At 42.8% G+C, this 72,089-nt stretch overlaps 1 protein-coding gene across 1 annotated transcript; it reads left to right on the plus strand.

Moving 5' to 3' along the window:
- Positions 1-1,054: 1,054 nt before the first annotated feature.
- On the plus strand, positions 1,055-17,946 carry LOC129326518 (transmembrane protein 45B-like). The gene is made up of 6 exons (XM_054974717.1): positions 1,055-1,126; positions 2,973-3,180; positions 5,606-5,818; positions 9,733-9,917; positions 14,880-15,025; positions 17,495-17,946. The coding sequence occupies exons 2-6, from the start codon at positions 2,994-2,996 to the stop codon at positions 17,586-17,588; spliced, it is 825 nt and encodes a 274-aa protein (XP_054830692.1). The 5' UTR covers positions 1,055-1,126; positions 2,973-2,993; the 3' UTR covers positions 17,589-17,946.
- Positions 17,947-72,089: the final 54,143 nt, after the last annotated feature.

A 72,089-nucleotide genomic window follows, 5' to 3' on the forward strand; every position in this document is an offset into this window, starting at 1 on the left:
GTTTTAATCCCCACTCTGCCATGGAAGCTCACTGGGTATTTTTAGGCCTAACCTACCTCACAGGTTGTTGTGAGGATAAAATGAACAAGATGAGGAGGATGTAAGTTGCTCTGTTTATGTCACAGAATCACAGAATCACAGAGTTGGAAGGGGCCGTACAGACCTTCTAGTCCCACCCCCTGCCCAATGCAGGATGAGCCTAAAGCATCTCTGACAAATATTTATCCAGCCTCTTCTTGAAAACTGCCAGTGATGGGGAGCTCATTTCCTTTCTCACTGAGACTCAAGGTGGATTACACAGTGTGAGATTAGTACAATCAATAGCAAGGACATTTCCACAGTGTCATGGACATTTCCACAAACAATGTCGTAGGATAAATTAAAAAAAAGTTTACAAAGACATAGCATTAGTGAGGATCCAATACGGAGTTGAAGAATTGCTGAAACAGAACATAATGAATTCTAGGACTGACATGAGACAACATGAAGCACAGGTAGTATATAGGCAGTATATAGGAATACATATTTAAAGCACCAGATAATATGTAAGGCAACATAGTAGTGAAGTCTATAGTCCATAACTCATTAGTGAAGCTTTGGGTCCTCATTTTGAAAAAAAGATGGGGTACAAATGAATAGGGTCACCAACTCAGTGTTGGGAAATTTCTGGAGATTTTGGGGGGTAGAACCTGGAGACGACAGGGTTTGGGTAGGGAAGGGCCTCAGTGGGGTCTAATGCCATAGAGTTCACCCTCCAAAACAGCCATTTTCTCCAGGGGAACTGATCTCTGTAGTCTGGAGAGATCTCCAGGCCCCATCTAGAGGTTGGCAAACCTAAAAAGGAAGCAATCAGATAATAAATATAGATGAAGATGGGAGGCAAAGAAAAGGTAGGTTGGTCAGTGGGTGAGAAGGAGAGAAGGAAGCAGGGAACATCAAGGATATGAGGAATGCCAATAGGAGCAAAAGGGGAATTGTGCAATGGGACCTGGCCCAGCCTGATTGGCACCATGTACATAAGCCCAGCCCAGCAACTGGCACTACATAACTTGGGCAGAATTTTCCTTTGGAGAGGCTGCCAGGCAGAAGGAAGGAGGGAAAGCTGAAGACGAGAAAGCAGTTAAAGGTAAGTTGTCTGGAGGATTGGAATGAGAAAAAGAAGCAGGCATAGGGAGAGGCTATGGGAGCTTTCAGGAAAGGGAAAGAAGAAATAGTGAGAAAGGGGGAAATAAAATGCCCCCCCAACTCCTTGCAGGTCCCCCACTTGTCTAATATAATGCAACTTTATATTACTTTGTGAAAAAAGTCAACTGGAAGAACCTACCACTGTTAAAAGAAATGTATCATCAAGTGATTTGATATGAGCATAAGAAAATAAGAAATTTGCTGGATCTCATCTGTGGTCCATCTAGTCCAGCATCCTGTTTCACACAACATTGGAACAGAGGCCAAGACAGAGTTGCCAGATTCCACCCATGTCAAAACTGGGATGTGCGTGAGGGGACAGGTTCTTATCTGTGTGGGCACATACGACCACATCTGCAGGCAATTATGTTGTGGTGTGACCCAATGTTTCCAGGTCATCACCAGGATTCACAGGTGCAGGTGCCTTTGAAGGAGGACTCATTGGAACCAGCCTGTGTCCAGGCCTGTCCCCCTGTTTCACCTCTGTTTCCCCTGTCAGCCAGGTGAGCAGTAGCGACACTGAGGGTGGGGGATCGCCCTCCCACAGTAGGGAGATAGCAACCCTGGGCCAAGGCCTTCCCCTGATGTTACGATAATGTTTTTTTTTTAAATTTTAATTCCCAAATAATCTCTGGAATCGATTTTGCATTTTTCACTGTCGCCACACACTGAGTTAACATTTTCATCAAGCTGTTCATTGCAACCTCACAATCACCATTTTCCTCTCAGTCTCAGCCACTTCAGACCCCATCAGCATATAGAATCATAGAATCATAGAGTTGGAAGGGGCCATACAGACCATCTAGTCCAATCCCCTGCCCAGTGCAGGATCAGCCTAAAGCATCTCTGACAAATATTCATCCAATACTGAAAGTTAGGGTTTATTTAAGTGTATATCACCTTACTACACTGCACTTTGGGAGGCATGTTGTTGTCCGCTCACCCAAATTTGTGGCAATCCTTCAGTAGCTCTTCACCATCTGTCTTGGTTTTCACCATCCTGAATAATTTGATACCATAAGCAAATTCAGCCAGTATGCTGCTCACCCCCAATTTGATGTAATTTATGAAATTGTACCAATACCAGTACTAATCCTTGTGGGATCCCACTGCTTACTGGAAATAATAGACACATCTAGAAAACTGCTATGATCATAAAGCCTGATTTGGATCTAGCTTGGAAATAATAGTCAGGGGTCAGAAAACAGACTGTGTGATATGTGTATGTACATGGCAGCTTTGTACTGTGTCTTGCTTTTTCAGAGGGAAAATGTTTCCAGCTATCAGGAATGAGTGGGGCTACCTGGTGACTGTGAATTAATATAAATACAAAATCCAGAAGTTTCTAGTCTGACAATTATGACCTGACATGCAGTGTTAACAAACGTTTAGCATACCTTAGCAACGTTTAAGGTGCTTTTCAATTTATTAGATATTAAAAGGAGCGAGGAAGTCTGTAGACTGCTTCAGTGAGAAAGACAGAACTCAATATATTGTTTTGTTGGAAATAATATTCTTCATAAAATTATTATACTAGGAGAGCAAACCAAAGCAGTTTTACTCAGAATCCTAATTAGGTCTATACAGTACGGCTTATGCCTAAATGGTCTAATGGTCTAATGATTACATTGTTGGTCCCTCTCTGCCATTTCCAAGGCTGCATCTGTCCAATAGAGAAGATCCATCACCTGCAGCAATTATCTTCTTGTGGATACAGGGGAATGTTCTTTAGATCTATAAGTAATAGATTCTTCCTAGACCTACCTTACTTAAAATGTTGTCTTTAGATTTTTGCAGAATAGAGAAAGATGGGAACTTTTGCAGGTCATGTTCTTCCAGGGAGTTTTTTCCTCCTCTTTGGCGTGTGGTGGTCTGTGAAGTATCCCTTGAAATATGTCTGTCAAAAGAAAAAGAACACTTCTTACCTTGGTTCCAAACAATTGCATCGCTTTGAATTTGCTGAGGGCATCTACAAAGCTCTATGTGCCCTTATTGGTAAGTGAGTTTCTTTGTTTGTACTTTCAAATAAATGTTGTTAGATTGAGCTGTCTGTCTTTACAGTAAAAATAAGCAGCAATCTAAGCAGAATATATATATATACTTATTAAAAGAGAAACCTATCGGTGTTGTTAACACTAAAGCAAATTATAGTGAAACGTGATGCCAGAAATCACTTTGTCTTTTAAAAGCAAGACACTTCCTGGGAAATTATAGAATGGATTCAGCTTGTGATTGAATATTGCATCGATTTAGCGGCTTATTGTAAAAGCCTTGAAATACATTGTTCATGAAATTAAGATGGGGTGCAAAAGATTATTGGCAAACATTATACATTTTAGTGTATACTTGGGAAAAAATCATCTCATTTTATCCATTTATCCAGGGTCCTTTGGTTTTTTGGTGACGTTACTCACTAGTATTGAGTACCACTAACTTTCTCAGGGCTTTCCCAAGTACTGAAGGGAAAATTAGTAGAAACTGGCACAACCAAATATATGAGTACTAACACTTTTCTAAAAAAAAATATATATATATATTTATTTATTTATTTATTTGATTTATACCCCGCCCTCCCCACAGATGGGCTCAGGGTGGCTGAGCACTGAATATATCTAATTCTCAAAGTGGTCAGATCTGTGGATACTTAAATCCAAATATTGGAGCCATAAACAGACAAGACAGAAATCTTTCTACAAGATCTGGAGAAAAATCTGAAATCTAAAGGGGAAAAACGACTGGGAGAACTAACCCCCACCCCCAATGATAAAAGCAGCACTTGACTTTAAGAAATAAATGCTCTCAGTGGCAATTGCTGGGCAACCTCACCAGTATTGCTCATTGAAGCCTTGGTTTCTGTCAGTAAAAGGCAGGGGAGGAGACAGGACCCTTTCTAGGCATGTTTTGGCTTTTGTGGGACAAGCCATCAGGACTATGTAACTTGCAAGACTCACCCAGGACTGGCTGCTTGCAACTGTTCAACAGCAGCTACCCCACAAAAGCCAGTGTGGTACAACGGTTAGAGTGTTGGACCATGAACTATGATATCCAGGTTTGAATCCCCATTCTGCCATGGAATTTTGCTGGGTGACCTTGTGCCACTCACACACTCTCAGCCTAACCTACCTCATCGTGTTGTTGTGAAAATAAAATGGAAGGAAAGGTTGAAAGTTGCATTGGGCTTACAGTCTGGGAAAAGGTGGGGTATAAATGAAGCAACTAAATAATAAATATAGCTGAAGATGGATGCAGATAAAAGATAAGTTGATTGGTGGGTAGGAAGGAGAGACAGAATCAGGGATATGGGGGTTGCTGGTGGGAGGAGGAAATAGTGTGAGGAATGGAAAACAGGAAAAATGAGGTACCCCCTACAAGTCCTTGAGGGTTTACCACAACACAACTGGACCTGTCCCCGGCAACTGGCCTTGCAAAACTGGGCCATAGTTTTCCCTAGTAGAGGATGCCAGAGGAGGGAAAATTGAAGATGGGATAGATAAAAGTAGTTTGGATGGTGGATGAGAAGGAAAGAAGGAAGCAGAAAAAGAGAAGAGGCTACTGGGGCTTTCAGGGAAGGGAAAGAAGAAATAGTGAGTGATGGGGAAATGAGATTTCCTCTGCAAGCCCTTGTTGGTTCTCCATTGCTCAGCTGGGCCCAGACCAGAAACTGATAGAGTTGCAGTGCCACCCTAAGCAGACAGAATTGCCAAGCTGGGCTTGGCAACCAATGGGAGGGTTGGGGATGAGGACAAGGTGGGGTACATTGTGGGCATGATAATGTCACATTTGGGGGAAATGTAGAAGTGTTGGTGGGTTGCTGAAGCTACCCTTCTAGATTCTCCTCTGAAGTGGTGTTGTCACAGCTGTGACACAGTGTTTTTTATTTCCCCCCTACTGCTGCCTGAAGCAGTAGTCAACATCAACAACAAAAGCTTGGCAGCCTTATAAGCTGAGTTCTACCCTTCTAAGTCCATTCATTCATTTATTCATTTATACCCCACCTTTCTTCCCAATGGGGGCTTAACACAGTTTATGTCATTCTCCTCTCCTCCATTTTTTCCTCACAATAACCCTTTGAGGTAGGTTAGGCTTAGAATGTATGACTGGCCCAAGGGCACCCAGCGAGCTTCCATGACAGAGTTGGGATTTGACCTTGGAAGTCTCAGATCCTAGTCCAACACTGTAGCCACTCCACCAAGATGGCTTCAGTGCTTAAGATGACACTGTTGCACTTGCTTTCTGGACAGTGTCCACAACTTTCTAAACTCTCAGGCAAAGAGGCACCTGCATATCTAGCTATTTCATCTGACCTTACAAGGACAAATATATCAGTGTATCACTGCCAGAATTCTAAGATTTATAAAGTGGCCAGTTCCCTAAATAAGAATCAAGAAGGCTACTGACGCACTTATTTTTTTACACACAGGTATGCTAGCTGAGCAGTTTGGTCCTGATGGACCTCAGCTGAAACTATACAATGATGAAAAGAAACAATGGGTGCGTCTTGTGAGATGGCAGCATACCACTATATATCTCTTTTATGGCATCTCAGGGGTCATGGACATGGTGGCTAGCAGAACTAAAGTGTTACCAGGAGCCATGGACAGGATGGTACTTTCACTAGCCTTGTTCGTGGAATGTGAGTTTAGCATATTGTTCATAAAGAGATTCTTTTCTGAACCCAAATGAAATTGCATAGATAAACATTTTTGGTTTATTAGAGTAACAATGTTTTGTATGAGACAAAAAATGCATCAAATGGCAGAACTGTCTATGAGTAAAATCCTAAGCAGAGTTACTCTGATCTAAGCCCATTGAAATCAATGGGCTGCATCCAGCAAGAGGCAGGTAAAGGCTTGTAACTGGAGCAGGTAGGGAGGTTGATTGACAGGTCCCTTCCCCGTTATGGCTAGCCTGAGAGAGAATGGCAGTTGGCAATAGAATGATGAGCCAACAGTTGGTGCTAACAGAAGGGGGGGGCGTTGACGGATTTAACTGAAGAGTTAGGGAGTTGGAACCTGGCATTTGACCAGAGAGGGTCAGCCAGAGAGCCCTTTGTATGAGGAAGAAAGAGAAAAGTGTACCCTTACAGTAAAAACATTAAGTTTATGAAAGACTTTTAGCCCTTGTACTAAAGTGAGATAGACAGCACTGAATTTTACTGATACACAAGAGAACCTGGAACTTGTAACAAACAGCAGAAGTGGGTAGAAAGGAGTCTTCCCTTTGGCCAAAGGAAAAGAGTTATAGCTTTGGTATAACTATAACTCCTGCCCAGTATCTGAAGAGGATTCTAACTCAGTGGAGTACCCTGAGGTCTGCAGTAAAAGGGAAGTAGTGTTGTGCATGTGTGTAAATTGGAGCACTTAACCTGTGAAGGAGCATCAAACAAAGAAAGAACTTTAAAGAGTTCAAGTGTTGCCAACACCATCTTCTCTCATTTAAGTTAGCAACCATAAGAAACATAACTGTACTAAGTGTTTTGTGCCTAACTCAAGTGAAGTAATCTGTGCAAATACTACTTACTGAAGTTTTAAGTATCTACCTACACTTCTACCTATCCAACCTACCTGTAAATAAACCATCCGTTTCCTTTTAAAACTCCATAAGCCTCATGTGCCAGTTTTATTTCTAAGGGAAACACAAATCCCTGATCCTCCCTCTATGTAAACTTGGCTGGGTAAACACACAACCTATATGTTCCTTAAGAGTAGGACAATAAAGAAAGTTGAAGCTACAAACACAACAATGCTACTAAAGTCTTCCCAGCCCAGTAAACAGCCTCATACACTTTGGGAGGAAAATTTTACCTCAGAGTACGGGAAGAACAGCCCAAGCTTGAATGAGCCAAGGGTTTGTGACATATGTAACTCTGCTTAGGATTTCTCTGCATTTCTTCTCTTCAACCATGCTATAACTTCTGTACTTCTATTTAATAATACTTTAAATAAATTAAACAGAAACCTGGTAGATAATACATTGTTTACTCATGAATAAGAATAGGATTAGGACTGCAGATACTGCCAAATGCTAGTCCTTCAAAATGTTCATACTGTGAGGTTCATTTACTTCTCTCCTTCCCTGCCTTAATGGAATGTTTTTACTTAACATAAGTGATCAAAACACCAAGCAATGGTTCTGTGCCTTTTACCACTATACTTTCTTCACACAAGTAGTTTAGTCTTTCTCCCTCTAGATGCTTTTACCACAACCATTACACAGCTAGCATGTGTGCCTGACCTTCTTAGTATGAGAGTACCTAACATCGTTATCTCTACTGCAGACATAAAGGCAAGTGGGAAGATATATTTTCCTCTCCTTTAGAGGTTCTATAGATCTGAACACCTCCTGGTGTCACTGTATACACTTGAGCTTCTTGATACAAAATTGAAATTGTATGTGTGACATCCTCCCACCCCACGCCCTGGCTAGATCTACCACCCATGCATTCACTGTTGTGAGAGATCAGGCTACGGTTACCAGCCCCCTCATTGGGGATGGGGGATCCCCCACTCCCAGCTTCCATCCCTCACTGTTACCCAAATGGAGGGGTCTCCTTGCAAATTGGGGGAATTAGCATGCAAGGAAACGAGCTAGCAAAAGGGGGTAACAGGGACCTCCACCTATTTATACCAGGTCCCTTCCCTCAGAGGACTCTCGGAATGACCGAGCGGGTGTCTAACAAAAATTATTTTATTAAAGGGGCATCAAAAACAATTATGCAAGAACATACACCACACACATACAGAGTTGCCTAGGAAAAGCAGAGAGGAGGTCGAATAGAGTTTTGGGAGTTTTAAGTTACTTTACCAGTCCAGAACAGGAGCAGCTTGATGTTCAGTGTTTTGTGGCAAGAAGAGAGGGGGGGGGGCTCAGATATGCAGTCTGAAGGTGTGCATAGAATCCCAGAGCACACACACACAATTATGACGGAGGGTAGCCCAATTATACTGTGGAACATACCCTGGGGAAGGATAGTGTCTTCTACTCCCCAAAAATAACTTAATGACTGTCTATGGAGGTGAGACAAAGAACAGGGAAAGCTTTGATTTAGCTTTCCTGGGAGAAACTAAAGTTATCAGTGATGATTAATGAACTGTGATGGCTGGATGGAAGCAGCTATCAGAGCCCTGAATAGCCTTGATTGGGAGAGTGGATAAGGAAAGATCAGCAGGGTGTGGAGGAGATTAATTCAGAAACTTCTCGAATACCCTATTTTTTGAATTCTTGTGCATTTCCAGGGCATGGAGAGGCAACTAGTCAGCCTGACACACATTCTAGTAGTTTTCCATACTCCAGCCAGAGCTGGCAACTGCATTCTGCCTAGTCAGGTCATTTGGTGCTTGATGCACATGGGGGGGAAAGGGACTTATGATATTCCATATTCATAAGCTTCTCTTTCCAATATAATGAAGAGGCCTGACTGCTAACACCACCTTTCACCTGACTGATGGGTTTGTGCAGGGCTCATTTTGAGGGGGAACGAGCAGGAATGCAGTTCCAGTAGTTCCCCAAAGAGGTCACATGACCAGTGGCCCCTCCCATCTGACTCTCAGCCATTTTGGGCCTGTTTCGGCATGGATTGGGGCCAAAATGTCCCGGATCGGGCCACTGATGGCTGGTGGATCGCTCTCCCACTCAGCAGCGGCTCAATCCTGATCATTTGTGGGCCATTTTCAGAACTTTTTGCCATTTTGGGCCCAATTTCAGCCCTGAATAGCCAGGATTGGGTCCAAAACAGTCAGGACAGGTGATGTCAGGGGGTGTGGCATATGCAAATCAGTTATGCTAATGACACACTTCCAGTGATGTCAAGGGGCATGGCATATGCTAATGAGTTATGCTAATGAGTTCCTCCAACTCTTTTTCTATGAAATGACCCCTGGGTTTGTGTGTATATATGGGAGTGGGACTGGAAACTCTAGCACATGCTCCTGCACTCTCTGGAGCATTCCTATGTGGTGCTGGGAATGATGTCGTTTGCATTGCAATGCAGAAGTGATGGGTTTCACTGTGGACCGATTCAGTAAAAATCAGCACCCGAAACCAGCACCCGAAACCAGCATCATGCCAGGAATGACATTATTCCCAGTGTGACACCAGAGCATTCTGGAGTGCACATGCTGCAAGCATGCACAAAGTAAGATCCCATCAGCGTGCCCCCCCAATGACTCCACATCCTCAGCTTTCAGCTGGGGGCAGGGTCTGGAAAACTCTAGTTCTGACCATTCCCAAAGCTACCCAGAAGTAACAAAGGATAGCTCTAGAAAACACTCTATGGTAAAGCCAGACGTTCTTACTATACTTTCAGGAAGCTGAAAGAACTCTTGCCAGAACTCTATGATAAGAACTTCCTATAAGCTGATGGAGCTTTATTTTCTTCTTAATTGTTCTCCTGGGATACTGTTTCCCCTCTCCCCCCGCCACAACCCTCCCAACCCTTGCCACTGTGTGGCAACCCTAGGAGTCCAGGGATGGGTCCATCTCCAGATGGTATGATTTATAAACAAATCCAGGAGGAAAAAAACCTGATTCCTCTCATTCAATTACCAGCTTTTCAGTTATATTATCATATTCAAAATCAAGTCATGTTGGAACGCCACCTTCATCAATTACTCCTGCCAGCCATCACTGGAGCAGCAGTCTGCATATTCCTGGAAATCCTGTTCAATGACGTTGTAGTCTTCAAGATATTGAAAACAAGTCTCTGCATATTGCAAGGGAGCTGGTTATGGCAGGTGAGTCATTCAGCCACTCCACGGAGTAAAGTTTGAAGCCTTCCTCCAGTCTGAGGGACCTTCCTCCCACTCTTATTCTATCTGAAGAACTACCTAAGTGGGAGGAAGGCTCCTGTAGTCTAAGGGAGGATTCTGTCTGTTATGTTCGACTTCGTTATGACTTTTATGCATGGAAAACACTGAACTAATTAGATGTTTTTGGCAGAGGGAGGGTAATGTGTAGTTGGGAAATATTATTCCTGGGGGAACAGCCTCAAAGATCAGATTTCCAAATATTAGGAAAATAGATTGGCCCCAATACAGACAAATTTTCTGAAGGACTGTAGCATGCTCTACGTTCAACTGGCCTGGAAATAACCTGAACTTTTCACAGTTGGTGTACAACAATGGAGATTGTTTGTAAGTGCCCTGGGCTTCCCTGAGCACCAGGCGAAGCCTGAAACAACTTCACTGGTTGCTTGTGTGTTTGTGGGCTGTTTAAGGGGCTGGCTCTTACCCATACAGCTCTTCATGACCTGAGTCTGCATATTTGAACAGCTACTTTTTCCTTTATAAACTCACATGCCTGCTTGGTTTTCCGAGCAGCTTCTTTTGACTGTGCCATCTTCCTGCCAGATTCTCCATCAGGTAAATAGCTTTCTGCAATAGCCCCTCTTCTGTCGAATGGCCTGCCTGAGGAGATTCACAGGACTTCTTTTTTTGTTTTAATAAAATTTTATTGGTGAGTGGAAAAAAGAAAAGAATATTCAAATTTAACACATATAATCCCATTTCCCCACCTCTATCCCCCACCCTTTTCCTCCCCCCTCCCTATTGACTTCCAACAGCTTTCCAACCCTTAACCCTTCTTATTGCTTAAATCTATTTCATTTACATTTTCCTACCCTCTATAAATCATAATAACTCTTACTCTAAGCACATTCTGATTCTTTTACATAGACTCTATCCATATAATATATATCGTGTCAATAAAGCATAACCATATAGCTTAGTATATAGCAAGGATCACAGTGTCTCTTACTTTAAACATGTTCTATTTCTTTTAAACATATACTCCATCAAATATACTATCAATATAGTATATATTATAAAACATATATTGTATGCTATGCCACCAATGTAACACAGCACACAACATAGTATAACACAGAAACCTGATATTGTATTAAAAGGACTTCTTTGATATTATTCAAAAACATTCTGCAAGACAGTTCTTTTTCAGAGGGCCTTTGGAATACGGAAAGGTTACGGCAGTATTTAAAGTTAAAGAATGTTTAATAGAATTGGTTATAAGTTGGCTCGAGCATATGGATGAAGTAGGATATAAATTTTTAAAGAAATGTCTACTTGTTATCAACATATTTAATCCATTTACTGGATAGAGGTGGTAGATTACATTCAGTTGGGTAAATTTTCAGTTTCTAGAATGAGTCCTCCCTCGTTCCATTGCTGAAGCTACCACCACATCTAAGTTCTACGTTAAGGACCAAGAGACACTGGGATAAGAAACACTGGTCTCCCTTTTACAAAGCTTCTGTGCTTAGTTGTATAGATATAACTTCAGCTACTTTACCTTCTATCCTGAGGAGGGGTCCATAGGAATAGCCTTGGATCCAGTGATGCCCAAGTGGAAGCGCAAACAGGCTTGGTACAGTTCTGCTTGATCTTATGCCACACCTAGCATTTTCCTTGTAGTACCCAGAAAGTGCCTGCACAGCATCTATGTTTAACTTTGCACAAGGGGCTAGTGTGAGTTTTTTTCACACTTCTGCTTGTGCAAGGACCCTCGCACATGTAGAAATCTTCTAGTCTGTCCAAGCTATACAGCTCTATCAGCATAAGAGTTCTCTCTCACACCCATCTGGTATTCCGTTTTTGAATTATTATGTATAAGTTCTACGGCCATTCATTGTGTTTTCTGTTTGGCTATGTGTTAAACACTTATCTGCAACTATGTATATTTGCACTGAGGCTGTAAGAAAAAAATCCAATGTGCATCATCAAGTACAGGATGATTTGAAATGCAATTGTAAATTAACCTTGCTGTTTGGCCACTAACTGACTGAAAAGTCCAATAGAAATGCATTCAAAATGCCTGTTACTCTACTTGTTGGGAATCCGATATATGTGGTTTTAAACGGCATTCACATTTTCTGCTTGTGTACTGACAGCAGGAGAAGGTCTGACAAAGTACTTCAAGCAGTCCTTATGAAAGGATGGATGAATATTTGTCAGAGATGCTCTAGGCTGATCCTGCACTGGGCAGGGGGTTGGACTAGATGGTCTGTATGGCCCCTTCCAACTCTATGATTCTATGATAGGATGGGTTAAGCCTATAGGAAAAGAAAATCACCACCAACACAAAGGAGTTAAATAGGAGAGAATTGGAATTATGTTTAAAATTGGGTCTAGACAGTATGGTGAATTTGCTCCGGGGAGAGCTTTTCAGCCACTATGGTTTTGCTTAGTGAATCTGTATGTGATGGGGGATATAACACAAAAAGACCCTCAACATTCTTTAATTACTGTAGAAGTTTCATGAGTGGGTCATTTACCTGCACAGGTAAGACAAGTGCTTGCAGACTGTGTGAGAGCAGTAGACAGTTCTGCAGCTGAGATGGGCAGAAAGAGATGGGGGTCAGTGCTGAAGGCTGGCTGAAGCACTGTGGGGTGCTGAGTCTCTCTGAGGATGCTGGGTAGTGGATCTGATGCTATAGAGGACTGCCTGTTTGCTTCCATTTATGTCCTGCACGTACATTCAATAAAACAAATCTTAAGTCTCCACCATGTAGTCATTCGAAGGGAGCCAAACTTGATAGCATCACCCATGGAATTTTTCACATGTGGGCTTAGAGCAGTATTTTTAACAACATTCGATTTATATACTGCCCTTCAGGACAGCTTAATGCCACACTCACAGCAGTTTACAAAGTGTGTCATTATTATCCCCACAACAATCACCCTGTGAGGTGGGTGGGGCTGAGAGAGCTCCGTGTGACTGACCCAAGGTCAATAAGCTGGCTTCAAGCGGAGGAGCAGGGAATCAAACCTGGTTCTCCAGATTAGAGTCCCATTGCGCTTAACCACTATACCAAACTGGCTCTCTTTTCTTTTTTCTTTTCTGACTGACCTTTTAAACTGGAAGGACTGCAGTATGCACCTGGACTGAAACATTTAGTATTCTAAAACCAAAAAGTCTTACAGTGTACTCTCCAATAAATGCAAACACTTAAGCATACATTGAGATGTAACTATGCAACCCCTTCATATTTGGATCAAGTTAATTAAGGATAATGTTTCTTCAATGCATCTGAGAGAAAACTCCATTATAATGAGGAACCTCATTAGGTTCAGTGGTTGAGGAGTGCAATTGTACTGCCTGATCTCATGTAATTTGGAAGCAAATCGTGCATAAGGTTGCAGCCTAAGACTTATCTTTACTTTTTGACAAGCCTCTTTGGTTTTCCTGTCCTGTTATTATCAATATCAGTCATCAATAATGATTAAAATAGCACAATAGCCAGTGGTGTGTGAATCCTCTCTGCATGAGTATGTGTGTTGCCAAATACATGTCCAGCTTCAATAAAATGCATATGAAATATGATTTGGCAAGAATGGCGCCAGGATTCTGATTTAGTTCATATCGTTTAAATATGTTTTGAAAAGCAAAAGTTACCTTTTATCTGGTAAGAAATATCTTCAGTGCCATGGACGAATTGAGTGTTGCATTCCTTTTTTCAGGGGATTCCTTTGTCAATTAAGACTTTCACCTTCTTTTGTTGTTCGTTGAAAATTCCTCTTAAGAAGCTTTAAAGCAAACTTAAATGTCAAAATTACTTTCCCTGGCTCTTTCTTTGGCTATTTCCACATGGCTTACTGCTGCTCGTAACAACACAGAAGATCGCTCAAATAATGCAGTAAGCCGTGTGGAAATGGCCTTTTTCTTTTTTTTCAGCTTAGTGTTATTACATTTTTTTAAAAAATATTGCTTGCAATTAATAGTCAATTTCTTATTTTACATTTACATTTTAAATCAGATGTTTGTCGTTTGGGGCAAAGTTTTCTGCTTTTGAGATATACTTCTAAACCAGCCAGAGTTGAATCTAAGCAGTGGGGCTCCCACACAGGCAAGTAACTGCTGAGTGTGCAGGAGAAGGGCACAGTCAACAAGCAAAGGCACTGCTCGATGGCAACTTCCTGCAATCCCAGTTGGGAACTGTAACATAGAACCAGGAGCCTGGGATATAGCCCAGGAAAAGGCAGTCAACTGTTTCTTTCACAGTCTGCGCATAGCTGTTCCCTGCTAACTCTGTAGACTGGTGAATCAGTGCGAGCTGAAGGAAAATGTACAATATTGGTAAAAAGGTAAAGGTAGTCAGTCCCCTGTGCAAGCACCAAGTCATTACTGACCCATGGGGGGATGTCGTATCATGATGTTTTCTTGGCAGACTTCTGTTATGGGGTGGTTTGCCATTGCCTTCCCCAGTCATCTACACTTTACCCCAAGGAAACTGGGTACTCATTTTACCGACCTTGGAAGGATGGAAGGCTGAGTCAACCTTGAGCCAGGTATCTAAACCCAGCTTCCGCCAGGATCGAACTCAGGTTGTGAGCAGAACTTGGGCTGCAGTACTTCAGCTTACCACTCTGTGCACCATTGTTTTAAATATTTATTGTGTTTTTGAGTGCTTTTAATGTTTATTTTGCTTATCTTTACTTCAATAACCCTCTGAGAAGGAGCCATTAATGTACCCATATTATAGACAAGGAGCGGAGAATAAGTGATAATGATTTCTCCAAGGACATACATAACAGAGCTGAACCATAGATCTGAGCACCAACACTCTCTCCATTGCAGCACAGAGAGCTCTGCATGGCATGAGCACAATATTGTAAACCACAGATATAAAATTAACTTTTCTAAATAGATTGATGCCTTATCCTTTTTTTTTAATTTGACAGATGGCATTTGTATTTGATCCTCCAAGTGGGAGTCCAGAGTGGAACCAAATGGATCATGATAATGTGATGTTCCTTACAATGTGCTATTGTGGGAATTTTGCATTTGCACTTACTATAACGATTGTGAATTATACTATGGTGACCTGGTAAGTTAATTGTTCTTCTGAACTGCTGTTGTTAAGGACTCTGTTTTGCTTGCCAGAGTGTACAGAGTTTAAAATTAATTTGGTTCAACTGAAGAAAAATGGATTCCAGTTATGGAGGATTCTAAAATCACAGACGTGATGTGAAAGACCTCTACCGGAGACCTAGGCCCTTTTCACACTACTTACTTTCTTCCGGAACATCGCGAAATGTAGCGCAAAAAACGTGGAAGATAGCATCTTCTCGTGAGAGTTTTGCACAACATCGCGCAAAACTGTTGCGAGAAGACGCTATCTTCTGCAGTTTTTGCACTACATTTCGCAGTGTTCCGGAAGCAAGTAAGTAGTGTGAAAAGGGCCCTAGAAAGATACTGTCGATCAGAGAAAACTTTGATAGATTAATTGTTTTTTAGAGTTATGTGTTTATTAGCATCCTTTCATTGAATCTGTGGCTTTTCAAGCAGCTTACTGGGCTTAGCGTGTGGTCTACAAAGAAAAACAAAAGTTTTACATTTTAAGTTAACAGTGATTTTCTCATTCTTCCAGGAGACACAACAACTAAGGGTGTATAATTTGGCTCGGGAATAATGAGTATATACTCAAAAATAGATATTTGGAAATATTTGTGTATATCCAGCATATTCAGATATATCCGGATAAACTGGTATTTATATTACCGAATTATCCAGATATATTCAGGAGTATCAGGGAATTGCATTTTAAAGGTCGCAGCAGCTGGTTCCCCTCCTTTTGCAGGCTTCCCAAGCCTCCCAGGCAACAGGAGGAGGGGGGGAGGCAGCATTACTATTTGGGTCTGTGTCAGGGTCAATGTTGCTTGCTTGCCATATGCCAGGGCTAGTTGCTGCCTTGATATTACTGGATTGCTAGATTGGATGCTAGGATTCTCTGGTTTAATGTTGGTTCTGTTGGGCTTGTGATGGTGTCCCTTGCTTCAGTTTGGTTCTGCTGGGATTCTCTGGTTTGACTTTGGTTCTGCTGGGATTCTCTGATTTGAAGTTGGGCTTGCATTGGCCCTGGGTTCTGCCTTGCATTTTTGAGTGATGCAAGTTCTTAAGGGCTTGCAACAGTGTCCCTTGCCTTAGTTTAGTTCTGCAGGGCTTCTCTGGTTTGATAATGATTTCCTGGGATCCTCTGTTTTGACTCTGGTTTGGCATTGGTTCTGTTGGGCTTTGTTGATTTGGTTTGCATTGGGACTGGCTTTTGGCCAGAGGTTGCTCCTGTGCATGTGGTTAAGGTTTCTTTGCCCTGGAAACAACAAAGAGTGGCTGGGGGCACCTTGTTCAGAGGCCGGTAGAATTAGCCCCCTGGGTCCAAATGTCTTGAAACTTGGGGGTTCTTTAGTGGACAGGAAGGACTAGGTTCCATGTCATTTTGGTGAGGGTTGCATGAAAAATGCCCCCCAGCCTTCTGAATAGTTTCCGCCATAGGGAATAATCGACCAAATATATTCAGGATTCTCTTATAAAACTGTGCATCCCTAGTAACAACCCCTTAAGCTTTCCCTGAAGTTCTGCTGGGTTACCTTACCTGTTCTCAGAACTTAAAATAAACCATAGAACAGAAACAGTACAACAGAGCCTCTGAGAACTCCAGCATTCCCTCCTATCCCTGAATAACTGCAAGCAATCCATACACAATGGTTGTTGGGGGTTTTCCGGGCTGTATTGCCGTGGTCTTGGCATTGTAGTTCCTGACGTTTCGCCAGCAGCTGTGGCTGGCATCTTCAGAGGTGTAGCACCAAAAGACAGAGATCTCTCAGTGTCACTGAGAGATCTCTGTCTTTTGGTGCTACACCTCTGAAGATGCCAGCCACAGCTGCTGGCGAAACGTCAGGAACTACAATGCCAAGACCACGGCAATACAGCCCGGAAAACCCCCAACAACCATCGTTCTCTGGCCGTGAAAGCCTTCGACAATACAATCCATACACACATGGGATCGGGAGCATGGGCTGCTGTGACAAAAAGTTGCATCCTGTGAGGCGTTACATATCTTGGATCTGCAAATCAAAGAATCTTTTCTGCCAGTAAAGCCAAAGGCAAGGGGTTGTGGCTGTTGTGTTTTTGATCTACATGCTAGTCCAGCTAATTGGTTTATTGTTGCATTGCATAAAAGGGCCAAGGTCTTTGCTCTTATTTCGGCACAATGTTGACAGGTGAATGAATTAGATCCCACTGCGTTATGACTCTGGTGAAGAACATTCTTTGTTAGCTTTCATTTGCAGAGAACTATTTGGTCATCCCTTTTCAAATGTTGTTGCCTGACTAAACAAAATGCTCATTGTTCTGACAGGAGGAATATATATATAGGTAAAGGGTCTGTGTCACGCGACTCCTATACACATTAACATGGCATCTCACATCAGAATGCTCAGCCTCGTACTTGCTCCTTACTTGATTTAGAAAATGTGCAGACATTGTATGACACACACCTTGTTTTTTCCCTCTTCAGGATAGTTCATTCAAAAATGAAACAGGTTTCAACAATGGAAGTCGGATTATTGAAAATGGCCGAGCATGACCAGGAGTCAGAAGATGAGATCTAATTTCACATACATATTTTCTTGCAGTTATACTTTTTCCACTCTGAAGCTCCACTGGCACTCTATACCAACCCATTTTGGCTTACGCCATCTGTGCATGTACCCTCTATCATGTTTTGTAATTCCATCTAATTTTATGTATGTGTGTTGTGCACTGTCAAGTTGCTTCCAACTTATGTTGATCCAATGAATGAAAAAACTTCAAAATGTCCTATCATTGACAGCCTTGCTCAGATCTTGCAAACTGGAGGACGTGGCTTCCTTTATTGAGTCAAGCCATCTCATTCTGGGCCTGCCTCTTTTTGTACTGCCTTAAATTTTTTCTCTGGCCCTTTGACTTTTTGGATTGGGTACAATAAACCTGAATAAAAGAAATACATGGAATGGATCTCCTTTCCTTCTGCACTGCCTGAAAAGTAGTTTTTAAGAGGTGGGAAGATCCTTGGGAACACTGTAAGGGCTTGTAGTTCAGAGGGGAAGGGATAGAAATCATGCTCCTCATTTGGATCAGATCTTTTGCAAACTGAGCAATAGTTCATGTAAAGGAGGCAATTTCTGCATACACTAGAGGCTTCAGGGGAAAGGAGGGGCATATTTATTCTGCTAACTTGTTGTGTTCTTATCATAATTCATTGGATTCCTTCTGGACCCAGTTCATACAATAAGGTGACCCCCCACACACACACACACCATATGAGCTCCATGGATCTACAGGGAGCTGCTGGCCATCTTGTGACCTTTCTGTAATTGTGCAAATTGTTCGTGAAAATGGGACCTCTACTTGGAGGTGTTAATGCAGTTACCATGATCCATGCAATCAAGACAGTTGAGTCAACAGCCCCCAAGGGGAGGTACCTACCAAATGGCAGATTGGACCCAGACTAATGTTTATGTGGGTGCAAGGATCTAGGCTAGACATCTCCGTAGGCACAAGGATTTCTTCCTGTGGAATGCAATTTTCCTGCCTCCCCCCTCCTGTGGCAGCCCCTAAAGTCCCCTGAAATCCTGTTTCGGGGGTTGCTTCTCTTATAAGAACAAGATTGGGGGGAGGTGGCTGGACAGGGAAAATCACATTCCATAGGCAGAAATCCTTGAGCCTGCAGAGATGTCTAGTCTGGATGTAAGCTGTCACTAAGTGCATGCAGTTTTGCTGCCAGCTTCCTGGGTTTCCCACATGTTTTCCAGGCACTTTAGCAGACGTTCCATTATGTATGAGCAAAAGCTCTGAAATGATGACGTTGAGAAGGCTGCAGTACAGGGGGCTTGTCTATCATTTCAATTCAATGTTCTGAAATCTTGGGCTGCTCTCCTTTTATTTGCTCGTACAAGGGAGAAATGACTGTATGTCTGGTACTTGGGGAACATTTTCTCCAGACAGTCCCCCAAAATACCAGACTGTCCATGTGAAAACCAAACACCTGGCAACCCTAAATGAGAATGAGATAGAATGCAGGGAATGAGCCTCCACCTATGACCTAGATCATCCCCCTCACACCTGGGTTACGCAAGCACCCTATCTATGCTTATTTCTCTGGGAACAAATAGCTCAAAGTTTCAACAAGTTTCTCAGAGATTTCTTTTGTGGCCTGAGAAGCCTAAACCAAAATTTAGCTGAGAAATGGGCTAGGATTGGGACAGTTTCTTGACAATTAGCAATAGCTATGAATGCATAGTCTCACGACCACCAGAGATATATGTGTGGGGTTTCTCTCTCTTCCTGGAAGGAGCCTATTGGCAACACAATGGGGAGACTTCCATCTCTTCTCCCTTAGCAAATTCAGGGTGAAGAAAGTATTGTAAAATATGGCCAGCCAATATCTGACATATGTACATTTTAGCTCCTCCACCACCACCCTTCCCTAAATCCCACCATACTCGTTTTCAAAAAGTCCAGAACCAAGAGCAGAACTGACCCACAATTAAGACCATTGGAATACAGTAAACAAACCAGAAACTATAAACAGTCCGCACGCATATTTAACCAGGATGTGTTACATTATTTATGACACTTTTTGAGAGTGTTTTTTCCCCCAAGACGTCAAGCTTCCAGAGAAATCCCAAGATGTCTCTTTCATAGAGTTTGGTACCCTCGAGACCTTTTACTTATTAAAGATTGTCTGCAACACTTAGCTTCCCTAGTAATAGCTATAAGTAAATCTTCTTTATATGATATGTGTTTACTTGAAGTTTGCTCAAGCACCGTCTGATACCACATTGCCAAGCATAACCATATGCCATCCTAAGGCAGCAAGGGACATTAAGCAGATATTCATTAACCATAGAAACATTTGGGCTCTTCCAACTTTTACTGGGGTTCCATTCGGTTTCCTCCTGAAGCAGTAAACCGGGGGATACAGATAGCTTATGAATTACTGGTAGCTCGCTGGGTGCTGCAGAGCAGTTTGTATGTGTCCCCCCCCCCGCCCCGAAGACCTGTGAAAAGATCTGCTGTAGGCTTTTTTACAAAAAGGTTTTATTTCATAAAATTTGTTCTCTGTGCTGCCTAGGGGGTTGCCAGATTTAAAACAAAAAACAAAAAACTAGGCACGCTTGATAAAATTTTGTTGACCAGTAAGCATGCATAAAATAAAAAAAAGAAAAGTGCCCTGTCCTTGAGTCCAGTAGCACCTTTAAGACTAACCAACTTTACTGTAGCATAAGCTTTCGAGAAACACAGTTCTCTTTGTCAGATCTCTTCTGTCCTTGAATAGAATCTTGTGTGTGCAAATGGGACAAGAATTGTTCTCCAGGAAGGTGGCAACCCTAACCAGGATCTACCCAATCCTAGTCTTATATTCTCTAACCTCTTATTATACCACATGCAACCACATACAGGGGGTTCTGGGTTTTAAATAGTGTGCAGCAGGTAGAAATTCAACTGACAAAGCTTACAATAGGTTAAGTTTTCTTTATGCTTTTTTATATCTTCTCAAAAGCAAGACCACTGAGTTCTTGCTCATATTATGGTCTCTAGGGGACAAGTAACAAAATGAAAGCATATATTTAGGTGTTGCACATGTTTTGCCACAACTGCTGGTTCACATCAGTTCCTCAGTCTCTTTCAGCTCCCCTGCTTCCCCCCTATCAGCTTTATTCAGTCTTGGGTGGGGGGCATAACATGGCATCAGCATCTTTGCACAGATCTTTACATATAGCATGCATAGAAAACTAGCATGCCAGAGAAAAGACTACGCTGGAGTTCTTCTCTCTGACATCCAGTTTTCTATGTGCAGAAGGATTTATTTGTTTTACTCCATTTATACCACACTTTTCTCCCCATTGGGAACCCAAAGCAGCTTACATCGTTTTCTATTTGTCTACTTTATCTTCACAACAATCCTGTGAGGCAGGTTAGGCTGAGAGTGTGATTGCTCCAAGGTCCCCCATCACGCTTCGATGGCAGAGTGGGGATTTGATCTGAGTGTCCCAGACCCTGGTCCAATATTCTAAACACTACACCACACTGGCTCTGTACTGGCTAAGTGCTGTAATAAAGAATACTACTACTACCACACTGGCTCTATTTGTTGTTTCTTTTTGAATATGAACATTTCACTTTGAATCGTTCTGAAAGTGGATACGTTTTACCGTATCTGTGAGAACTATGGCAGTGGGTCCTGTGGCACCTTAAAGCCTAACAAATCTATCATAGCTTTGCAGTTGACGCGTTTCTAAATTGAAAAAAGTCTAATGTTTCCAACATTATGTTTATGTTTGACAATGTATATTTCAATCCTATGTAGTTCCTTTCAGTCTAAGTTCACTGAAATCAATGAAATAATTAGAAAGGAGTAAACCTACATATAACTACAGTCTAGGAAATTATATTTTTACAGTATTAAAGGAGAATAAGAAGAGACACGATACATCCCAAACTTGGCATTTTAAAATTCCCATTGTCCTGAATGGGAAGCAGCATATGTTTAGTGCTTTTTTGTTTTTAAAACCAGTGCCGGTATTCATATATAAGGTCATACAGATTTGCTCTAAATCTACCCTCAGGACTTAGGAGAACACCCCGAAAGGCGCCTCTACTCAGTACCTGTTATTACCGCCACAACAAATGAACAAAAAAAAAGCCCTAGTAATTTCCCACGGAAATTACTAGGAGAATTACCATGGAATCCTAAACAAGTTTACTCAGAAGTAACCCTCAGTGAACCGAATGGCACTTACTCATGAGTAAATGTGCATAGCCTTTCACCCTTACAGTACTTAGCAGTAAAGTGCCTGTAGTCACCAGGACTATGCAAAAGATAAAAATGCAGGGCTAACACCACGTCCACATACCACCCTCCAAGAGATTTGCTGCCTCCAAACTCTCCAGCCTTTTCTACCACCATGATCCCTCTATGATTATTTCCCACTTTTCTTTAGAAGATTCCATTCTGCCACCATCCACTCCCACAGTCAGCAGGAACCCACGTGGGAGGCTGATTTATCGGCCGTGAAAGTCCCGCTTTTTCCAGCTTTCCTTGGTCAGTCCAATAGGATTTCTCCAGGGTTGTGCTGCCTGGCTGCTGAGTAGTATGTTTGGTTCTTTCAAATCTTGCTGGCTTCTATGGAAAACAAGCAGATAGGGGTGTTGTTGCTTTAGCAAGCCTCAGGGGGCAGAGAGTAGTTTGGGATAGTTTTCATTACTGAGGGCCAAGCTACACATGACGAATGACACTTGAATGGCAAGTGTATTTCTCCCTGTTCACTTGCCCTCCACTCAATCCACTTGCCGTTCAAGTGTCATTCGTCATGTGTAGCTTGGCCCTGCGAAGCAGCTGGCATTAAAGGACAGATTGGTGGCCCTTGCAGTAAATGGAATTGCATAGACCAGAACTTTTAAGGGGCTACTTAAGCAGGGCCAAAACTTATTTAAGTCTCCCCCAATTCAATCAATAAGGTTTTAAAATTATTATTACGTGAACACGAGTATCCCATTCTTCATTCCAAGAAACTTAGGGTAGCGTGTATGGGTCATCCCTGTAAAAGACAAAGAACAGATCCATGAGGACCATTTTTAGCTGGTGAGATATAGGCAGAGGGAATACACCAGGGCAATTTCTTCATCCTGCACCCAGATCCATTTTGGATGCAGTCACTTTTCCCTGAGACACAGACTGGCACAACTATTTGCATTGGTACCTGTTTTCACAGCAGATAGCTGATAGTGAGTTTTTGACTAATGTGTTTGGCACAACAGATAGGGGAAAGGAATTCAAGCATTACATTTGGTGCATCGGTCACTAACATTAGGCACCTTTCAGCAGTAGACATGGGAGGCTGTATTTCACTATAGGTTTCTCTTTGTTTTTATAACACCTTATCTGTCATGTCTTCCTGAAAGAACTATAGTTTGATGAGGTGCTGAGAATTCTTTATAAGACTGCTAGTTTTAAATGACCCACCCTTCATTTTTTGTACAGAAGCTGAGAATGCAATTTAAAGTTCAAAGCCACTGTGTGAGAGTGGGGCTGCGAAACCTTTCTCCTCATGATGTTTTTTTTCCTGCTGATATTTGCTGCTTCCCAGCTATTTTTTCCTCCACTTGGGGTGGTTATTGGACTTTCAGAGTCAAAATGGCTTGAGGGGAAAGCTTAAGAAGAGTCCCTCCCTCACCCAGCTCTGGTTTTGGACTTCAAATTGTAGCTTCAGCAGCTACATTTTTTTAGAAAGAAAACAACGCCTTCAAACTATTATAGAACTACCTAGACATATAATTCCCCTATCAATAATCTGTTCAAGGTAGTCAGCTTTTTGATGGAAAGCCTCTTATGCTTTTAACATGTGCATGACAAACAGGTTTAGCAAGTGAGTAATATAATAATAATAAGTCTGTTCTGGAGAGTTTCACAGAAAATTGCAAAACTTTGGAGATAAAGTTGTCACGAAGCATTTAATGGCATAGGAGTGCTGCTGGAAACTAAATATTATCTACATTATTTTAACAAATTGTTTTGGGACCCTGAAGGCCTCCATGCCAAACCCGCCATTTTTGTTCCAAAGCAACACATTTATACATGGCGCCTAACTTCTGGTCTAGCCAATTGCTGCAAACCAGTAAAAATTGCGATTGGTTTACTTTATCTATGTTTTGAAATGCGTTTGCGGGCTCTCTTCAGTTCGGATGCCCCCCCCCCTCAAAAGACAGATGTAATCAGAGTATAAAGATGTGTTTTGATTGCACATGCCTGGGATTTATTGCTCTGAGTTCATGGCAGTATTAGAATCAACAATCATCTGCTGAGATGAAGAAGCTCAGTTAAGCTCCTAGGCCTCCTTTAATCCCTTTCAGCAGGTGCTACATACAAGTCCAGCGAAGACCTAGTTATTTCGCCTGCTCACTGACTCCAGGCTAAGCAGAAGCACTCTTTTGCTCTCTGGCTAGGAAACATATCTTCAGTCTCTCATTGCAATGCACGCAGCAAAGGTAGCAGCCAAGGGCAATTTTGTAAATGGTTGGGGTGGTAGGGAATGAGGGTTTAAAATTGGATTTTAGAATTGTATTCTAAGTCTGTTTCTCTGCTTATAAGAGGAGCCAGTGTAAATTAAGCCCGTGAAACTTTTCCTGGTGTAAATAATAAGAAGAGTGTCACCTCTTGAATTCCTGTGTTGGATTGCTCTCATAGGCACAAAAGGGCAGGGGAAACATTTAGTTAAACATTCAAAGTAGTGTCTGGGTATTGTAGTCCGATCCTATGTATGTTTAACTCAGATGTATGCCCCAGTGATTTCAAATGGTTTACTCTTAAGTAAATGGCTATGGGAGTACTCCATAGTGTCTAAAAGGCTCCATGACTGGATTTCATGATCAGCATTGTCTCTTTAAAGATATGATTTTTAATGCCCATGTGTATCATTAAGACTTCATTTAAAATAACAGAGCGATGCCTCCCATCAGTCATCCTGTCCTGATCTGGTTGCAACTGTTGACAGTGCCCTCAGGTGTTACCTTCTCTCATACCATGCCAGATGTGACAGACTGCACTTTTTAAAAGCTTAGAAGTGCTATATATACAGCTGAAGGACCATTAAGGGTTAATTCTTCACAGAAACAGAGATCCTTGAGTGACAGGCTACTCCAAGGAATCTGATTGCGTAGCATGAGCTGAACAGAGAGACTTCTGAACTGGATGCTGGGGAGAAGGGAGTGTGATTTCAGCCTTAGCTGAAAGGAGTCGAGTATTAACAGTTTGGACTCAGCCCTGACTGAGAGCAGTTTAACTCAGACAGGAGAACTGGGGGAAAGTTGGCAAGGAAGCTTGGGAAGTAGGCATAGACTCCCATTTGGGCCAAAGAAAGGGGATAGATTTTCTAGTGAGAGGAGAATTTCCCTACCCAGTCAAACAGGGAGGTAGCTCTGAAGAATGAAGAGATCCCTGGTCTGGTGTGGTTAGAAACTGCCTTTGGAGACCTTAAGAGTCAGTTAAATACTGAGGATGAGTACTGGTGTTTCAAGAGAAGGGGTTGGGTACTGGAAAGAGGGTACTAGCCTTCTTAAAATCAAAAAAGTAAGAGAATACTCAAACAAAGTATACTAGAACAAAACACTGGAACATAAAGATTTAAGTAACCATGAAGATCTTGAGAAACTCTCAGTCTGAAATCTAAGAACTAAAGTCTGTGAATGTACTGATTTTACCTCAGAGTTATCTATACTGAGTGACCGCAGAAATTTCCAACCCTTGAATCCACCTGATCTTTCCCCTCTATGTTAAATAAAAGATTTTATTTTTGAATTTTAAAATGCCTCTAGACATTTAAGTTGGTTAAATCAAAAAGGGGGAAGGGCGGCATCATAATTGGCGGTAGCATCGTGACACAACTAGTTTGTCCTACTACAAATACAAACTAAAATAAGAAAATATTTTGTAAATTTGTACATTTGTGAGGAATTACCACAGACTTCCTGATAGAAATGGCACCAGCACATAGACCTAGAGAGGCACATGCAGGTGTGGGAGAGGAAACAGCCACTGAAGAGAATCTTAGTCAGGAGGCAGGAATTATGAGAACCGAAATTGAACTTGCAAAAATAGAAGCAGATAAAGAAAAAACTAGAATTGAAGCAGAAAAAGAACAACAGTTAGACAAAATTCAGGCAGTAACTTCTCTTAAACCAACAGGACTGACTGCCTTGCAATGGAATAAGAGATTATTGTGTATTTTTGATCTGTGTCTTTATGTTTGCCATGATTTAAACTGCCCTTGAGAAAGCATTGTGAAACAGATGGGGGCTAGCAGTCTGTTGAGTAGAGCTTGCAGCAGCAGCGTCCCCTTGGCTGGAGTTACCTGTAAGAGAAGAGTTTACAGCATGAAAATCTCTCCATAAAAACAACAACAACATTCGATTTATATACCGCCCTTCAGGATAACCTAACGCCCATTCAGAGCGGTTTACAAAATATGTTATTATTATCCCCACAACAATCACCCTGTGGGGTGGATGGGGCTGAGAGAGCTCTGGAAGAGCTGTGGCTGACCCAAGGTCACCCAGCTGGCTTCAAGCGGAGGAGTAGGGAATCAAACCCGGTTCTCCAGATTAGAGTTCCGCACTCTTAACCACTACACCAAACTACCCATAAACTCCAATACTTACCCAAGCTGAAGTTGGACTCTGCCACTGGTATTCCTTGGTTGATGTATAATAGACAGCTTGAAGTCTCCAAAGGAGGAACTGCATACAGAGATTGGTTACTGTGTGGTTGTGATGCTGACTGGAGATTATTTATTGTAGTATTTATTGTACCATTCATGTTTGAAGTTGCACTTTTTGCACGGTTGCACTTTTCTATGCACTTATATAAATATAGGAATTTTGTATAAAAAATGATTATATCTGTTGACTGCATTCCCTTGGGCGGTTTTGCTACCCAGGCTTTGTCAAGTATTGAATATAACATGAGAATTGCTCATACACATATAAAGAAAAATCAAATGTACACTGTACACAGAAGCTCTGTTCACTTGTTACAGTGAATACACATACCGTCTGTGTAAGGTGTACACTTGATATTTTTATATACATCCATTGAGTAATTCTCACATTACATTCAATGCATGTGCAGCTGAACATGTGATATACACTACATATTGATCCAGGTATTGGTTACCAGTTTCAAACGTGCATTGGCTCTTTCTTACAAACAGATTATGATGTATGTGCATTCACAGTAATGTGTGAGCAGGGCCAGTGTCAAGTGGCTCTCATGGAAGTAGTTGTTCCTATTCATGACATACAGCTCTTAAAACATGTCTTTAAGCATCTCTTTTTGACACTTTGGCAATCATTCCTCCCGCTGAGAACAAGGAGGCATGAAAGCTGGAGAGAAGATGTGACAAACTAAACTTTTCCTGATTCTCTGCTGCTGTTCATGTTATGAGTCATGGCGGCCTGGGAACTGGTTGATCTTAGTATGGCTGTCAACATCCTTCTTAGAATCCATTTGCTAGCTGGCAGCTTAGCTAGACTGGGCTGCAGTCCATGCGAGCCCCTTGCCTCCCTCTGAGGCTGACCTCTGTGATGGGGGCTTGTGGCACATAGGTGTAAAAATTGGCTGTGCTGAAGACACATGTCAGTCTCTGCTTATCAGCTGCTAGGCAGCCCCAAACTGTTGACATACATGGCAAAGCTTTACATGGACAAGGCTGCCAGTTGACATATGCTGTATTATGACACTTGTACTTTCGAAGCCAAAGAATGAGGATAAATCAGATGGTGCTACATATATACTTTATCACAAACAAGTTGAGGCCCCTTCTCTCATTATCTTCATGAATGCTGATCTGCAATAATACATCTCATGCCTTTACCACAATAATACATCTCATTCCTTCACCACTTTGTTACCTGAATGGCTCCTTGCTAGTGGGGGGGGGGGGGTGGGATTAGTGGCAAGGAGTAAGGCTATGTGAGAGGGGTAACTACGGGATAACTCCAGTAATGTTTATGGGGTCCCCTTCCCAAGGTAGCAGATGAGACTGGTGCTTTTAAGTCAAAGAGTTATGTATCATTCAAAGAGGCAAATAAACATACACACAAGAGGCAGTTAAAATGATTTGGTAACATACACGCAGAGTCCTAGGAAGTTAGCCAGAAATTGGAATAGAGTGAGGGAGAGGGGTGGTATATTTACTTATCCAGAAGAGTAAAGCAGTCCATGGAGGAAGAGAGCTTCAAACGTCCTGCATTCTCGACCAGGGTCAAATCCACATTCACCCATTACCCGCATGTTTATCGGATATTTTCCGTTTGCCTAGAATCCGTGATTTTTTCCTCTTCGTTCACATTCCTGCTTCCAATCCGTCATTCTCGTGCGTCCCTCCGGTCACACGGCCGCTCAAAATCTGTTTTTTGGGGCGGGACCTTTTTTCCCCGCCCATTTTTTAAATTTTTTTTGAGCGCACTTTTCCATTATTTCGATCTTGCCTTATAAAGAAACATCATTGAAGATAATGATGCCTCTCTTTCCCCCACTGACAGCACTGATGGCTTTCTCCCGTTTCTTTTTTGGAAATTTGGAAGCATGTGGGAAGCTTTCGTACGCATTTCCTATGCAGGACAGTTCAGTGCCTGAATTTTACTGAAGTTTCACTTCCTTGGAGTGTCATTATTTCGATATTTCATAATTTCGACATTACAGTAATATAAAATAAAAAAAATAAAAAACAGTTAAAAAGGAAGTTTCGCGAGTCCGTTCTGAGGATGGATTCACCCCAAAATGATTTTTCAAACTACCAGATTTGATTCAGAAACAGCATAATCAATAAATCCAATGCTATGAAGTCAAAAACAGTCTTTTGCAGACTACGGAACACTTGCAACTTGAATCAGCCAATAGGAACTCTCGGAACGGCCGGAGAGACAGGAAGGGGGGTGGTTTTTAAAAAAACCACATAAATTGCGCATTGGCCCATTCACGGCCACCATGAAACTCACGTTGAAAACCTGTGACCACATATTCAGGAGAAGTGCGAATGAAATGCGTCTGTTTAATGAGGTAATGTGACCAGCACTCGGGATTGCGTGGGGAATGTGGGGAACATGCAACTTAGAATGAGTAATGTGGATTTGACCCAGGAGAGGGACTTAGGGAAAGTAGCTCCAAGGGTACAACACTCAGATCTGAAAGCACAGCATGAACAGTTTGAATAGGGCAGAGCCCTGGTTCTTATAGGGTAAATGTGTTCTGAGGCTGGGGAGCCCCCTCCTTCAGCCATTGGGACAATGACCTTAAAGGTCATTTTCTGGGCATGACAAAGATTGGATTACCTTTGATTAATGTTACCTGGGTGAGACAAAAGAGTAAGATAGGATTATCCTGGTGCTAGACCAAGAAGTGGTTGTTGATTAACGTCCCTGAAGCCAGGCTGACAAATTTCGATCTTGATTACATGTTCTCAGGAAGAAACGACAAACTTATCAGTGTTGATTGATGGCCCATTGATTGTAGGATAAGATTAATCAGGGAAGGAGGGGAGATTGGAATGTGCTAAGTGGGGTGAATCAGCGAGGCCCTTTCTTGTCACACCAGTCATGTCTGCAGCTGGGGAGGCAGTAAATCCAATCACCTTGGTCATTTTGCATTTGGCATTCCATTCATGCCTTCCACTCCCAGGCGGGACTTGACAGCTCTTGCTTAGCTGGCTGGAATTCCCCTAATGCAGATCAGGCTGCATTAATTCAGGGGCTCTATGATTTTTATATCACGGGTCTGTATTAAATATGTGGAGGCTGGGGCTGACTGCTTACAATTTGGGTTATGTCAGAAGCCCTAGGTTTCATGGGATAAGTCTGCACTGTGTTCGTTTCCACTAATGATGTTGTCCCAGGTTTCAGAATGCCAATATAGGTGTAAGAAAGACTGTTCCTGCATGACCTGGCCTTCCAACATTATCTAAGCTAGATAGGAAGGAGCTGCCCTAGAGAGGCTCCCATACCATGAAGGTAATGAACCTAAAATACAACTACTCCAGAGTTCCCTCTTCACATATAGCCGTAGAAACAATATGGAATCCTCATGCATCTGTAGTCTACCTAAACATTTACAATTTTGTGGGCAGATCCCATGACACAGATCTTTCTGCCTAATGACCTTCAGACTGGGAGGAAGTATGCCAACGGATAGGCATTAGCTACATAATTAGCTGATAATTCACAGGTAGCTTGTAGTCATGTGGTTCCTACAGCACTGCAGTTATGCCTGGTCTTGGCCAGATGAGAGAAATGAGGCAGAACAGTATGAAGTGCACTGCAATCCATGATGTGAGGTTTAGGCCGGGCAAACTGCATTCTGCGATTTTCCATGAAATGTTTTATGCTTTTATGCTTCTGGGTCATTATTGGTTGGGTTTTTAATGGTTTTTAATTTGTGTGTTTTTAAAAAATGATTTTATCTTCTTTTATTTTGTGAGCTGCCTTGAGCATGTCTCCGGAGAGGAAGCATATAAATAAATAAATAAATAAATACATTCAATACAAGTGCTGGAGTTTAAAGACAGATAACTAGCAGCAGTTACATTGGCAGAAATAACTTGGTGCACAGTTGCCAACTGAGCCTAGTGACAGGACATGTTGAATTGCAAAAGAAGAAGAAGAAAAAGCAGACAGATTCACAACAGCCTCAAGTATTGGACTGATTCAAAAGGAATATATAAATGCATGGTTCTTTTTTCTTTTCGAAATTATGAAACCTGGTTACACTGGAGCTTTCTGCAAGGAAACTTTTAGGCTATAGCAATTATTTTTAATTACTTTTTCCCCCTATCAGTATTTGAATTCTATAACCTGAGAAAGGCTTCCTTGTCGATCTTAATAAGCTAGGATGGACTGGCTACTCAAACTGACTGGGGAAGTTCTTGGTGGACTGCTGTCCTAGAGTGAGCAGCCTGGAGCAAGCGGAGCCAAGATACGGTAGCTCTGCAACTACTGTAGAGGCTGATTGGTTCTGACCTTCAGTTGCTTGTTGTTGCCCCACTGCCGACTATGGAAGTAGCCAGTGGGGGAACCCAGTCCACTGATGGTGCTGCAGCCTGTTCTGAGTGGAACCTCTTTTCCAGTTCTGGTTTGTAGAGCCACAGGCGCCACTGAGCTTGGCCTGTTCCTGGGCCATTTTAACTTCCCAGTCTGCCCCTGCTTGTAAGTTACTCCAGTCTATAAAATGCATGGGATTTTTACTCTATTAAACTCTTGGCAGTCCTAGTAGGTGGCAAGAAGCCTGGAATGTTCTATTCTTAGTCCAAGAAAAATATAAGTAGGTCAAGTTACAATAGCCCCTGTAAACATCATCACTGCTCCATGTTGTCCTTGTTCAGTCTTAGGACTGAAATGGCCAATAGGCTTTGCAGGGGGTAACTCTGCTTAGAATTGCCCTGTAAATCAGGGATGGAAAGGCAAGTGTGCGCTAAAGAGAGAGCACAGCCTTCAATGGTGTGTAATGGCGTGGGCTCTAGGGGTAACTGGTATGAGAATGGGGGTGTTACAAAGGTGTTTCAGTTTTAATCGAGAAAAACTGTGGACAGTATGTAACAAAAAACTATTCACTATTATTATTAAGCACAACATATTTCTATTTATTGCTACTCCTTAATTACATTACAAGGATGTTTATTTACTGAACATTTTCTCTAAAAATATGTGAGCATCTATTTTTGCACTGTGCTGAGGTTTACATACTGTAAGTTTTGATAACAAAATCTCAGGTTTATTTACAGGACTATTTTCAACATTTGTTTTATTTTCTTCCTTCATTTCTCAGCTGGCAAAACATTTAGGTACCTGAGGGAACGCTCAGAATTTTTATTTCACTGTGGACCCAGTGCCCTTGCCTGTTACTGTACAGTCAACCCTCCCCTGCCACCCCGAACACTGTTTCTGTGTGTCCTATAAACACTGTGGCTTTAAGGCACTAAGGCCCTGAATAAAATATCCATCTTGATATCAAACACAGGGACCCAGACAAAGATGGGAAGTACCCTAGGCTTTCTCATATGGGAGCAGTCAACTGCCTGAATGCTCCAAGGAGTACATTAATCAGTGATCTCAAGAAAGCCTCCAGAGTTCCCTTGCCCACAAGACAGTGACCCACGTTTGCATAACAATGACCATAGCCTTCAACTCCTTCCCCGAGGGTGTTTCCACACGCCCTTAAAGGGACGGCCCACTCACAGAACTCTGGCAACATCTCCATTTGCAAAACATTTGTGGCCCTTTGGCTTCCGTTTTTTCAGTGCTTTTTTTGTGACTGTGAAAAGTGCATTCCCAGAAAAGGTGCTGAAAAAACGGAAGCCAAACGGACATGTCTGGATTCCTGGGGAAAAGCTACCAGCATTTGGTGAGTGGGCTGTTGCTTTATGGGTCCAAGTCTCCCGGCTAACTCAGGGCTTTTTTTCAGCAGGAATGCGGTGGAATGGAGTTCCAGAACCTCTTGAAAATGGTCACATGGCCGGTGGCACCGCCCTCCGCAATCTAAACTCCCCTCTGCCTGGAGATCAGGGGGGTGGGGCCACCAGCCATGTGACCATTTTCTCCGAGGGCAACCCACTGAGTTCCGCCACCTCTTTTCCCAGAAAAAAAGCCCTGCATAAACTCAGCCCATCTCTTGGACATTGGCAGCAGGAATTAATCATGCCCTCATCTCCTTGTAACTCAGTCACCTACAACTTAACTTGTCTCCTGATGCCTTAATGCATCTTCTTAACACATCTTCTAGCACTCTCTTTGCCAAAGAAAACAATTTAATAAGATATTTACAGTGTAGTCCTGTGCAGAGTTAGTTCAATCTAAACCTATTGATCTCAATGGGCCAAAGCAACTCTGGATAGGATCACACTTTTTACTATGCGGGGAGGGTGGAATATAAATGTAATAAATTAAATTAAATACTATATTGTTTTTCTATATTATTTTGCTGTATTACCATATTGTCATAACCATATCAAACAATACAATTTCATGTGCTGTTTAAGTTACATATAATGTATTTCAAGTTCTTTAAGAGGTAATGTTACAGTCTGATAAGAAAGTAAGTGCATATATTTCATTTCCCCCCAAATGCCTTTTTTCCAAAGTTTTGCCATAGGTAATATCTAAAGAGAAAGATGTCAGTTCAATGAAAATGAGTATTTTGCAGCCTTTATCAAGCAATGCATATAAGAAGAAAAATGCAGTACAACCCATTGCCCAATAGTTGATCAAAAAGACTAAATATACTAGGTAAGATGAAGTAAACCTTGAGATTACATCATGGAATTTTAAGATAGCAAAATCAGGAACGAGTCTATTAATGTGCTTTTCAACAGACTGGGGACCACAGCAAGACAGTGTCTTCTCCCCCCTTTGGTTGTCTCTCTCCCTCAAATTAAAAAGCTCCAAACGCTTTAGAATTTCCTTGTTGTTTGACTCTCTTCATCAGCTGCTAGCTTTTTAATCTGATATTTCTATTTTTTTCTTCGCTTCACAAGGCTGAGGATGCAACCTGAAACCAGCACTGTTTTAAATCTGCTCACCAACTCAGCTTTTCACATACGATTCTTCCAAGATGAGACCTTATGGTAATGGTATGATTTTTTTCCTCCCACCTTCCTTTTCATGTGTGTGTGTGTAGCTAGCTAGCTGAAGAGTTCTGGAGAATTTGGTTGGTCCTAATAAAAGATGGCTTTTATTTTTGGATTCAGCATTTTATTTGCCCTTTTTTGTATAATTTCTACTGCGTGCCCAACTGCACATTACGTAACAGAACTGTGATCTTCAATACAAAAATCCTAAAATGTAGCCACTGGAGGTGAGGAAATTTTTCAAGGCTAAGACATGAGGAGTAGATCTTTCCCCTCAATGTCATTTTCCAGTTTGGTGTAATGGTTAAGAGTGTGGAACTCTAGTCTGGAGAGCCAAGTTTGATTCCCCACTCCTCCACTTGAAGCCAGCTGGGTGACCTTGGGTCAGTCACAGCTTCTAGGACAGTGATGGCGAACCTTTTTGAGCCCAAGTGCCCAAACTGCAACACAAAACCAACTTATTTATTTCAAAGTGCCAACACTGCAATTAAACCTGAATACTGAGGTTTTAGTTAAGAAAAAACAACTCATACAGTTGTCTGAACTAATTCACATCTCTCTCTCTCTCTCTCTCTCTCTCTCTCTCTTTCTCGATCTCTCTCTCTCACTCACTCAGGAGCCACGAATGAAAGTAAAGCAAGTTCAATCAAAGCCGTTTGCCCTTCTTTACACCAGCAGCCTGGCTTGCAAGCACTCTCTCTCTCACTCAAGAGCCACGACTGAAAGTAAAGCAAGTTAAATCAAAGCAGTTTGCCCTTCTTTACACCAGCAGCCCAGCTTGCTAGCACTCTCTCTCTCTCTCTCACTCACTCAAGAGCCACGACTGAAAGTAATGCAAATTAAACCAAAGCAGCTTACTCTTCTTTAGAAAGCCAGCCCCAGTAGCCCAGCTGCTGCCTCCGCTTCCTGCTGCTAAAGAGATGGGCAGCAGGGAGGCAGCCTTGAGGAAAAGGAATCACGTGGGCAGGGCCAAAACCCATGTGATCTCTGCTCAGAGCTACTGGAACGCCGTTCCAGGCATTCCCCCTCCAAATGAGCCCTGGATCTAGTGATCGGCGACTTGGCTCGTGTGCCCACAGAGAGGGCTCTGCGTGCCAGCTGTGGCACGCGTGCCATAGGTTCGCCACTGCTGTTCTAGGACCTCTCTCAGCCCCACCCACCTCTCAGGGTGTTACTTATTTATTTATTTATTTATTTATTTATTTATTTATTTATTTATTTATTTGTATTCTGCCCTCCCCACATCAGCAGGCCCAGGGTGGATTACAACTAAAATTTAAATTACATATCACAATTTATACAATTTAAAACCATAAAACATTTAAATACCATAGTTAAAATACATATATATAAACATATATATTATTTCTGCAGTGAGAAAATAAAATGGTACCCAGACAGGACAAGACAGGACAAGGTAGGGGGCAATTTTGAATGGGATGAAAGGTACAGAGAAAAAAGATTCAGTACCTGTTTCCCCTGCCTCTGCTCTGAAGAAACTGACATTCCTCAATTAAAAAAATAAAAGTTGGAAGATGGAGTAGCCATGAATCTCCTGTGCACATTTGGCCCTTACATTAATTCTGGATTCAGTACTGGTCTCTCAGTATTAGGAAGAGGATAACATTATGTGTATTTGTAATGAATCATATTCTAGCACTAAAAAGAAATGTTATGTAGTGGTTTAGAGCAGCAGGACTTTATTCTGGAGAACAGGGTTTAATTCCCCACTCCTCCGCTTGAAGCCAGCTGGGTGACCTTGGGTCAGACACAGCTCTCTCGGAGCTCTCTCAGCTCTACCCACCTCCCGGGGTGATTGTCTTGAGGATAATAATAACACACTTCATAAACCGCTCTGAATAGGCAATATGTTGTCCTGAAGGGCGGTTTATAAATCAAATCCTTGGTGTTACTGTCAAATTCTGACCTTTTTCCTTCCGAAGCTTTATTTCCTGAACTTTCCTATGGTAGGAATAGCTGTTTAGGGAAGGCTGGCCTTAATCTACATTCATTGGCTTGAAATATCCTAAGGGAAAACCTGCTTCAGCCTCATAAGGAGAAACTGCATCAGGAGCATCATGGAAGAAATCCATCATGTCACCATTTGAGGTCTGCTTCTCCCACTTCACCCCACTGGTCAAACTGACCAGTGTCCCCAAATTATCAATAGTAGCCCTTGATTTCAAGTGTTTCTTGACAAACGCTGAGGAAGATTACTAATAATAATACCATTAATTAATATTAATAAATGTGATGCACAAAGTACACACATGAATTATTATTCTTTGACAAGGTGTGAGTGCAATGTGCAAAGGCCTCAAGATACTTCTGGAAAGAAGAGAATGAGATTTCTGATAATGCATTGAAACAAATGGCCTCAGTTGTACAACAAATACCTGCTGGTATCCTTATCTTGAAAAGAAGTAAAATTAATAACTACTTCTGTCAAAGCTGTATCAGAGAAAACAGTGATTTTTTTTTAAAAAATAAGCATTTTATTTTAACTTGGATGTAATGCATTGCATAGTTAATTCCCCCACATGGAGTCAAGTATGTTATGGTCAAGAACTAGGATGCACAATGTATGGCAGTCAGGGGATCAACAAATGGAGTCCTTTGTTTGCTTGTTTGAAACATTTACATGCCACCTTTAAATAGTAAATAACATTTATTTATTTATTTAAAACATTTATACACAAACTTTCCACCCAAATAGCGTCTCCAAGGCAGTGAATATAGGTGTTAAAACATTTAAAACATTAAAATACATTTAAAATGTATATATAGATATTTAACAGCAGAATAAGAACATATAGCCATACAAACAAACACACATCCCGGAAAGAGGGACAGTAAGTTTACTGGAAGTATGGCATTCAAAACAAAGAAGTCTTCATCTGCTGGCAGAAGACTATGACGGTGGGAGACAGACACATCTCCCTGAGGAAGGAGTTCCAAAGTTTTGGTGCCATGACCAAGAAGACCCTTTCTCAGGTTGCCATCCACATACCCTCTGATAACGAGGGCGCCCAAACTAAGGCCTCTGAAAATGACCAGAGTGGACAACTAGGTTTATATGCGAGAAGGCGGTCCTTAAACTATGTTGGCGCCAAGCGTCTTAAACTGGGCTCATTGAGAGCTAGTGTAGATGAAACAAGACTGGAGCAATTAGTCTGTGTGTAAGGTTGCCAACCTCCAGGTGGGGCTTGGAGATCTCCCAGAATTACATTTGATTGCAAGATAACAGAGGTCATTTTCCCTGGAGAAAATGGCTGCACTGGGAGGTTAGACTCTATGGCATTATTCCCTGCTGAGCTTCCCCCCCCCCAAATCCCACCCTCTCTGCGCTCCACCCCCCAAATTTCCAGGAATTTCCCAACCCAGAGTTGACAAACCTGTCCCTTTGACCCACTCTAGTCAGCATTCTGGCTGCATCACTTGGCATCTATAAAACTTTGTAGGAATTTGTCTTCCATATTTTCTTTGGAATGGCGCTTGAGGGAGGATCCTCAGCTGGCCTGGAGAAAAATGGCCTGCTCCTTTTCTTCAAGCCACTTAACAACTCTATCATTCATTTATTTACTTCATTTATACCCCACTTTTCTCTCCTAAGTGACTTTCGACATTCTGTCTTCCTCTGTCCTCGCATTGTGTGGGGATTTGAACCTGGGTCACAGGTGGCCAGTTTTAAGTATTTAAGGGTAGTACTACAAGCCTCTAGTTTGAGGAAGGCACACTGTGATTATGTAGCCAATGCCAGACAGCAATCTGCCCTTAATGTAATCAAATTTCTTCACATTAAGGGTCGGACTCGTCATTATATTCCAGAAACTCTTAAAACTATTTCAGGCCAAAACATTGGCACAGTTACTATATGGGACCATGCTAGGGCCACCTTCTTCATGTTTTATACTTCTGGAATGTGAGCAATTAAAATTCTTGAGAGCTGCTCTCCAGTTGTCTCATTGTATTTCAAATGCTATCTTACATTTGCAAACTGGCATGGTAAAAGTGGAGGCCAGGGTGTGCCTTGCCTTGTTCAACCTTTGGTTAAAGTTAAATTTAAGTCCCTGGGGCTTATCTCCTTTGCTCTTTGATGACAGCTATGAGTCTGCATGGTTAAAGGCAGTCAAAAATAAGTTGGAGAGTTTGGGTTTCTCTTCTCATTCTGTTCCGGAGCTGGGGTATGAACAGGCAAAACAAACTCTGAAGCAGAGCATGCTGGATATTGAGCAGCAGACATCTAGAAGGCACCAACTTTTTTGGCTCCAGACAGTTCTAGATATGTAGTTTCTTCAGCCGCCTATCTCTCTCAATTGGAGAGTCATAGGAACGCCAGTCATAGGAAGGCATTTTCACTTGCAAGAAACCAAACCCTCCCCTCTGCAGTTTTAGAGGGGTGACATAAAAAGGTTCAGATTGAAAACAGGTTATGCCCTTGCAGTACGGGGGAGATTGAAACCACAGAACATGTTTTATTTCATTGCCCCTTCTATCAAAAAATTTGTATCAAGACATTGTAAGAATCTGTAAGGACTACAGTGGACAGACATGGATGCAACATTTTATCACATATGGTGGACATGCAAGAAGGTACGAAGATACTGGAAAAAATACATGAAGAAATGCAGAAGATTTTCAAGCTCAGGTTTGAGTTGAATACGAAAAATATGCTATTAAATATTCTGCTGAGTAATATTACAAAAGAACATGGAGAACTTTTTAAGTATATGGTGAAAGCTGCGAGAGTAGTATATGCAGCAAAATGGAAGACAGAATCTTGCATGAAATGTCTGAGTGGGTAGATAAATTAGATGAATATGCATCGAAGGCTAAATTAACTTCTTATGTGCATAATGGACCGATATTGGAATTCCAGAAAAAGTGTAAAGATTTCTTTGATTACCTATTTATTTATTTCATTGGCTTTCTATTATGCCCTCCCCGCAAGCGGACTCAAGGCGGATTACATCATTCAAAACACGATAACAACAAAGCTAAGAAAAATCAAGAGTAGTTAATACAGAAATAGAGTAATCATAACACAGAGACCTTAAAAGTGTTGAGTATAAAGCATGAAAGAGATGATTGATTAAAAACTATTGATATTAAATTTTAAGTATAAACAATTAAGGAGAGAAAAGAACTATCCCATAAGCTAATTGTGTTGCCACATATTTTAAATATATTTTTCTGTTGTAGTTCAAAGGTAGTACTTTGTATTCTGTATAAGTTTCTATGCACTTTCTATTGTCATTTCTATTTTTTTTCAAATAAAACATAAAAAAATAAGAAGAAATTCGTATTAAGTTCATCTTCCTCTTACTTAATAGGTATCCTGGCTGTTCGGAAACAGTGTATATACCATGCTGGCTCTCAGTGAATATGTGCCAATATTATGAGCTTGGAAAGCATTCTCAAAAACAGGCAAATTTCCCCTGAAAGCTCACTGAAAAAGCTTGGAGGTAGAGCCACATCTAAATCAAATGAGGAGATTTTGTCCATCTGCAGTCTGTACACCACTGGTGAATGAGGGCCTGTTAATATATCCATTATGATGCAGAAATGCAACTACTTAGAAACTATTTTTCCTTCCTCTCCCTATAGTACATGTATTCTCTTTGTTTGTTGGACTCAACAAACCTTTCTCTGTCCTCTCTTTCCCCCCTTACTTTGGCGCTGTCCTTATTTCCAGTTTACCCAGGGTGCTTGATGAGGGAGTGTGTCCTGAAGTCTCCTAGCAACAGCAGTATGCTTGAAAATGCCTTATGTATAAAAGAAAACATGCCATCTGTTCACAAAGCAACATGATCTGGCGCATAACAATCAGTGGAGGGGAAGTGAGAAGTACAACTGTTACATCTGGCACAAGTGTTGTCAGCATCTTCTAAGCTGTACCTACCACAGAGAAAGATTAGAAAAGTATCAGCTATAGATAAAGATATGTATACCCTCTGTAATACAAGATCAACATCCTTTAGCATTTAAATGCTACTCAACAGCTTCTCTGAAATCACAAGCTCTCTGCATCAGAGGGCATGTTGGTAGCTACGTGCCTATTCTGAAAATATCTCCTCCTCCTCATTACAGTGTTACATGAGTGTTTAGCGGCCACAATTAAGATCAAGGCCAAATTGTTCAAAGCATACCGACGCTTCAAGGATCCTGCAGCATTTAGTGGTTCTCATATGGATAAAGAGCAAACAGTAATTCCAAAGACGTTATTCATGAATGCATGGTTAGAACGTTGGACTAGAAACTGGAAGACCCCAGTTGGAATCCTTAGTCCACCATGGAACTCGCTGCATGACCTTGAGCGAATCACTCTCTCTCAGCCTAAACTGAGGCTTGTATGTATGCCTTTCCCCTTGATGGCAGTGCCTACCTTGCTCTCTTTTAGGCACCAAGGTAAAATATTTCTGTTTAGCCAGGCTTTTAGCTAAAGGACTTCATCTTTTTTAGCTGTCTTATGGTCAGTTCCTAGCCTACAGACTGTTTTATCAACAACGTTTTAGACTGCTTTAAGTGTTTTTATAATCCAGCTTGCTTTTATTGACTGTTTTATTAGTAATGTTTTTATTGATCTTAACTTGATTGATTTTTGCTTTTATTTACTCTCATTGATCATTTTTAGTTGTTTTTACTGTTTTAACTGTGAGCCGTAGGCTTATCAGGTATAGCAGGAGGCCTCCCACCTCTAGCTTCTGGCTTCCTGCTGCTGCACAGTGCAGAAGCAGGTGAAAAATGGGGGAAGGGGGTGCTGTCACAGTGATGTTGCAATGCCCCTCCAGTTGCGCAACCACAAATGGCATCACATGTTGCTGCTCTAGTAACCCCCAGAATCTCAATGGTAAAATAGAGATTTGTGAGATTGCTGGAGCATCATGGAAACATGATGTCACTTCTGGGTACAGGACTGGAAGTGTTGGCATGGCATGATGTGATATCACACAACACCTAGCCCCACCCCTCAGCACTCCCAGTGAGCCACCTCTAGAAAATCTGGAGAGGCAGCATACACATTTTCTAATCTAAATAAGTAAATAAATGGTTTGTATCCTGCTGAAAATCTCCACAAATGGAAAGGTTTTCTTGCCCGCGCAGCAATGTTGCTCTTGAAGGATGGGGGACCCCCGGAAACAGCATGAAGGGGAATCAAATATTTGCCATGGGACTTCCCAGTCAGTAGAAATGATTGGCAGAATCCAACCCAAGATTTAAAATCACTTTTGTGGAATCTCTGTTAATTGCTGGAGAATAGATTGTGCTCCTGAGCCTTCTTGGAACTTGTTTTCCAGAATCCTCTCTTTTTCAATCACAATAGCACACCCCCTTGTCTGTATGGTTGCAGATGATAGAAACACCCTTTTTCGGGGACTGTAAAGCCTCCTCACACACTTTCACTCTAATCTTCCCAAAACATACATTGTCTCCCGATAAGCCATTCCTTACAACAACCCTGGGCCAGTATTATTATGACCATTTTGCGGATGTGGCGGCAATTGTCTAAATACAAAGACCTTGTTCACAAGTTAGAGTGAACACACATAACAATCTATGTACAGTATACACTTGATTTTTCTCTATACATGTGCTGAGTAACTCCTGTGTTACATTCAACTCATGTATTGCTCAATGGGTGATTTAGACTCCCTGTTTATCTAGGTACTGGTCCCTATTTTCATTTGTCAAGTGAATGTGGGATGTACATTTTTGTTTATTTATTTATGTTATTTACATTCTTTATATTTATTATGTTATTTATAGCCCACCTTTCTCACTGAGGGTCAAGGCAGACTACACAGTCTGAGTCAGTACAGAATAACCAATTTAATTTTTTAATACATTTTTTTATTTTCTAAACAACAAAAAGGATGAAGAAAAAAATAGGAAATACAGAAATACCCATTACATTAAGGGTGTACAGTCAATTTCAGAAACATTTCAATAAACAATGTAATAGGGTATATGAATACAAGTTTGCAAAGATTCAAACCAGTAGAAATCCAAAACAGAGTGGAAGAAATGCTGAAACAGAGCATAAGGAATTCTAAGACTGACATATTAAACCTCACAAAAACTGCCCAGTAGGAAAATATAGACTTTAAGGCTGCCTTTGCCAACATTTTGTCTTTCAGATTAAAAATTATGAGCATTATATGTTCTGGCTAAGGAAGAGCAAATTATTACAGCATATTATTTTTGGTGGAAGCATTTTTGTGTGTGCAGAAAGTGGATCTACAGTTTCTAGTTCACCGTCCAGAATCCACATAGAAACAGAAGCTCAAAATCTGCTCAGAGCCGAATAGGCTGCATGAGTAGTATCATTAAAGTAATAGAAGCTCAAAATGTTTTCCAACATCCATGTAAGTCAGCCCGTGGCACGCCATTCTGGGAAAGGAAGATAAAACAGCACCTTCAGCGGGCTCAGGGCATCCTTGTTCCCCTAGTAGTACATAAAGTTCCTAGATGGGAATATTTGATCTGGGAACACAGACCATATAAACGAAGAGAAGTCTTGGTTTAAGATGTTAAATATGCTAAACTGTGTGTTTGCATAACTCCAAATTAGGAGAATGTAGTTGGACAACAAGCTGAAGAATCACACGTAGAGAATCAACTTTTAGTAGACTGTCCTTTTTAAGTAACACTACAGAAGTCTTTATTTTCAAATCCAACCAGCAAGATACTGTTGAAAGAAATCAAAAATTTCTGTTCTTTTGAAAAAGTCTTCCTTGTCCAAAAGTATTTCTTGAAGATGTGTTTTGGGTTTTTTAAAAACAAAGTATGGAAATATAAAATTGTATGGTCCCTACAGCCTATATTAATAGAAGCAAGTATTCCTTGTTATTGTGAGTTATCTTGGGTTAACTTCAAGATGATAGTTGCTTGTGATAGTACTAATTTCAATTTAATTTTTAAAAGGTGCCTGGAAAGTAAGAATACTAAATATAATTAACTTAGGAGGACAATACTTGAAAGATATAACTGAAATCGCCAGTTACCCTATATTTATTTATATACTGCAAAACTTTTTAAATAGCTTTTTTAAAAAGACAAGAAACTGAAGAGTATAGGATTAGATGTATTGTCGAAGGCTTTCAAGGCCGGAGAACGATGGTTGTTGTGGGTTTTCCAGGCTGTATTGCCGTGGTCTTGGCACTGTAGTTCCTGACGTTTCGCCAGCAGCTGTGGCTGGCATCTTCAGAGGTGTAGCACCAAAAGACAGAGATCTCTCAGTGTCACAGTGTGGAAAAGATGTTGGCAGGTCATTTGTATCTACTCAGGAGGGGTGGGGTTGAGCTGAGTCATCCAGTAAGTTTCCCAGGGTGTGGAATGCTAATGGCGGGAGGCTTCACTGTATCCTGAGGAGGTTCTTTTGCATATGGATTGGTGCTTGATGTGCTAATCTTCTCTGCAGGGCTATTGTCGAGTGTAGAGTGTTTTGTTAGCCTGGTGTTTTTCAGAACTGGACCCCTCCACCTACAAAAAACTAAAACGAGATCCCACCTGCAAAATCACCAGGCTAACAAATGCGCTGATCAAGAATTCCTCACTACATCCTGACACGCACAGAAAACTATGCAAGACAGAAGCACAGCCACCCAGACTATATGGACTCCCTAAAATACACAAGGATTCAGTCCCACTCCGACCCATTGTGAGTGCCATTGTTTCACCAACATATGAATTAGCTAGACATCTGGCCGATCTCCTGCAGGATCACATCGGGAAAACCTCGTCTTACATCAAAGATTCAGCAGATTTCATCAACAAAATCAGTTCTCTGAAACTTAATCCACGAGACATACTTGTCAGTTTTGATGTTGTATCCCTGTTTACCAAGGTTCCAGTAAAAGACACTATTGCACTTATTAATCAGATTTTCCCAGAGGATGCAACAGCCTTATTCCATCATTGTCTGACAACCAGTTACTTCCAATGGGACAACGAATTCTATGAACAGATGGATGGGGTGGCCATGGGGAGCCCTCTCAGCCCAGTTATAGCAAACTTCTACATGGAACATTTTGAAAAAACAGCTCTAGAATCAGCACCCCACAAACCTAGTGTATGGTTCCGGTTTGTGGATGATACATTTATCATTTGGAGCCATGGGGAGGAGGAATTGATGGGGTTTTTGAATCATCTCAGCAACATCCACCGGAACATACAATTCACAATGGAGAAAGAAATCAAGGGAAAACTCCCATTTCTGGATACCTTGGTCATCCGCAAAGCAAACTTTCAGTTAGGTCACAAGGTCTACAGGAAACCAACTCACACTGATCGGTACTTACACAAAAACTCCAATCACCACCCCCGACAGAAAAGAGGCATAATGAAAACATTAGTGGATCGCGCAAGACGGATATGTGAGCCGCACTTTCTCAATGAGGAAATTAATCATCTAATCCACGCACTTCAGGCAAATGGCTACTCCAGAAATGAAATCCGAAGAGCAATCAAACCCAGGATGAATCAAACAACCAAGGACAAACAGTCTCCTACAGGAAAAGTGTTTTTGCCATATATCAAAGGAATTACTGATCAGATGGGAAAGCTTATGAAAAAGCATAACCTTCAAGCAGTATTCAGACCCACCCGAAAAATACAACAGATGCTACGATCAGCAAAAGACAGTAGAGACCCCCTCACCTCTGCAGGAGTATACCATATACCCTGCAGCTGTGGACAAGTTTACATCGGGACCACAAAGCATAGCATCCAGACAAGAATAAAAGAACATGAAAGACACTGCAGACTTGGACAACCGGAAAAATCAGCAGTGGCTGAACATAGCCTAACTCAAACAGGGCACAGTATCTTATTCCAGGACACCAAAATACTGGACAACACTTCCAACTACTTTGTCAGACTGCACAGGGAAGCCATTGAAATTCACAAGCATAAGCAAAACTTCAACAGGAAAGAAGAAACCTTAAGAATGAACAGAGCATGGTTTCCAGTTCTGAAAAGCACCAGGCTAACAAAACACTCTATACTCGACAATAGCCCTGCAGAGAAGATTAGCACATCAAGCACCAATCCATATGCAAAAGAACCTCCTCAGGATACAGTGAAGCCTCCTGCCATTAGCATTCCACACCCTGGGAAACTCTTACAGGATGAATCAGCTCAACCCCACCCCTCCTGAGTAGATATAAATAACCTGCCAACATCTTTTCCACACTGTGACACTGAGAGATCTCTGTCTTTTGGTGCTACACCTCTGAAGATGCCAGCCACAGCTGCTGGCGAAACGTCAGGAACTACAATGCCAAGACCACGGCAATACAGCCCGGAAAACCCACAACAACCAACAGTATAGGATTAGGTTTTGTAATAGCAATAAGTTCCATCTTTGAGACATAGTGTCTGCCATGCAATTATTTACATCAGGAACATGTTTGGCCAGGAATAACATGTTCAACCTCAGGCACTGAAGAGTGAATGCCCTGACCAGTCTCATAACCCTGGGCGACTTAGAGCTAAACTAAAAGAGATGAATTACATGAGGACATGCATGTGAAAGGAGTCGCAATGTTATCTGGGAAGCTGAGTTTTAAAACTGATTGGGAGGATTTGTCAATTTCCCCTCTCTACAGAGCCAGGAAAGATTGCTCTACAGAGGGTTTGTTAAATTCCTCTTTGCCTCCTGAAGACTCTGTCAGCTTCACCTCCCCTTCTAGGAGGTGAAAAGGAAATAAACAAACCCTCTGAGGAGCGACCTCTGTGGCTCTGTAGAGAGGGAAAATTGATAGAGCCTTCTGATCTCTTATAAAACTCAGTTTCCTGGCTAACATTGCTACTCCCTTCACGTGTGCGTCCTTGTGAAATCTGTCTCTTGTAGCTTAGCTCTTAGTTGAAAGGGAGTTAAGGACCACTGCCTTGCTGTCACACCAAAAATGACCAGAGTGGTTAGCCAATTCCCTCTCCCACAAGCAAACTGCCACAAGGATAGGGAAAAATTCCAAAAAGTAAGGTCTTAAGTAAGACCCCTTTTTGACCATTCAACTGGCCACATCAGTGCCCCTGGAAATAGACCCTGAAGCTGATGGACCCAGAGGCATCAGAGGTAATCTGGAGCTCTGCCTCCAGCCACTGTTCCTTCCTCCAGAAGGTAACCCCATTGAATGAGACAAGAAAGTCCTCCCACACCTGGAGGTCTTCATGCAGCCCTTACTAATACGAAGGCCGTAGTGAGGCAACCGCAGGGTGCCCATGGCATCACATAGATGCTGAAGAAACTCCCTCCCTGGCACCATCACTCTACAGGCAAAATTTAAATGCCCCACCAGCTACTGTAGATCCAGGAGGGAAACCTTGTGCTTCTCCCTAAAGGAGGCCAGCTGGGCACGAAGGTACCTCAACTTCTCAGCTGGAAACTGAGATTTGCTGCGCCATGTTGAGTTCAGTGCCCAAGAATGTCAACACTGGTGCAGGGCCATGTCTTTTCGTGGGCCAGTGGGACCCCTAATTTACCTGCAAGGCTAACAAAGAGCAGAACCACAAGTGACAAAAGGCACAGATTGGACACTTGTCAGCTTCCCTCAAGTTTTGATGGGAAATGTAGGCATCCTAGTCTTGAAGCTTGGCTCTCTGACTGCTGTCCAATGGACTTTTCAATTGTTATTTGTCCAACATTCCGCCAAGCTGCCTACATTTCCCATCAAAACTTGAGGGAAGCTGACAAGTGTCCAATCTGTGCCTTTTGTCACTTGTGGTTCTGCTCAAAGCCAGCCAGGAGACAGGCACATTGGCCCAAACCTGCAGGGCCCACAAAAAGAAAGTCATCCAAATAGTGGACCATGTCCTGGCAGTGAAGCTGGTACTACAAAGCCCACTTGAGGAAAGAGGTGAAATGCTCAAAGGCCACACATGAAACTGAGCACCCCATTGGGAGCATCTTGTCCATGTAGAATTGGCCCTCGACTGGCAGACTGCTGGGAGCCTCCACCCCCATGCTTACCACCTTTTCTCAGCAGCTTGGGACAGGAGGTAAATGCATGGGGAATGTCACAGATTGGGTATTGGTGCTTGAAGCTACAGGACTTTCTGGAGCAGACTCCCTGGGAGCTGAACTGCCAGCAAAGTAGGCTGGATTGAACCGGCTGCCCTGTGGTGGCGTAAGCACCAGAGGAGGGTGGAAGCCTTTGAATCAGATTACCACTGTCAGAGCGATCACTGGGTTTGGGTTTGGCAGGGGACATCACCTGCAACCAAAGCTGTTGGTGAATCTGGTCCCAGGGAATTTTTGGGTTAAGAGCAGCCCTTATATAGAACTCTGTCGTACTGCAACCAAAGAGCACTGGTGAAGTCCGTGTAACCCTTATAAATTATGTCGATGTATTGGAACAGAGGGGCCGCCCACCAAGACTGCACACGAGCCAACACCCCAGTGTAGATCAGCATGCCTGGCAGCCAATTGGCCCAGGTGTGATCCACTTTCCTGTGCTTAAGCCTCTCCTTTCCCCTGTCATCAAGGTCTTCTTTCTCCTTCTCCAGTTCCCTGAGGAGGCAGGTGAAGATGTCGACAGGATCTTATCCCTTGTGGCCTGGGTCAGATGGTCCCCTAAAGGCAGTGCCGAGTTGCTAAAAGACAAGTCCCAAAACAGCACCGTGCCCTGTTGGGAATTCCATGAAACAGTGGGATAATTGTGCCAAGATGCCCCATGAATGGCTGTCCTATCCCATCGTGCCATGCAAAGGGGACAGTGCCTGCCTGCATGTGCAGTGTGCCGGCTCAGCCCCCATGTTGACCCAACCAAGTGGGATGGCCTCAGGGGGAACAAGATGTAGTCATGGCTGGGACTTGAGATGGTCCAGCCTGCATGTAGGGTGTGTGTACTTGGCCTGGACAGGGGCTGTTGGCTGGCCCCAAGACCCCCAAGGCCAAGCACAACTGTTGTGGTAATGTGGTTTTACTGGTGTCTTCAGTTGGTTCTGTTGTGACTGGATCCACTGCCAACACAATGGGCTCAGACTCTGTTGACCAACCCTTGTCAGTGGCAAATATGGCCACAACTGCAGCTGCACCTCCCACCAACTGGATTCCGCTGTTCCATTTGCCTTCAGCAGGACCTGCTGTCCCCTCAAGGGCAGAGTGATGAGTTACCACATCATGCTGGAAGGCTGCCTTAGAGGTCAGCTTGCCTGATCTCTGTTGCCTGGGCCCACCCGTCGCAGCTGACAAAGACACCCCTAGCCTGTTCAAGGGCAGCCAAACAAGCCAGAATTTCCTGCCTACAAAGGACACTCTTATTCTCATCTGAGGAAGATAAGGTGGGTGCAGCTGGTTTGGCAGCAAGCCTTCTTGGAAGCTGCTTGCCCTTGGAAGGCCCTCTACCTTTACTTGAAGGCATTGTACAATCAATTATCAACACTCCAGATACCCAAAATGGTCAGTAGAAAGTAAAACCTAAAATGGCCACCAATCAATAGGCCTAAAAACCACAGAAGCTAAAATGGCCGCTACCCAAACTAAATTGGCTGCAGACAAGGAGCCTAAAGTGGCCTCAAACCAGAAGGCCTGAAGTGGGCTTGAGGAGACTGAAATGGCCCACAGACTAGAATTAGCCCAATGGACACACTGGGGCTTGCTAGGCCACCCACCAACAGATGAGAAATAGTAGGGGGGAGGGGGCAGCTAAGGCTGGCTGCAGAGTACTGCCCAAAGAATGAGGGGGGAGAGATTGTGCTAAATTACTCCTCCACCGCTCGAACTGTAAGACAGGGTAAGGGGGGCAGGAGCTGCTGCCGCCTCCGCAGCACAATTAAGGCCTAGCCCCCACCACAAACTGCCTGAATGAGATGGGCATGGGGCAAAGGACTCCTCAGCCAAAGGACCTATGGCCAGAACTAGGCCCAGCCAAAGTGAGCAGCTGGAGAAGGCAGGTGCTGAAGAAGCAGTGCGGGTGAGTTTGCTGCTTTGCCATCCTGCCACCACCATTGTGCCACCGCTGGTCTCGTCGGTGATCAGACAGAGCAAGGAAAGCATGCTCCATCTAACCTGAGCACAAGGAGCCAACTAAGAGTCCTGATGGGCGGAGCTGCCTTATAAGGTGCTTGGCTCTGCCCCTGGCAGAGGCCCGGATGCCCAGGAAGGACAGCGATGCAGCTTTCTCCTTCCCAGGTAGCAAAAGTGGCCCCCGGCCACAGCAGCCTTTGTCTGCCAGCCAGGAGGGCTGAATTACTGTCAACGTGGCTACCCATCTGAATCTATCCACATTGAACCAGATATGCATTTATTGTAACATGTGAACAGGACGATCAGGGACTGAAGGACTGTATTTGTTTTCACTTTACATATTTATTTTCCCTTCACAGAGGTCCCCCAAAGTGGATTGGATCAGTGAGGCTGGAGGAGGGGTTCTTTCTGATTGAATTTCCCACTCAAAACAAAAGTTAGCATTGCCTCTATGCAGCTGGCAGCAGCTTTGGGGGAGAGATCATGTGCTGTCAAATATGGAACTTCCTGAGGCTGCTTTAAAGTACTAACATCTTCAGAGGACACAATTCTCTGGGTCATATGTACTTATGGTCTAAAAGTGACCTGCAACATTTGCTGTTGAAGAAAAAGAGGGGGATTTCCTGATTCAGAGTTCCATCACTGACCTTGAATATCAGATTTGACGAGGTAACTTTAGGTATTGTCAAGGAAAGGTCATAGAAACCCTGGAAATTCAATGAAAAATAAGATAAATTACAATGAATCCCTGGCATTTATTCCCACAACTCATGACAAATTGTCTTCAGCATCTCTGGCACAATGCTTAAGCACTGCCATGAGAGAAGTTCTGGTACCATCTGTCATTGTGTTGATAGACACACTATGGGTCCTTTTGATCAAGCTCTCAGAGAACTATTTTCTCCTCTTTCAATGCCTGGAGTGGAGACTCAGGGCGCAAGCAGGCCGGGTTTAGGTTAAGTAAAATAAAAGCAAGAAATATACTAGGTGCAATCAAATGATAAGCAGGCAGTCCTACTCACACAACATATATGAAGCTGCTCTCTCTTGGTAACTTGGGTAAATTATCCTTATACCCATAGGATTCTCTTGGACCAGATGGAAGATCACGTTCTGTCCAGAGATTTAATAAAATTAACTCAGGTTTAAAAGGGACTTCATACCCTGTAATCAGCTTAATACAGTTTAACACTTCAATCCAAAATTTTTTGATAACCTTACAGGTCCACCAACAGTGACAAAAAGAGCCAACTTCACCGCATTGTTTCCAGAGTGTTGAAGGAATGTTTTTATTTCAGTAATTGAGTTTTTGAGGAGTAATGTACCACCTTGTTAAAAGTTTAATGGTGTCTGGGGTTGAGCACCCCAAGCACCCTGGACTTGCCACAGACCCCTTACCTGAAGGTCAATGGAACCCCAACTGCAGGCACAGGAAGCCCTAGGGAGGGGGTTCAGCTCCAGACAGCAGCGAGGGAAGGGAAAAAGGAGCCAGAGGGAGAAACCAGCCAGGTGCACGCTGCCCAATCCCGCCCCAAAGGGCAAGAGGCACACACGCCTGCCAGAGATGCCAACACCAGGATGGAGGTACTGGAAGCCCCTGCACAAGCCCTAGGAGGAACCTGCAGCAAGAGCCACCTGGGAGAGCTGGCTGGACCCCAGGAGACCAGCGCAGCACCTCATGAGCAGAGACAGAGGAGGCCACGCCACATCGCCTGGAAGGCCCTGCCAGCTCTGTCCTGCAGGAAAGAATAAGAAAGAAGGGAAGAGAGAAAGGAGGCACACCTGAGGAAAGCCCAAGCTGGGATGCATCCAGCCCTGCCCTGCAAGAGAAGAGAGAAACGCAAGGAGAAACTAGGGGGAGAGAAGAAACACCTGAGGGCATACACAGCTGGCCAGCATCAGGAGTGGGAAGGAGCCTGGGAGGAAGGGCGGAGGAAGTTGGAGGAAACCCTATAAAGGCCGGCTTAGGAGAGAGATCATGGTGGGAGTGGGAGTTGTTGGAGGTTGGTTGGCAAGGAGGAGTATGAGCAAGTAAGGAGGGAAAGGAAGGTCAGTGAAGGAGGGAGCAGGGAGCAGGGGCTGGATCAGGTTGAGCGGGCCTGTGAGTGGACTGAGAGGGAGTAAGGGTGAGATATACCGCCCCTCCTTCCACAAAGTAGGACCCTGCAGTATCCCTGATGACCCCCCAGAGCCAGAGTCAGGTACCCCGGCATCTGGCAAGCAGCACCTTGGATGAATCCTGACAAATGGATTGAGTTCTTTTTGTGTGTGTTAAAATTTGTCTTTATTTGAACTATAAACTACACACCACAACACAATAAACAACAAACACAGAGAACAAGAAAATACACACAATTCTAAACATAACACACTAACAATACATATCTATAAAATTAAGAGGAAAAGAAAAAGAAAACAACCCCCCCCCTAAATTACACTACAAGTTGAGTTCTGATTTTCTCCACAACAAGTATATATCATTTCTAGAGTCCCACTTATTCTAAGTTAGTCACAAAACCCCTCTTTTTTCTATTGTTCCTGTTTCTTAATCCATAAATCCAGATGTCATCAAATCCTTGTTATCCATTTCATGCAAAAAGTCTATTAACGGTTTCCATTCAGTCAAGAAGTTAACTAATGTCCTTTCTCTAATTAATGCAGTAAGTTTTGCCATTAAAGCAAACTCCAAAACTTTTGTCAACCGTTCCTCCACTGTTGGCAATGTTGTAGTTTTCCACTTTTGTGCATAAAGTACTCTTGCTGCTGTAATAAAGTATAAGAACAGTGTTCTAAAACTTTTTTCCAACTGGCTGTCCCTTATTCCCAACAGAAAAGTCTCTGGTTTCAGCTGAAGTTTAATCTTCAAAATCTTCTGAATCGATGATTGTATCTGCAACCAAAAACTCTTTGCTTTCTTACATGTCCACCACATATGAAAAAATGTCCCTTCTTGTTTAGCACATTTCCAACATACATTTGACGCCCCCTTATACATTCTAGCCAATTTTTCAGGAGTCATATACCAACGATACAGCATTTTGTAAAAATTTTCTTTAATACTGGAGCTTAATGTAAATTTCAGCCCTCTTGTCTACATATTTTCCCATTGCTCCATTAATATATCATGTCCACAATTTTTTGCCCATTTAATCATACATTCTTTTACTTACTCTTCCTCCATCTCAAACCTCAACAAAAGTTTATACATTTTAGTAATAACATGTTCATCATTTGTACAAAGGGCTATTTGAAATTCAGTTTTAGATTTCTCAGAGTCATAACGACTCTTGTCTAGTTTGAATCTCTTAAAAATTTGCATATATGGAATCCACTGACAGGCATGCCCTTCTGCTACTAAGTCCTCTCTTGATTTAATTTTAACTTGGTCCTGATAGAATTCCAGTAAATCCCGATAAGTTAACCATTTAGGTGGACTAACCATTTCCCTTCTAAAATGAGCTTCTTGCAATGACAGCCAGAGAGGTAACAAATGGATTGGGCTCTAATGTTGATTGATCTCGACTCTCCTTTATTTTTAATGGCAGTTCCCCACAGCTGCTGTGTGGCTGCAGAGAATGCAAGTTGGGTCTGGGAAATCCGGACCCAACTCTTTAAAAACCTGCATGTGTCATTTGACCCTTAGTCCTCAGCCATGGCACAGATAGGCTTGCCCATGAGATTCAGTCCGGATCAAAGGACCGCACTCAAAGAGTGGTGGTCAACGGCGTTTCATCAGATTGGAGGGAGGTGTCCAGTGGGGTGCCACAGGGCTCGGTTTTGGGCCCGGTACTTTTCAATATTTTTATCAATGATCTGGATGAAGGAGTGGAAGGGCTGCTCATTAAATTTGCTGATGATACCAAATTGGGAGGGGTAGCAAACACCCAAGAAGATAGAATTAAAATTCAACAAGACCTGAATACTCTGGAGAAGTGGGCAGCTGTGAATAGGATGCAATTCAACAAAGACAAGTGCACAGTATTACATCTGGGCCACAAAAATGAGAAGCACAAATACTGGATGGGGGATACACTTCTGGGCAGTAGTATATGTGAAAGGGATCTTGGGGTAAGAGTGGACTGTAAACTGAATATGAGCAGTCAGTGTGATGCGGTGGCAAAAAAGGCTAATTCAATCCTGGGTTGTATCAAAGGGGCCATAGCATCAAAATCGCAGGAGGTCATAGCCCCTCTCTATACTGCCTTGGTCAGGCTGCACCTGCAGTATTGTGTGCAGTTCTGGAGGCCTCACTTCAAAAAGGATGTGGACAAAATCGAGAGGGTGCAGAGGAGAGCGACGAGGATGATCAGGGGTCTGGAGACTGAGCCCTACGAGGAAAGGCTGAGGGCCTTGGGAATGTTTCGCTTGGAGAAGAGGAGGTTGAGGGGGGACATGATTGCTCTCTTTAAATATTTGAAAGGCTGTCATTTGGAGGAGGGCAGGGAGCTGTTCCAGTTGGCAGCAGAGGGTAGGATGCGAAGCAATGGGCTAAAACTACATGCACAAAGGTACCGACTGGATATTAGGAAAAACTTTTTCACCGTCAGAGTAGTTCAAAAGTGGAATCAGCTGCCTAGGGAGGTGGTGAGCTCCCCCTCACTGGCAGTTTTCAAGAAGAGGCTGGATGAATACTTGTCAGAGATGCTTTAGGCTGATCCTGCACTGGGCAGGGGGTTGGACTAGATGGTCTGTATGGCCCCTTCCAACTCTATGATTCTATGATTCTAAAGCTGTGTGGACCCCCTGATGCTGCTAGCACCACAAGGGCTACTTTGCTTAGCAGGATCCTGACTGATAGTGGCTTTCCAATGGCAGTGGCCCACCAGGACCTTTCTCAGTAAATTAAAGACCAGTCCATCCACGGTCTTCTCTTTTTGAACCCTAAGTACCTTCAACTGGATATGCCAGAGACTGGGCCTTTTTCATGCAAAACACCAGCCCTGCCATTGGGCCTCAGCCACACCCCCTAGTGGAACATGACCTCATGGTATCAAAAAAGTCTCTTCTTTGGGCATTTGCTTGACTCTCCCCAGTTGAAAAACATTATGAGAGATTGCAGTCCAGTTATGTAAGATTACACTGAAAGAAACTACATGCTCCTTGGTGAGTTGCTCAAGAAGAATTTGTCACAAACCCAGCAGCGTTAAATATAGATCAGTGCCTTAAGTATGACTATGCAAGGCATGAGCAGGAAACTTGGGCTGGGCATTTTGGAAAGAGTGGAAAACAAAAACTTATGAAGGCTAAAGAGGATCTGTTAAAAGTGTTTTTTTAAAAAATGAATTAGGAACGAAAGCTTCATTTTTGACTGTGCTGAAAGTCAGTGGAGCTTGGGGGATCATAAACAGCCCGGACTGTGATTGTAAAGCCACTGAGGCATTTTCCAGACAATTATGCAAAAGATCCCCTTGATTGCCTTTTGTATTTATGGGATATTCCTACAAGTCCCTATAGCAAGAAAGCCTTTCTAGATACTTTTATTTATTTACTTATTTTTACATTATTTATAATCTGCCTTTTTCACTGAGATTCAAGGGAGATTACACAGTGTGAGTCAGTGCAGTCAATTTCAAAGATATTCCAATGAACAATGTAATAGGGTCTATCAATGCAAATTTGCAGAAATCCAGTACAGAGTTGAAGAAATGCTGAAACAGCGCATAAGCCATTCTGAGAATGACATATTAAACAACTCAGAAAGTACACAGTAGGATCATACTTACAGCAACAGGCACTATATAGATATAAAGTCTACAGCCCCTACACCCTATCCTTTTACTCAGGGCTTTTTTTCTGGGAAAAGAGGTGGTGGAACTCAGTAGGTTGCTCTCGGAGAAAATGATCACATGGCTGGTGGCCCCGCCCCCTGATCTCCAGACAGGGGAGTTTAGATTGCCCTCCGTGCCACTGGAGCGGCACGGAGGGCAATCCAAACCCCCCTCTGCCTGGAGATCAGGGGGCGGGGCCACCAGCCATGTGACCATTTTCAAGAGGTTCCGGAACTCCGTTCCACCACGTTCCAGCTGAAAAAAAAGCCCTGCCTTTACTAATGCATACCTGAAAAGGGCCAAACTCCGTGGGGCACATGTTTTAAAAAATCACATTTTTTAAAAAATGATCAGGGTGCAATTTAAAATGCGAAGGTGAAAAGCCAACAGGGAGTTGGGCTGAACCTTTTCTCCAGAGCCCCTGCTCCCTGCAGCAGCTTTTCCCCCAGCCATACCTCAGTAGATGAAAAATAGCCTTGGTGGAAAAGTTGTGGGGAGGAGGAAAGGAACGAACTTTCCCCACCCATGTACAAGTTTACACTTCTGCAGCACAATCCTAAGCAGAGTTATACCATTCTAAGCGCACTGATTTCAGTTGGCTTAGAAGGGTGTAACTCTGCATAGGATTGCACTGTAGATCACATTTTAGGCTCCTGGGGCCACACTGCATTTGAAGACATGGGCGTGACACCACCATGTGAAGCTCAGCCAAGAAAGCCTTAGAACAAGACACGGCACCATGTTTCACAAACTGGCCTCTTGCTTTGAAAATATACGTCAGAATCATCTGATAGCTTTGCCAAGAACGTGCCATGCACACTGCCCCATAGAACCTGTAAGGCTGAACAGCATTCATGCATTTTTTTTAACAAATGATAGAAAACGAAGGGCCGAAATGTAAAATATGAAATCCACATGTCAGGAAACTTGGCGCAGGAGGAAGGAGCAAACAGGGATTCCAAGAGCACCATTTTCAATGGCAAAATGCCACCGGGGGGAACCCAGAGCCTCTCCACCGCCTGCACCCTTGCAGCCAGACAGAGAAGGTTTGAAAGGTGAATCCTTGAGTGAACATAGAACCATGAGCCAGGCTAGGCACCTGGGTCCTAAGGAATGCTGTTTGTATTATTTGTTATGGCTGTGAGACTGGAAATAGGGGAGTCCACAGGAACTAGAAACTGACTAAGGGTGGACAGGGCTTTCTCTAGCCGTTGCCTCTTTCTCTGCTCAGCAGGAAACTTCTGCAAAGAAGCTTTTCACATGCAAATGTGCTGAATCCCCAGAGAAGCTCCTTGCCTGCTGCTAAGTCATTTTAGGTGCCATCAACTGACTATGGAGTAAAGACTGGACAGAGACTTCTCCATATTCAGCTTGTTTTCATCAGTGTGATCTGGCTAGTATTCTACAGCACAGATGTGCAACAACATCTGAAGGATATGCAAAAGAAAGGATTGGTTTTATTTAATAAAAACAATAAATAAATAAAATTAAGGATAGGCAGGGCTTTTTTTCAGCTGGAATGCGGTGGAAAGGAGTTCCGGAACCACTTGAAAATGGTCACATGGCTGGTGGCCCCTCCCCCTGATCTCCAGACAGAGGGGAGTCTAGATTGCCCTCCGCGCATGGCATGGAGGGCAATCTAAATTCCTCCTCTGTCTGGAGATCAGGGGGCGGGGCCACCAGCCATGTGACCATTTTCTCCGAGGGCAACCCACTGAGTTCCACCACCTCTTTTCCCAGAAAAAAAGCCCTGAGGATAGGAAAGCTGTATGAGCAAGAAGAGATTTAGGCAAGGGTTACGACATTCTGCAATGAAAAATGTTTCCCGCTTGCTCTTGTATACTAGTCACGCTCACACCAATGGGAGGGAGTTCCAAAATTCTGGGGCAACAGCTGAAAAAAACTTGTGATCACCAAGCAACCACTCTTCTCTTCTCTACACACAGGAAGGGGGACTCGTTCAGGAAAGTTCTCAGCAGATTTCTATTTCAGCCCTGCTCCCATTTGTCTTTCTCAGTGCATTGGTGACTGATTTATTTCATAACTATGGTCCACCTATGCTCTGATATATGAGTCTGGATTATGACACAACCCTTATTAGGCACTCAGCACTTTTTGCAAGAGCTGTACACATCTTGCCAGAGGCCATAAAAACATCAATTTAAATTTGATAGGCTACTGCCTCTTAAATTACTACGGATACGTTTTCCCAGCTGAAATTATACACACACGTATACATGCATGCATATGGCTAATTATGACCCTGAAATTCAACACACTCATGGCCATGTATCTTCCTTGAGGAAAAATGAATTTATTTCTCCACATGTTGCATTTAAAAATCAGTACTAAGATCTGAAGTACACCTGATACTTGGTAAATAGGTGGGAGAGAGCCATCCTGTTCGTGTTCCTGACAGCTTGCAAAGTAATGCCACAATTTTGCAATTAAAATTAATTCCAAAATTATATTAATTGTACAGTGGGATCTTGGAACAGTTCCTTGCCAGTGTCACTATATGATGTTTATAGTACCATGATTCCAAAACCTGGCAAGAACTGTACTCCGTGTGCAATTTTTTGACCTATTTCTTTGAGGAACGTAGACGATATTAGCCGCCATCCTTGCAAACAGACTTCATAAGGTGGTTTCAAACTTGCTACATGTAGACCAGGTAGGAGTTATACAATGTAGACAAGGTTCTGATAATCTCAGCTTGGTTGCTGATTTGATTGCATCAAATAGTAAAAAGTTGCTATTCTCTCACTTGATGCTGAGAAACCTTTTAAGAAAATATACTGAAAATTTATTTTTGCCACATGAGCTAAATTTTTTGAAGTTTTGAAGTGGATTAGATTTCTTTATTCATCTCCTAGAACTAGGATACTGGCATGGCCATCTAGCCTCTGCTAGATGGCCATCTGACAGCAACGCTGATTCTGTGAACCTCAGCAGATCATGAGAGGGAGGGCAGGAAGGGTTACATCAGTGCTTAGTTCTCATGGTCCCTTCTTACATGCCCAGAGTAAGGCTGATCACCACCTTGGGGTCAGGTAGCAATTCTCCCCAGGCCAGTTTGGCTAAGGATCCTGACGGTGTTTTGCCATTTTCTGGGCATGGAGTAAGAGTCACTGGGTGTGTGTGGGGGGAGTAGTTGTGAATTTCCTGCATTGTGCAGGAGGGTTGGACTAGATGACCTTAGCGGCACCTTCTAACCCTATGATTCTGTGGTATTTTTTCTGCACCATTCCCTCTTGAGGGAGGTACAAGATAAGGTTGTCCACTTTCTCCTCTCAGTTTTGATCAGGATTGGAACCCCTGTCTTGTGCCATTAAACGTAATAATAATATTATTCATGGCTTTGTACGTAGCTATCTAGAATCCAAAACTACCTTACATGCACAGATGATCTTTTATTATTTCAGAACTTCAGTCTTCCATTCCAACATTAATGAATCCATTTAATACTTTTGGTGATTTGTCTGGTTATTCAATTAATTAGATAAAATATGAACTAATGCCATTGGGAGGCAATATATCACAGAGTGTATTTGCTAATGAACTTTTTCTAGGGTGCCCAGATGGTGCTCCCTATGCTCCCAGCTGGCTCCTCTCTGCCTGCTACTTCTTGTCCCCTCCAGCCTTGCTCTGATCTCCTGCCACAGAGCTTGCCTTAGCACATTGAGCCACCACTTCTTTGCAGCTTGTACCACGGCCCTCTCGTGGCTGCCCTGCCTCTGCTGCCTGCTTTTCTCTGAGAGGGCCATGGATTTCTGCTTCCACCTTGAAGCTCCAAAAGAATGCTTCAAGCCACTGGCCATCTTTTAAACTATGTGGCTTGTTCTGCCAGTCTCTCTCTCATACACACACCCCGGCAGTGACTGATCGCCCACTCCAGCCCAGCCATGTTTACATCAGGTAGGATATTTGGAGACTTGGCAATGCCACACTAACTTCAGTTAGGAAAGGAATCCCTTACTTCAATTTGGTTTTGGTGCAATTCTCGTGTTTAATATTGGTTCTGGTGGGATTCTCTGGTTTGACCTTGTTCCCTTGTTTCAGTTTGGTTCTGGTGGGCTTTGTTGGTTCAGCTTGTTGAGAGTGAAACTTGCATTGAGCCTGGCTTTTGGCCAGGGGTTGCCTGTTTCTTTGCCCTGTAAAGCCCTAGAATGTTTTCCCCATAGGAAACAATGTAGAGTGGCTGGGAGCAGCCTGTTCAGGGGCTCATAAATTGGACCCGGGGGGTTAAATCTTCCTGAAACTTGGGGGTTCTTTAGTGGACAGGTAGGTTCCCTGCAAATTTAGTGGAGTTTGCTTGAAAAATGCTCCTCCAGCCCACCCACCCCCCATTATAATTTTCCCCATAGGAAATAATGGCTGGATACATTCAGGATTCTGTAATTTTACAGAGTCAGATTAGAGAATCTGATCCAGATATCAGGACTAACAGTTATGGTATTCCTGATACCTGGATCTGGATTGAACCAATTTTTGTTATTGGTGCACACCCCTAGTGTGTAGTTGCTGGCACTGTAGTTTACAGACTGTACCTCTCAAGCACATGTTCTGCCTATATCCAGTTATTCATAGAATCATAGAATCATAGAGTTGGAAGGGGCCATACAGACCATCTAGTCCAACCCCCTGCCCAGTGCAGGATCAGCCTAAAGCATCTCTGACTAAAGCATCTCATATTGGTTCTTTTGGGAAGGAAGTTATTACTCATATTAATTTTGTATTAGAATACCCATTGATCTTTATAGTAAAGAGTCCAGTAGCACCTTTAAGACTAACCAACTTTATTGTAGCATAACCTTTCAAGAACCACAGTTCTCTTCCTCAGATGCATCGTCAGATGCTATACTACAAATAAAGCTATGCTACAATAAAGTTGGTTAGATTTAAAGGTGCTACTGGACTCTTTACTATTTTGCAACTACAGACTAACATGGCTAACTCCTCTGGATCTATGACCATTGATCTTTGTTTATGTACTTTGAAATTACCTACCTGTATCCTGGAATCTAACTGATGGTCAAAGGAAATGGACCTTCCATGTCCTTCCTATAGCTAAAAGACTTATATTACAACACTGAGGAGACAAATGCCCACTTCCCATAGTTTAATGGGTGGAAGACCTTACAACTTCATCCATGTTTGAATGTATGGCATATAAACAACAACTGTGGATGGACTTATTTTTAGATATCTGGAAACCTTTTATGGACATTTAGGTGTAGATTTCTCACTATAGTTGTCATAGATTTGTTTCTATTATGTATGAGGGTTATTTTTATTCTTTTTTCATATAAAACAGAATTTTAAAAACATTAATTTTTTAAAAATTGCAATCAGAGCTGTAATCTCACTGAATTGCTAAGATGGCCCTGAAGCTACTCAGGTGAGAGAGCCCTGTGAGTCTTTGGGGCAAAAATAAGCCAAATTAGTGAAGTTCTTTCTACATGAGAAGCCTGTGACTATTAGAGGCGATTATTTTAATTGCTTAGGATAGGACTCTAGCAGCATAAATTCTGAAGCTCTGATTGCAACATTCCCAATGTTTGCCTTAACCTCTTCATCTGCCTGCAGTAGAGAGAGAGAGAGAGAGAGTGTGTGTGTGTGTGTGTGTGAGTGAGTGAGTGAGTGAGTGAGTGAGTGAGTGAGAGAGAGAGAGAGAGAGAGAGAGAGAGAGAAACTAATTCCTGTTCATTTCAACAGAGATCTGTGCAGTAGACAAACTGGAATAAAATTAAATGGCTTGTGTTTAGCATGTGAACAGCTAGATTATTGCATTATTATTATTTGCTTTGCTAACCATTCTGGTTTGTTTTGCCTTTGCTAAAAATGTGGCAGATGCTTCTCATTTTGCTTGCCGCACTTATCAGTAATTTCTTCAGCTGTTTATTTTCTCTGTTAGATTTACTTCTTTTTAAAGGGATTTTCTTGCTATTTTTAGCCCTGGGTTTTATTACCATTCTATAAACCAACTCGAACAATGGGAGAGGTGGGGATGAAAATGATTTCAGTAAATAAACACTTAAATTCATGGGATCTGATCCAGACAGAGTGGCTGCAGAGAAGCCAATATTTAAATCTTTTAAAAGAGGTGAAACTTCTGCTAATCAGATGTTTGGTGGGAAATGCAAAACAGGGATAGGTAGTTGACCAACAGGTTCATGCGAAGTCCCTATGATTAAGGTTGCATTACAAGCCTAGCCTCCTCCCTCCATTCCCAGATCACTGATCACTAGGCTTTTTGAGGCTAAGTGGTATAATGCAGTGTTGGATGCGGGCCTGGGAGCAATGTGTTCAAGTCTTACTCAGTAACACTATTGAATGGTCTTGGGCTGACGAAAGTAACTTACAATGCCATCCAAAGCAGAATCGCAGCCTTCTAAGCCCATCGGCTTCAATGAATTTAGACGGGTATAACTCAGCTCGCTGTGGTATTGGTACCCTAAACAAGTTTGCTGTGAGGATAAAGATGTGAGGGGAGGGGGGATGGTGCATACCCTCCTGAGCTTCTTGTAGAAAGGATGGTAAGCTAGGTAACTGATAAAAATATCAGTACTTTAAAAAGGGCCCAGCTGTTGGATGGAGAATCATGCACACAGGCCTTTTAAATGTGTACAATTCTGCATCCTGTTTTTTATGCCATTGGATATGTTTTTAAAGCACCTTTATTGAAGGGGCCATTCGCTGATATTTGGTAGCAGTTTGGATGGCCATATGGGGATTCTCTCCCACGTAAGCTTTCATTTCTGCCTTCCCATTCAGCAACCCAAGTCTCCTTGTACATCTCTCATCCATGTTCACTCAAAACCCAGGTTGCCAGCCTCCTCTCTGCACAATCCTGTTGTCTCTTCTCTCTCCATAACAACTATGTATATTTCTACTACTTCCTCCATCTCTCCCACCTCAGCCCTGCTCCTTACCTTATCATATGCTTGCCTCTTCAAATTTGGACAGCCAGTGATAGTCCTGCCTCAGGTTCCACAACTCTGCCCTCTTTCACAGCCCACAAAATAAGAGGCAGACCAAGTCTACCTTTGCCTGAGCGTGCGAGGCCTTCAGTTTTGAGAAAACCTATCCTACCATAAACCTCAAGACTCCTTTAGTTTAAGAGTAGGAATCAGGCAGCTCAGTCCAAGGCTCCGGGTGTTTGTGCATTGCTGACACTGATGTGCTGCCAGCACAGATTGGTGATATCTTATGTTCTCTCATTAGAGAAAAGAAATGGCAAGAGAAAGAGACCCAACTCCAAGGAGCTGAGAGCATAGCAACTGCTTTGGAACCCCTGGTGACATCACTCCAGTCCACCAATCACAGAGTGGCATGCTGGCAACGCCTCTGTGAACCAGCCAACCAATGCACGAAGATGCCAACAGATCTCCCTGACATCATCGAGCTCCCACCCATGCAGAAAACAGACTAAGAGAAAGAACAAAAGAACTGCAGAGCACTCTGCTGCCTGGAGGATTGTAGCATGCCCAGTAATTATCGTATTCTTGGGAGTTTTGAATACCCTTCTGGAAATGCTTCCCCCCTTTGCCTGGTAGACACAGAGAAGGAAGCGTGGCCCCTCCAACCACATCACCCAGGCACCTCCACAGCTCACTTGCCAGAGGAATCCTCATGGAAAGCCCATGGTTTCTCCTAGGCAAGGATTCAAGTCTTGTTGGAGGAAGGTCTGGAGGAGAATGCCCCAGGGAGCAACTGTTTGCAAAGCAAGAGGACAGAGAGACCAAGGAACTAATAAGAAAACTCACAACTGTACGTTTAAAAAGGGTATTCCTGCCCCCCACCATCTTAGCAGGAGTGGAAGGGAAGCAATCATGTAAGAAACAGAGCTATGAGTATTTTTATCCCATCAAGTGGAAAGCTAGAAAACTATGATAATATTTAGACCAGTAACAAGGTGTTCAGTAATAAACTAGGAGGAGGCCAGAGTAGACCCCATATTTCACATGCTGCAGACCATTTCACTGGGCACACAGGGGAAAGTCACATTGTGGGGCCTTTGAATTCAGTCGTATATATCAGGGCAAGGAAAATGGCAGAGAAAAGGCATAGCACTGGCTGAACATGCATGAGGATCTCATTCCCTAGCTGTCCCAGTCACAGCTGAGATTTTGTACCATCAGACCCAACCAATTAGGGTGACTGCCCATGGTGATTGGCTGCCCCAAGGTCCATTCATTTTGCTTAACACTTTCCCATATAGCCATCTCTTTGACACCTTCATGGGCTTCATTACCATTGTCTGCAGCCATTCCTTCCAGAGACTCTTATTCTCTATCTCTTGTGCCTGTCATGTATCCTGCCTGGTTAATCACACACCAGCAGTGCGTAGGGAGATTGTGAACGCAGAGGAGCCTGCCTCTCCTAGAGCCAGCTACCCCCTTTAAGAACTATGGACTCTGTTACCAGCAGTCAGGGATTCTGCCATCTGTGCCAGCCTCCCCATTTTGGACTATGAACTCCGTTGCCAGTGCCTGTCTCCTGAACCAGAGACCCTGCCTGTTTCCTGACTGTATGACTTATGGACTTTGCCACCCCTGCCTGCCCTCTGCCTCCCTGGATTAGGGACTCTCTCTCTCTTGCCCTAAGACCCATTGCTAGACATGAACTTTACCTTGGGCATGGACCTGGCAGCTAGCAATGATGCACAAGCAAGGAGGATTCTCTGTGAAACGGACTAGGCGCCCCTTGGCCTGCCCTCCACAGGGAAGCCACCACAGAACAGTCCTGGGTCTGCCATAATGCCCAGAGCAGCCTGCCAGCAAGCCCATGAACACACAGAAGCAAACCAGAGGGCAGCCATGTTCTCAGGCATCAGGCAGTTACTACGGATGGTTCTCCTTGAGTCCACCATTTCCCCACCAGGCTCCTGTCACATTCTGAGGTCCTGCCTCACCCTGATATGCAGATCGCTGGCCACAGCCCTGGGACAGAAGAGATGTGCTGGCTGAACAAAACAGACAATGGATTCATATTGATGCGCCCATCAAGCACCGATATTCCAAGCTGATTCCATCAGTACAACCCGGCTTCCTGTCAAATCTAATCAACCCCCCCTGCACTCCTTCCCTTCCTTTTGTCCCATCCCAAGGGTGTCACTGTCTCACAATCAGATCCTAAAGTGGCCCATCAGATTCTTGATATGAGCCCATCGTATCTCTTGTTAGCCCATTATATCTTTTGTTGAAAACATCCTGAGAACCAGTCCCAGGCCGACCCCACAGGGCTCCGCCTCAGGACTTATTTCAGCTATTTAAGCAGGCTCTGCCTGACACTAGGTGCTTGGTGCTGGGCACTGTGCCCGGTGCCCGGCACTGTGCACGGCCGGGCGCTGCGCCCCATCCCCAACCCAGATGGCACTGTACATCGCCCCCCAACCTCGCTGCTGGAATCTCTGCTCCTCACCGTGATCCGGTAATGTATTGCCTCTATTCCATCGATCTCAAGTGGGTTCCTGCTAATGCAAATGTCTCTGTAACTCTTTACAACCTTTATTTCTGAGTTCTTGTATGTCTGCTGTATGTAAGTGCTATGTCAGGCATATGCAACACTTTTAGTAAACATTATTTATTTGAATATTAGCCTCCTCTTTCTTTTCTGAGTAATCTGATAGACTGACTCTGGTATAGTTGGTTAAAGATCCGCACTAGCTCAAGCCGAACTGCTTGCTAATTTCCCCATAAAATAGCAGTTCTGGTAACACTCCCCCTGCTACAACACAATTGTGCAGACATTGGAGGCCTCTCTCAGCCTCCTGACAACATTAATCCCATACTGAAAACAGTCGAGGATGGCAATGAGCAGCTGGTGGGTCTAGCTACCAAAACCCATTCAAAGAGAGATACCAACTTTGAAATAATCCACATGTTTATTGAACAGCATCAAGAATGGAGTTTATTGTAAAGTTTTTTTAATCTAAAATTTTCTGTAAATGACAAACTACAATCTGTATCTTATGTATTTGATTACAATAAAACTGTTTAATTTAAAAAAAAGAATGGAGTTCTCAGTGTAAGTGAAATGAATGGAGTTTTCTAATCTCTTGATGGAGAAAGGCATGAAAAGGTGAATAAAGGTGCAGGATCACAGGTGGAATCGTCCCTCTCACATGATGGTCAGACAACTGCCTGTTATGCAACTTGCAGTGATGCAGGAGTTGGGCTAGAACAAGAGAGTTGGCAACCCCTCTGCAGAGTAACTAGAGGCATGCTGGTTACAGCAGCTGTTTCTTGATCAGCCCTCCTGGTCTCTATCCCTGTTGGAAGGCTGCCTGGAGAGAGTCAAAAGAGGCACGGGGCCAAACTACAAGCGACGAATGACACTTGAATGGCAAGTGTATTTCTCCCTGTTCACTTGCCCTCCACTTGCGCTCCACTTGATCCACTTGCCGTTCAAGTGTCATTTGTCACTTGTAGCTTGGCCCATGGTATCAGTAACCAGCAACGTGCAGAATTTATTTATTTGTTCCTTTTGTTTTGCTTCATTTATACCCCACCTTTCTCCCCAGTGGAGACTCTCCTCTCCTCCATTTTTCTCCTCACAACAACCCTGCAAGGTAGGGGATGTGACAGGCCCAAAGTCACCCAGCAAGCTGCCATGGCAGAGCTGGGAATTGAACCTGAGACAAGAAGCAACAGAGAGCTGTAGCATTCTGCACATGGTGTGAGCTATGACCTAGGTGCTCTTCTGGTTCCTATACCTCTCCTTTCCCCTCTTTGGGCTTCCACTGTAGGAGACACTTGTGGGTGGGAGGAGGAACAGTGTAGTATTTAGGCTGATTCAGAATCAATACAGCTCAGTTCCGGTGCATATCATTCCAGACCTACATTCACATCTCTGTACAAAGACTGTTTGGTTCCTGTTGTTCTTTCTTGGATTAAACATATAGAAACATGAGAAGCCAAGGAAGACACTATAATAAGGATGTGAGGCAGCAACAGGTGGCTGCACTTGTCAAGTAAGCTGGGCAGAATCTGGAATCCACGAAGGCTGAAAGCAGTCTTGCCTTGATCCCGAAGAATACAGACCATTCCAGGCCATTCCAAACTTCTTCTCTTTTGGGGAAGAGCCTCCCTGCTTTGCAGCACTCAAAAGAGTTCAGAAGGACCCTGCCCTGATAAGAATCCCCAGACGAAGGAATCTAAAGGAAATGTGAAAAGCAATAGTACCCTGGCTCCCCCCTCCTTCCATGCATAAATAGAATGTCCTGAATTCTGTGCCTCCGCCTAGCCCCTCTTAAATGTGTATCTGGTGACGTCATTGCTTTTGTTGCCAAAGCGCTCCTTGCTCCCCTCCCTCAGAGTACTTTAGTCCCAGCAGAGAAAACTGGGAATCCAGACTGCTCTGGGAAATGAGGAGAAGCTGAGGAAGCCTTGGGTACCACAGCCGGAAGCCCTGAGCTCCATCAGTCCTGTTCAGGTAGAGCAAGAGTTCTGTTTCATATGCCCAGATCTTCCTCTTTTCTGGATGGCTGAATGCTCTATTAAGTCTCCTGAGAGTGGAAAAGAAAAGCTAACATATAGCTGCACAAAATACTGGCTTTCTAATTAATATGCTTATGAAGAAAACTTCTAGGTAAAGCCTTCTGGTACTAACTATCTGCACTGTTGACTTTTTCCTGCTTTTTAAAACATGACACTATTACTAATAATTTATAGAACACATTTAGACTGTTGTCCTGGGCACAAATAGATACGTACACAGGGCATACATCAGTTTCGTCGGGGCTTTACTGGATCATGGGCTGTATTTCATGATCTTGTTCTCTGTAATCTTCTGAGGAAAATAGCTATTATTCCCATTTTACAGATCTGGAGCAGAAGCTATGAAGGAATGACTGGATTGAGGCTATTTATCAAATCCATGACTATTAGTGGGAGATTTGAACTCATGCTTCCTAAATTTGAAAACAACACAGCATTTCTAAAGTGTACTGATTCTCTTTTAGATAGAAGAGGTGTGCTGCTAGCTGTTAAATAAAAAACTGTGTAAGCCCTTGAACCATATCTAAGCTCAGCCATGACCTTACTTGCTAGCCTTACGTAAGCCCCCATTTCTTAGCCTTCCATCAGTAAAAGAGGGACAATGATATAGTCGCATACGTTACAGGGGTTCTGTGTAAGAATTACGAAGATAATGTACATGAAAGTGCTTTGACCCCTTCAAAAAACAGCCTTTAAACACATATTGTTAAAGTAGGACTGAAGTAAATGATCTAAATTAATGGATCTGGGAGACCCAGGTTCAAATCTCTACTCTGCTATGGAAAGGCACTAGGTGACCCTAAGCCAGTCAAACTCTCTCAGCTGAACTTACCTCACAGGGCTGTTGTGAGGATCAAATGTACAAAAGGAGACCGTAGGCTGCTTTGAGTTCCCCCTGGAAAGAAAGGCGGGTTATAAATGAAGTAAATAAAATAAAATATGCTACTATTACGACTAATATAGTAATATTATAGTAGCATTAGTACTCTCAAACTGCAATGCACACACAGTTAGAAATAAGCCCCGTTCATCTTAGTGAAACATATTTACACTAAAGATATACAGGACTAGCTGTTAATCACTTTGTCTGTGGCTTGCCTGGATCTTATATATTCAGGTCTTTACCTGGGGGTCCTGAAAAGTTAAATGAAGGCATGAAAATCTATACTGCTCAGAGATCAATTCAATGAAGTGATTTGCTGCTCAAAACATTTTTTAAAAACAGTAGCGCAACCCATAGGGAACTGCAGGATCTTGGAACCGAGGAAAACTCAGTTGTGTTGCCTCCATCTACTAAAATTAGCACAAGAACATTGTGAAGGCTTTCAGTGGGAAATAAGTATGGCCCAGAATAGCCTTAGAAAAATAGAAAATCCAATGGGAGTCTTCTAAACTGCAGTTTACAATCATAAAGTTCTATGAGGGGGCACCATTTCAGGCTTTGCTGATGAATATTGAAGATTTCAATGATGGGGGACAAGATTCCTAGCAAAATGTTAAACGGCACCCCCACCCCCCCACCCCCGCTCATTTGATGTGTTTTTTAATCTTTGGGACTAGCAAACTTTTGCGGAGGAAATCAGACATGATCAGAAAACCATATGTATATGAGGGGGGCGGGGGAGAAAGAAAGAGAGATCATTTCTTTTAAACAATCTAAATGCTAGCCCTTCGTTCTCTCAGTGGTTCTTCCCAAAAGAAAACAGAGAGATGCCATCATTACAATAATTAGCACCTTACTCTCTAACCTATATGGATTAGAGTATAATATTTAATGCAGGCTAGTCAGCTATGATTAAAATTCTTTGTGTGTATCTGATCTTTGCTGCCTCAGTGTTATATTTCAAAAAAGCTTGGATGAAGCTCTCAAAATGGGCAAGTCTTTTTAAAAATGTGCTTAATAAGAACATTGAGACCAAAAAATGAAAAAGAATTAATTTACTGTCACATCCACTTTTTCAGCGGAAGTATTAGCCTTTAAGCCAATTGACAGACAGAACCTTTTAAAAAGTCTGTATCAGCACTTGGGGAGGGGAGGGGTGTGCATACAGCTGGTCAGGTGATATGTTGGCACAGTTCTGATGAAGATTTGTTCCTTTGCTGACATACTAGCAGGGAAGAGATCCTCCAGTTTTCTTTTGGCAAAGATAAGCACAAGGAACTTGAAAAGAGCCCAAAATCTAATATGGCAGAGGGTTATAGTATATGGGGAGTTGCCTTCAACAGAGCAAGGCCATTGGTCAGCCTACTTCAACACTATCTGTTGGTAGTAGGTTGCCACAGACTCGTCTTCCCCAGCCCTGATACCTGAGAACCTTTAAGCAATGGTGCCAGGTACCGAACATTTAAAGTACAACCTCTTTCTTTGATCTATTTCCCCAGCCTTTTTAAGCAGCTCCCCAAGTTGCTGAAAAAATAATACAATTGGATTTAAAGAAAGTTTATGTATTCCTATACACAAACTACTGCACAGTCACCCACACAAATATGGAACAAATATTTATTTATATTGTCGAAGGCTTTCACAGCCAGAGAATGATGGCTGTTGTGGGTTTTCCGGGCTGTATAGCCGTGGTCTTGGCATTGTAGTTCCTGACGTTTCTCCAGCAGCTGTGGCTGGCATCTTCAGAGGTGTAGCACCAAAAGACAGAGATCTCTGACACTGAGAGATCTCTGTCTTTTGGTGCTACACCTTTGAAGATGCCAGTCACAGCTGCTGGAGAAACGTCAGGAACTACAATGCCAAGACCACGGCAATACAGCCCGGAAAACCCACAACAACCATCAAATATTTATTTGTTTATGCCCTGCATTTCTCTCCAAAGGGGACCCACAGTGGCAAACCATATTGTTCTCCTCTCCTCAGTTTATCCTGACAATAACCCCATGTGTGCTTCCATGGCAGAATGGGGATTCTATTTAGTTACATCATATTGGGAGGCCACACCAGCAAAGCAAGGGTATAACTCCACCTCACTTAAGTCATGCTCCACAAGGCCTCAGCCAGGCATCCATCTTAGGAAATCACTTCAGTAGTCCTACCAGCCTTCCTCAGGAACATGCCTAGTTTGACTTCTAAACAAATGTATCTGCTATGTGGTTTTTAGGTATTAATTAATATGAATGTACATTACAGGCTGTGTGTCATCAGGGAATTGTTTTTTGGCAGATCAGAGGCAACTGATGTCCTTAGATTACTTATAACCTGGGTGATTGCAAGAACAATGTTCAGTATGATGGAGATTAACATTACTGTGTGGTGGTATGGAATAAATATACTATAGGACTTTCTTCAGTTCTTCTCAGTTGAGGAAGTAGGATAATGATTGTCACAGTCTATGGTCAGTGGTAACAGTTTATTAACTCATCATGTAGTCAGACCAACCAGATAAGTGGTTTTTTAAAGTGGCCACCATACAGGCTGAAGGCTAGATTTTGGGGGGTCACTTATGTTCCCTTTGGCAAATATAGCTGATGGTTTCCACATGCTGGGGTTCTACCTTGCTCTGGCAACCATTGAAATGGAGAGACATTCATTCATTCCTCACATTTACCATATAGGATGGCCAGAAAACATGGCTGTTTTTCAGGCTAGCACTCTCCCTGGCCCCCAGGGGTTTATAGTGATGGCATGAGATGCAGACTCATTAATATCTGGTCAATTTGGTTGCCTGTTTGAAATGTTAACGATGCAATGTGAAACCTGTTATATGAAAGCAACAAAATTCCTACTGCTCACGCCTGTGAAGTTAAAATGTGGTCATAGAGTCCTCCCAGGTCATGTGGAACCTTCTTTCTGAAGAGGCCAACTTGTCCCATACTTTCGAACTTCCACAGAGATTAGTTTAAGCCAGACTGAATGTTGTTATTGCGTGACTAAACTGTAAAGTGCATTAAACTCACACTACTGAAAACCAAAACACATTTGAAAGTTTTCCTTTAAGAATAACTGATACATATTATAATTTTGTTAGAATTTTCCCCTGAAGTTTTCAATGACACCATGCCTTTCAAAAGCCATATTTTTGTTTCCCTTACCCTTAGTAAAGAAAAGTAATTGCAAATCCAAACTGGATTTCCAGGATTGCTTGCCATGAGGGATATATTTCTGGGTGGGGATGACACAGAGAACATACCCTTTTTTGCACAGTAGAAACTGAAGAAGGTGATAAGCTGTTAGAGATACCTCCTGCCTTTTTATATCCTCTGCATGTACTAACAGTTAGCAATAGAAATAACATTTACGTATAGTTGTATAAATAATGCTTTGGGGGGAGGCTTCCGAAGTTCACGCATTTGAGTTTTGTTGGGTATTTTTCTTGTTCTTTAGGAGAGGACAAATTTGATCTCAAGGATAACCTGAAACAAGAGACTCCTCTTCCGCTTCCATATTTTGGCCTCTGTTCTTCCCTTGTCCATTCCTGGCCATGGATAGATCCGCGCAAGAGCTTTTCCTCAACTTTATGATTGTCTTGATTACCGTGCTTCTCATGTGGCTCCTGGTGAAGTCTTACCAAGACGCATAGGCCCACTCCATGGCGTCACTGAAGGACGTGTTTGGAAAAGGATGACGTGAAGTCTACTGAATAAGAATGTTGCTGTGTGTGCCTCACACCTTTGGCTTTGTGTGCAAAATATGATTTTTTTTACTCTAAAATACCTCTTGGATTCACACATCTAGTCAAATGGATTTGGGATGATGTAAATTATTTTACAATAATGTATTTAGAAAACTTGGCATTTCCTTATCAGTGCATGTATCTGACCTGGAACCACGATGTCTGCTACAGACAGCAATGTTAATGTACTCAGAATGCCTCTTGGTTTCCTAATGACACATCTACAATGTACATTGTTGAATCAGTTTTCCATAGTCAGATATCTTCTTAGGGGAAAGAAATGTGGAAAACTTTTCTTTCATTCATTGTTGCTGCCATTTTAATAAAGAAGAAGGTATAAAGCACTTCTTATTCTCCTTCGTTTTCTCCTTGAAGGTTGTACCATAAAAGAATGATGAGTCCATATGACAGACATGATTGCATGTCTTGAAACTTGCTTGGCAGATGCTAACGAAGTCATCAGGGAAAAAATGGCTTTTGTGAGTTTCTGCTGAGCAACAGTTATTTGTAGCACAGGGGCTGATTACTATATATAACATTTCTTTACGTGCAGGTCCACCTACCTGTATGAGGCTATATTCTTAATTTTCTTACGCAGGGGTCATTTCGTAGAAAAAGAGCTGGGAGGAACTCATTAGCATAACTCATTAGCACAACTCATTAGCAAATGCCACGCCTCTTGCCATCGCCGGAAGTGTGTCATGAGCATAACTGATTTGCATGTGCCACACCCTCTGACATCACCTATCCTGGCTGTTTTGTACCCAATCCTGGCCATTCAGGGCTGAAATTGGGCCCCAAATGGCAAAAGGGGCTGAAAATGGCCAAAAAGGGGCCCCAAATGGTCAGGATCAGGCTGCTGCTGAGCAAGAGAGTGATTCACCACCTGTCAGAGGCCCGATCTGGGCCAGTTTGGTGTAGTGGTTAAGAGCACGGAACTCTAATCTGGAGAGCCGGGTTTGATTCCCCACTCCTCCACAAAGCCAGCTGGGTGACCTTGGGCGAGTCACAGTTCTCTTGAGCTCTCTTAGCCCCACCCACCTCACAGGGTGATTGTTGTGGGGTAATAATAACACTTTGTAAACCGCTCTGAGTGGGCATTAAGTTGTCCTGAAGGGCGGTATATAAATCGAATGTTATTATTATTATTATTATTATTATTATTATTATTATTATTATTATTTCAGCCCCAATCCAGGCCAAAACAGGCCCAAAATGGCCAAGAGTCAGGAGAGCGAGGCCACCTGACACGTGACCTCTTTGGAAGATGGAAAAATAAGTTCTCCTTTGACATCATTACTACAAAGTAGGCCTTTGAATGGGTCTTTACCTGTGTTTTGGTGGACCTGCTCTAGCTGCTGACTTATCTACTTCATCCTCACAACTCCCTGGAAAATGGAAGAGCAAGTCTGGCAATCCTAGCCCCCACCCACCTTGATACATTCACCTGAAAGTCCAGTTTTTTTCCAGAGGTTCAACTTTTGTGCTCCAGCTATGCATAATGGAAGTGCGTGCCACCATTAACACTCTAAATATGCAAAGCGATCAAGTTGTGCGAAAAAGAGCAACACATATTTTGTTTGCACCTACAGCTTTGGTACATGCAACCTGAACACTGGATTTTTCAAGGTATGTGTTTGAACAGATCAAAGCTGTTAAATCACAGAAAATACATGCATTTGCCCCTTTTCACACAACATGGCGACCATGTGCATCACAGGTGATGCATGCCCCCTTTGTGCATGGTTGGAGCACCAAAACTGAATGTCTGAAAAGCATGTTCACTGCTGTAAAGTCTATGTTTCTTAAAATACAGTAAGAACAGGGCTCATTTTGAGGGGGAACGCACAGGAATGCAGTTCTGGCAGTTCCCCAAAGAGGTCACATGTCAGGTGGCCCCACCCACCTGACTCTCGGCCATTTTGGGCCTGTTTTGGCCTGGATTGGGGCCAAAACGGCTTGGATTGGCCTCTGATGGGTGGTGGATCACTCTCCCACTCATCCGCAGCCTGATATTGAACATTTTGGGCCCCTTTTCAGCCATTTTCAGCCCCCTTTTGCCATTTTGGGCCCAATTTCGGCCCTGAATGGCCAGG

Source organism: Eublepharis macularius, chromosome 3 (assembly GCF_028583425.1).
Source record: "Eublepharis macularius isolate TG4126 chromosome 3, MPM_Emac_v1.0, whole genome shotgun sequence".
In the NCBI taxonomy this organism is placed as follows: Eukaryota; Metazoa; Chordata; class Lepidosauria; order Squamata; family Eublepharidae; genus Eublepharis; species Eublepharis macularius.

Coding starts and splice junctions, on each gene's coding strand:
- LOC129326518 (XM_054974717.1), top strand. CDS start 2,994: ATGGGAACTTTTGCAGGTCATGTTCTTCCAGGGAGTTTTTTCCTCCTC. Junction 9,918..14,879: donor AAGGGAGCTGGTTATGGCAG/GTGAGTCATTCA, acceptor TTAATTTGACAG/ATGGCATTTGTATTTGATCC. Junction 15,026..17,494: donor AATTATACTATGGTGACCTG/GTAAGTTAATTG, acceptor TTCCCTCTTCAG/GATAGTTCATTCAAAAATGA.